Consider the following 72,089-nt stretch of genomic DNA (forward strand, 5'->3'; position numbering starts at 1 on the left):
CTCTCTCTGCCCCTCCCCCGTTCATGCTCTGTCTCTCTCTGTCCCAAAAATAAATAAATGTTGAAAAAAAATAAATAAATAAAAATAAATAAATAAAAAGTTGATAATATTTGTGTGGGACACTGGGGTAAAGTCAGGGCATTTAATTGCTTTCTAACTGGGTTTCAATGAAAAATCTTACTATTACACCACATATTTGTGATAAGAACAGCATAAATAAAAACACGGAAGAAATTATTGAATCAAATAAAATATTTTCCAATATTTTAAAATGAGAAATTTGAACTTGTTTTCTGTAAAGGTGATTCTTTGCATCAGGACATGAGAGTTCAATTTGTATCTAAGGAATCTTAACAGGTTTCCTTTTCTTCCATTAGCAAATGAAACCTTGAATTTTTTTGTTGGAGAGTACTAACGGGGTTTTAAGCCAACTAGACTGTTTTCATATCAAGTATTTCAAAATATCCAGGATACTCTAATTTGCAGAATGATCATGCATTGTCACAGCAGTCCTAATGCAATTCCTGGAGGCACAGCACAAGGAATACTGTCAAGGGGATCGGAACAGCGATGTAACGGGTCAGAGGGTAGCTACACTTGTGGAGAACAGAGCGTAATATATAAACTCGTCACATCACTAAGTCGTACCCCTGAAACTAATGTAACATTGTGTGCCATCTATATTCTAAATTAAAAAGAGAGAACATTTTCAAACAAAGAAAAAATACACTAAAAAACAAACAAAAAAACAAAACGCAGAGGATTTGGTTGTTCCATTTTTACTCTTCTTTTCATTGAACTCTGTACATTAATTAAACAAAGCCTATGGGGAAAAGGAGAACACATTTTATGATACATGGAAACAGAAATGGAGGGTGTTACCTGGAGCCGCCATTGCCTGGTGCCCCGTCGCGCTTCCTTTCCCCTCCCCCACATCTGGTCACTGGTTGATCTCTTCACCGTGTGCCCCGGCACCTGGAATGTAAACTCCTTCCCCAGCTCCCCAGGCCCTCGGTTATGAGCTCTGTGGCTGGCTGTTGATCTAGACATCCAAATAAGAGAGCACCTCCAGGACGTTTTCACTGTGGACTGGGCACCCTGGACATGATGTCCACACTGGGTCACAATGAAACGGCCTGTGCTTGCTACACTCACTCTTTCACAGCTTACAAGGTTAATCGCTACCCTGCTCCAACGAGCACCACGCAGGGCTGCTCGCAATCAGAGGTAACTCAACCAAATTCTTCCCTAGTTCTCAGGCCCTGCCCAGTTACTGTTTGGGCAGAAGAGATCAGGATCTCCCGGCTCTTCATTTGTGTCTCTGTACATCTGTCTGGAAGCTCTGCAGAACCATCTCCACCTTGCTCACCGTTGTACCTCAATCAATGGCACAATTGCCTATCACATAGTATGTGCTCAACAAAGACTTATTGAATGAGTGATTCTCCAGCAGTACACGACTGGTTAAATAAATATGATCTGTCAATACAGAGGGATACTGTGCAGCCCCTACATGGGATGAAGCTGTCAATGAATAGCTCTGGGTGAAAACATAAGTTGCCAAAGAGTATGCATAATGTAATCCAATTTACAAAAATTATACACACTTGTGTACACATACAAGGATATTATAAAGAACTTTAACAAGCTGTTGTAAGTTTTTTAATTCTCTCTGGTCGATTTTTTTAAATGTTTATTTTTGAGAGAGAGTGCAAGCAGGGGAGGGACAGAGAAAGAGAGGGGGGCAGAGGATCTAAAGCGGGCTCTGCGCTGACAGCAGAGAGCCCGATGTGGGGCTTGAATTCACGAACTGGGAGATCATGACCTGAGCCAAAGTCAGACACTCAGCCGACTGAGCCACCCAGGCGCCCATTTCTGGTTGATTTTTGATCTTTCTTATAATTACTAATGAAGACACGGCGTCACAATAATTAACAGTGAAGAGTGGGGACTCAGAGAGAAAGAACAGTGAAAGAACAGCCAGTCCAGGGACCGAGCTTTGTTCTCTTTCTTTTCAGTTGCTCATGTGGTGTCTGAACTGAGCAAATACACATCGTGAACACTTGTAATGACCCCTGTTTCCCAAAGTTCTTCCGCATGCGCCATCTCATCTGTGCCTCAAGTAAAATGATGACATTTGTGCTTTCTCTTGCTCCAGCTGTTGGTGAGTTTTCCTAAAAGTCCCTTCACTACAAAGCTTCCCTGGGAGAGCCCATCAGTGAGTCTAACCAATGGTTTATCTCGGGTACTGTGGCTACTCTGACCTCTCAGGTCAGGCGTCGTCACTCAGCTTGTACGTAGAACTACTTGGAAGCCTCCCTCCAGTGAGAAACAACTCGGTGTCTTAGTAAGGCAGTTTATGCTGTATTTATTACCTTACGAAATTTTTAATAAAATTGTTTTTATGGTTTTTACTTGGATTCTATTTTCTTAAGTCACAACTCTATGGGGAATGAGCCAGAAACAAATTCAAAGTTTATTTATTTTTGGGACAGAGAGAGACAGAGCATGAACGGGGGAGGGGCAGAGAGAGAGGGAGACACAGAATCGGAAACAGGCTCCAGGCTCCGAGCCATCAGCCCAGAGCCCGACGCGGGGCTCGAACTCACGGACCGCGAGATCGTGACCTGGCTGAAGTCGGACGCTTAACCGACTGCGCCACCCAGGCGCCCCAGAAACAAATTCAAATAAGAGAAATTATGTGTACTTAGACTCACTTCTCTGTGCTCATGGCTAACACTTGGTTGAGAAGCATTCCTGCCCCACCTGACTCCCTGCTAACATTGGGATATTATGGCCTAATTGGTTCCCTGCCCTCCGTGCAAATAGATTTCTAGCTGCCCACATCAAGGTGCTCCCTGACATGCCCAAATGTTGCTTAAGCTTAAAGCTCAAACCTTTATAATAAATGAACTAAGAGAAAAATAAAATGATTCACCCAAGAACACACACAGTGATGAAGTTTAGACATGACTTAAGCTACTGTATTGTTTTGCTCACTTAAGACATTTTTGTAACCTTACAAAATGATAATAGGCTACACAGTTTTAGACATTCGAACATGCTTTTCAAGAAAAGCCTTTTTTAAATAACTAATTTCCATCACATTTTCAATAAGACAAACATTTCTTTTTTTTTTAACGTTTATTTATTTTTGAGACAGAGAGAGACAGAGCATGAATGGGGGAGGGTCAGAGAGAGAGGGAGACACAGAATCTGAAACAGGCTCCAGGCTCTGAGCTGTCAGCACAGAGCCCAACGCGGGGCTCCAACTCACGGATGTGCGATCACGACCTGGGCCGGAGTCGGACGCCCAACCAACTGGGCCATCCAGGCGCCCCTAAGACAAACATTTCTAATAGTAATCTTTTCACAAAGGGTGAACACATACACTATTCAAGTATCTCCCCACACCTATTTCCCTGAAGTTGGTTTAGGGATCAATCATTGTGTTTATTTTAGACTTTTGCATTTTTATAATATGGTATTCTTTTCTGAATATAAAGGAAAATTGAGACAATTTAGAAAAGTATGAAAATATTTTAAAAGTTTCCATAATCTCATCACACAGAACTAAGCACCATGGACATTTTATAGCAGCATATTTTTGTCATTCAGTTCTCTATGCAATTTTAATTGATAATAGATCATGAGCATTTTCCTGTATCGTTGAACAATTTCTAAGCATGAGTGAGAATGCAATTTTCTGTTGAGACTGTTATTTTTAAAAGTATTTTTAGGAGAGATATCTACGCATTTATTTGCAAATACTTTTTGTCAGATTAACTCTCAATTTTATGGCATTTCTCATATATAGAATACCTTAATTTTCATATGATATAGTTTAACAACTTGTCATTTTGTGCTTTTATTCAGAGAATGATCTTTCCCATACTTGAGTAAGGTAGTATTTACACAACTTTTCTCCTAGTCCTTTTTTCTTTTTTTGATATGTACCCAGAAGTAGGACTGCTGAGTCATATGCTAGTTTTAAATTTTTTTAATGTTTATTTACTTTTGAGACAGAGACAGAGCATGAGTGGGTGAGGAGCAGAGAGAGGGAGACACAGAATCTGAAGCAGGCTCCAGGCTCTGAGCTGTCAGCACAGAGACTGACACGGGGCTTGAACTCATGAACCGTAAGATCATGACCTGAGCCGAAGTCAGACACTTAACTGACTGAGCCACCCAGGCTCCCCTGCTAGTTTAAATTTTTGGAGGAACCTCCATACTGTTTTCCATAATGCCTATACGAATTTAAATTATCACCAACTGAACAAAAGGGTCCCCTTCTGTCCATATCCTTATAAATATGTTATCTATAGGGTTTTTTTTAATATAATAGTCATCTTAATATATGTGAAGTGGTATCTCATGGTTTTGCTTTGCCTTTTCCAGGTGATTCGTGATGTTCAAATACCTTTTCATATACAAATGTTGGCCATTTGTATGTCTTCTTTGGCAATTGTCTGTTCTAGTCCTCTGCCCATCTTTTAACTGAGTGATTTGGTTTTGTTATTGATTTGTAAAAATTCCTTATATATTTTAAATATTAACCTCTTACCAGATATATGCTTTGCGTTTACTTTATCCCATTATATAGGTTGCCCTTAAATTTTGTTAATTTTTCCTTTGGTGTACAGAAAGTTTTAGTTTGATATAGTAACACTTGTATATTTGCTTTTGTTGCCTGTGATTTGGTGCCCCCCCCCAAATACTGCTAAGACTCATTTCAGTTGGCTTTGTCCCTATATTTTCTTTTTTTTTTTTTTAAGTTTATTTATTTATCTTGAGGGGGCAGGGGCAGAGAGAGAGGGAGACAGAGAGAATCCCAAGCAGGCTCTACCTGACAAGGGGCTCGAACTCATGAACCCTGAGATCATGACCTGAGCCAAAACCAAGAGTCAGACGCTGAACTGACTGAGCCACCCAGGCACCCCTATCCCTATATTTTCTATAAGGAGATTTATGGTTTCAGGTCTGACAATTAACTCATTAATCCATTTTGAAGTGATTGGTGTAAGTTTAGGGTGTAATTCCATTCTTTTGCAGGTGAATATCCAGTCTTTCCAACACCTCCCAATAAGCTCTTTTGCGGGGGGGGGGGGGGGGCGGGGGCTTTTAAAAAAGGCTTTATTGAGGTATTACTGATATGCAATTAATTGTACATATCTAAAGTGTACAATTTGTTAAGTTTTGACATATGTGTACCTTCGTGAAACCATCACCACAAGAGGGAACATATTAATCACCCCCCAACACTACTTTGCATTCCCTTACAGCCCCTTTCCCTACTGTCCCCAGCCTACTTCCCAGGTGACCACTACTGCTGTCGTTGTAGACCAGTGACTTTTCCTCAAATTTTATATAAATGGCAACATACACATGAACCCTCTCCTCTGTGCTCTTACTCCAAAGTGTCGTTCTGAGATTAACCCATGTTGCGAATAGCTTGTTCCTTTTTATCCCACTATTTGGATATACCACAATGTGTTGATCCATTTGCCTGTGCTAATCCTTTTAAGTGTTTGTTGTTGTTGTTGTTGTTGTTAGTGGTGGTGGTAGTGGTGGTTTGTTACAATTCCTTTCTAAATCTGTAATTTTATTTTGTAATATATTGTGATGTAAGGGTCTTACTTTCCTTTCCTAAATTTTAATCACTTTTCTCTGTGTTACCTCTTAAATAATCGGTTATTTGCCAAATAATTAGACAAGCCGATTTTGCCATTCACTATTTGTGTATATAAATATATTTATAAAAGCACCAACTCCAGGATTCAGAGTATGAGCCAAAGAAGGCACCTTCTGCACATTTGTGTTATCTTTTCACTCTTCCTTCTACTTCCCCAGTTCAACACACCAAAGGTGGTTCTGGGTGGAAGAGAGTGAGCTGCCCCCACCCCCCAGCACCCTCAGTGCCCTCCCCACGGCAGCCTCTGTGATTACAGAGCTATGGAGATATCTTAACAAAAGCTACATTTCTGCATATTTAATAAGTGAATTAAAAAGAACAGGAAGAAGATGGTGTGCCTGGGTGGCTCGGTTGGTTAAGCGTCTGACTTTGGCTCAGGTCATGATCTCGAGGTTTGTGGGTTCGAGCCCCGTGTCAGGCTCTGTGCTGACAGCTCAGAGCCTGGAGCCTGCTTCAGATCCTGTGTCTCCCTCTCTCTGCCCCTTCCCCACTCACACTCTGTCTCTCTCTCAAAAATAAAATAAAAACATTTTTAAAAATTAAAAAAAAAAAAGGACAGGAAGAAGAAAGAGAAGAAAGACATTTATGACAAAAAATATTATCATGTGGAAAGATTTAGGATAATTACAGTAAACACAGGAAGAAAAATACAAGAAAATTTAAAAGATGAGATGTTTAGCAATATGGAGGTGAAGCAGAGTTGAAACAATTGAAGCAATATTGTTATTCTTGAAACAGAGGCATAAATAAATACAGTGGAAAATGTACTTTGATCTAAAAGAAGAAGATTTCCTAAAATTAAGAGAAAATTTAATCTGCAATTTGAAATGATGCTTTACATTCCAAGAAATATTGATGCAGAATAATCAATATTGTGGCATATCTGGCTCACGTATCAAAATATAAAGATAAATCTTCAAGCATCTAAACAAACTAAGCAATCCATCAGTAAAGAGATAAAAAAAGAAGTCTGGTCTCAGATGTTTATGTACATTGGACTTTCTAAGTGCTTTCCAGGCACTGTTCTAAGTGTTTCAAAACCATTATTGTAGCGCCCTTTAGTTTGACAATACAATGGAATTGCTACTGTTAATTATAGAAATCAGGGAAGAAAAACTCTTATTGCAAATTTTGATCTAAAACAAAATCACAATTCAAGTATAAAGGCAAGAGTTCCACAATTTTAAATAAGAGAGCTTGGGGACTGTAATAACCAGTGCCCTTCCTGAAACTTATATTGTGAATAAAATCAGAATAATCAAGAGATCATTTAAAATAATGTACTCAAAAATGGAGAAGCTTTGGGAAAAAACTGGTGATGGTCAGTGAATATTTGAACCTAGGACAAATATTAAACAAAAGTAAGGATTGTTAGGTCTATGGAAGTCTTAAAAGTTTTGAAAAGCAATAGTGATAACTAATAAACTATACGTAATAAAGATGAGATGGGAGAAGGAAGGGTAGAGAAGATGTAAGAATCCTAACTTCCTTACCTTTTATATCAGGGAGACCATTTTTCAGAAAATTGAAAAAAGACATTAAGGAAAAAATTGATTATAATGTTTTTATATTTTTATAATTGTCCCCCCCATCCCATGGGTTGAAGAAACATTGACTGCAATGATATTCAGCATTTCCTTTACTTCAAATTCCGTTTCCTTGGGGCGCCTGGGTGGCGCAGTCGGTTGAGCGTCCGACTTCAGCCAGGTCACGATCTCGCGGTCCGTGAGTTCGAGCCCCATGTCAGGCTCAGGGCTGATGGCTCAGAGCCTGGAGCCTGTTTCCAATTCTGTGTCTCCCTCTCTCTCTGCCCCTCCCCCGTTCATGCTCTGTCTCTCTGTCCCAAAAATAAATAAACGTTGAAAAAAAAAAAATTCAAATTCCGTTTCCTTATTTTTTCCATTAGGTTCAAGTACATTTAAACTTTAGAATTTTATTAAAATGGCACGTACAGAATTATGGATGTATTATAAAATGAAACCTATCCAGAGAGCTAAATATATTTGTCAAACTTCCTTTACATCTTCACGCCAGTCTGTTTGTCTGTCTTTCTCTCTATATTAACGCACAGACGATATTTGTAGTCATGTTCACCACGTGCTGATTCTTGTTAGTTTATGGTGGTGGCATTTTGAGTCATTTTTACCTCTTCTTTAAACATTTTTAGAATTCCTTGAATTTTCCACAAAGAACTCATGTTTTGTTTTGTTTTTTTTTTAATAAAAATAATGAGTTGATTGCATACAAGTGAAAAAGAAAAGACAGCATCCTGATACATGCCAGAAAACTTTCAGGATTATGACCACATTTTAAAAGAAAATATTAAACTATGCAACAGATAACATTCTTGCAATGAAAGAGTCATTTTCTTGGTTTCTCCAAAACCCAAAATATATAACTAAAAATATCCACTTAGTCTGATGTTCATGTTTCTGAGATGGTAAACTAAGACCTTCTAACTAGTCCGTGAGGCCTCCCACACACTTACGGAATTGGGAGATTGAGTTGGGGGATTTCCCTATGTTCGCCTTTGAACGGAATCATAAAAGTATGGATTTAAAAAAAAATTTAGGGTCATCAAATCCCATTTCAGAGATGGGGTAAAGAAAAGCCTAAAGAACTTAGTGATTTTCACTGAAAGATTCACGACTAAGTGAACTAAGGAGACAGCTGTTAAGACCTGTCTTCTAAAATCGGTCGAATTTGGCCACATTGCCACCTTATATATTTGATATTTTTCATACAATGGAGACGAATGTTTCACCAAATAAAAATATTATATCATCTGAGCATATAAAAAGAATTGTCCTTGTGCTCTTTTAGGGTAATCTGTAATTAAACCCAAGCTTTAAAAGGCTGAAAGACAAAAATTCATAGAAAAGAAACCTACTATTCATCACAGTCAACAGGATTCATATCGTGTGCTGGCCTAGCAGGTGATCTCTTTGGGTTTGGTTTGTTTGTGTTATGTAAATTTTCTATAATTACATTTATTGTTTTGGAATATCAAAGTTTCAAGAATCAGAACCTAGGATATTTTTTTTTTCAAGAACCTAGAAATGTTACTCCTTAGCTTCATGAAAGAAGTCTGTATTTCCAGATAGGATAATGTCAAATCCTTTCTCTACAAAAGCTATCCGAAATCCGGAAAATAATTGGGAGAAAAGTAACTTTTCAAAGAGACTGTTCAAAGTGCACCCTGGGTCCTGTGAGCAGCAGCAAATACCAGCAGGAGAGGAAATGGGTCATCGTGTTTGGGGACATCAGCTCACGAGCCTGAGTCACTGCTCGAGGCCTCCCATGAAGCAGCCAGAGCTTTGTCACCAATTCACTTTTTTTCCAGTATGAGCGGAGGAATATTCATCTGTTTCTGTGGTGATGGAGGCTTTCACAATATCCTCTGGCCAAAGAAATGTAACCACAGCCATAATGATTTCAGACTCAAACTATTTCAGCAGCAGCAACAGCAAAAACACAGCCGCGGCCAATTCCCAAATAAACTCATGTGAACGCTTCCTATTAGCTAATTGTCAAGGGGATTTTTATGGGAAACCATATCAAGAATGTTGCAGAGCTTCCTAGGATGCAGTTTTTCCTTGCTTGGATGTGAAGCCGAAATGGAATGCCAGGGAAGTAGAGTTTATTTGTTGGCGAGTTGGGATCGAAATGTGAGGCTTCCAAGAACCTGGTATTCCTTCCCTTTGGTGCTCAGTAATCTCATGACTGTTGGTGAGTCACCTGACCTCGGTGCTTCTGGGCTGTTCCCCTCTCACCTATTCACCCCACCCCCTACTTCCACCCCCACCCCCCGCATTAGAAAAAGGGATGATATACCCGATAAATATTTCTCAAACTGTTTCCTTCTGTGACATTCACAGCAGATGACTTTCACATGTGTGACACTTTCCCAAGAGCATGTCCATATTTTGACATAAAAGAAAATCTGGTGGGGAATAAAGCAAATAATGTTACAGACAGACCAAATCACAGATAAAACAGATCATGGGTTACACTGAATTCTCAGGGTATTAGCTAACACTCCGTCTCTTCTCTCCCACTAAAGAAAATATATTGGAATGACTGAGAAAAGTGGTATTACAAGGATAAATTTGGTTCCACACTAATTTATATGCCAGTAAATTAAGGCTAATCTTTTTTTTTAAGTTTGTTTATTTATTTTGAGAGAGAGAGAGAGAGAGCAGAGAAAGGGAGAAAGAGAATCCCAAGCAGGCTCCACTGGGTCAGCACCAAGCCCAAGGTGGGGCTCGATTCCACAAATTGCATCATGACCTGAGCTGAAATCAAGGGTTGGACGCTTAACTGACTGAGCCAGCCCAAGAAGATTAGGGCTAATCTTCTTAAAGTACAATGAGTTTTTATAAGTCAATAAGGCAAAACAGTTTTTCTAAAAAGAGCAAAAGAAAAGCAAGGGTGTCTTATGAAAACAGAACTGTACATTTGTAAAAAAAAAAAAAAAAAAAACAAACAAACAAAAAACAAACATTAAAAGGCCTTCAAAGTAACTCATCACTTAGAGAAATCAAAATTACTAGAAGGGCAATTTATTAAAATGTTCAATATTTAATAATACACACAGCTGTCTAGGGTATGAATAAAGAGAAACCCCTATGTGAAAATGTAATTGACTTAGCCTTTAGAAAGATTCTGACAATATATATCAAATTTTGTGTGTGTGCATCTTTTGACCCACCAATTCCTTTTCTAAGAATTCATCATATAACTGCACTTACTGAACTTTTTAAATTGCATAATTTTTTTTTATCAAGAAAGTAAGTAGCTGTAGCCTAATGAAAGAAGACTCAAGGCTGGATTTGGTAAAACTAGATTTAAGTTTAGGTTCATCTTATTAACTACAGACACTTGAGCAAACCACTAAAATGTGTTTGACTGTCAGAATCATTTTGTAGTTTCTAATAATATCTACCTTATAGGTATTTGCAAAAATTAAATGAGAATGGACGGATGAGATCTCTTTGGAAATTCCAAGTTATCAATAATCTTTTTACCAACACCACCACAACTAAAATATCATGGTTGCTGTTGTATCTGATTTTATGAAAATAATCAAACACATATATCCTTTAAAATGAAGGCAGAAAGGATTCTTATCTTTATTGAAAGAATTTGCTCCTGGGTTGCTCCATATAAATCATGTTAATCATATGTTTCAACAATATCCCATACTAAAACGTCAGTTTAAACAGAATTTATGGAACACACGTCAACTAGAAAAAATATATATATACATAAATCTTTGTGATTTTAAATATAATACGGAAATATGACTCCATGTTTTTCTACTAGTTCCTGAACAGAAAAAAACAGTACTCTCATGTTCCAGAAAGTAAATTAAAGTGGATTGCTTTATGTTAGACAAGAACAACTGCGCTGATCTCTGGAGATGCATCCTGGAGAACTATGATAAAAATATCAGGAAGGAAGAATCTGCTCGCGGCCTGTGTATGATCCAAAAATGAATCATCCTGACACCACGGTTCTCCAAGCATAACTTAGTGTCAAAAGTTAACTTGCTAACAAAAGGAGATTTATGGATTTCTTTGAGATGCTGCATATTTTAAATCTGATTAGATGACCCCAAAGGACACCTGGTCCGCCCTGACCCACTAAGTAGAAACTTAACATGGTTCCACCTAACAGAGGGTGTCACTGACACAGAATCAACGCGCTGATTTCTAGCTGGAACGGCATTTTCCGACTCTATTCTGTGGAATGTTGGGCTGGAGAACATTCCTTCCAGGAAATATATAATGAGCACTATGTACACACACACACTCACAATGCTCTGTGATTAAAAGAGTTTGGGAAGCACGGCTTGTTGTTAATCCCCTGGTGAGGGCTCCTGATGCTCATTGGCTTATAAAAATGATGAGTATTCTTACCATATAGAAAAATGGGAAGATGTAACCTGGCCCTTCCCAGTCTTCTGTAATCTAAAATTCTTTTGTGCTCAACACATCTGTCCAATTTCCAGAAAGCATTATGTGGGATATCAGTTTGGAAGACACTGTTGTGGGAATATAAAGCATGGTTTCAGAAACAGTATTTTGAAATGGACTTGAATGATGCTTGAAAACAGGGCTTTAAAATACATTTCTCCTAGAATTGAGAGTCACAAAAATATTTATCCTCAGGGATTGACTTTTTGTTTTGTTTTGTTTTTTACTTTTAGCGGATAATGTAACATAGAAAATAAGTGGTCTCCCATTTGTTGGATTTATTGTCTACTCTGTAACAGGCACTGTTATAGGCAATGGGGATATAGCAGACAATGTCCTCTCCCTTCATGGATCCAACCCTCCAGGAAGCAAGTTACCATGCTGCTTTAAAAGGGCTGACTGATTGGGGCGCCTGGGTGGCTCAGTCTGTTAAGTGCCCAACTTCAGCTCAGGTTGTGATCTCCCAGTTTGTGGGTTCGAGCCCTGCGTGGGGCTCTGTGCTGACAGCTCTGAGCCTGGAGCCTGCTTCAGATTCTGTGTCTCACTCTCTCTCTCTCCCTCTCTGCCCATCTCCTACTCATGTTCTGTCTCTCAAAAATAAATAAATGTTAAGAAAATTTTTTTAAAAGTCTGACTGATTAAGAAGTTACATGACTAAAGATAGTGTAAGTTATTTGTGGACCTTCCATGAGTGAAGTGACTTAAGAATTTCCCCAAGACATGTCATTGCTTTTTGCTTGTCTGCTGCCCATTTTTTTCAGCATTTAAAAAAGTATAGTAAAACACTCATAGCATCAATTTACCATCTTAACAACTCTTAAGCACACATTCCAGTAGTAAGTACATTCGCATAGCTGTGCGATCAGTCTCCAGAACTCCTTTAATCTTGCAAAAGAGGTTTTCCTATTTTGTATACATTATACTTCTAGATACTCTAGAAGAATGGAAAAACATGGGATAGGTCTTGGGTGATTTTTAAGTATGCAGTAATATATGAAAATCAAAAGCCTTTGATATTATCAAATATAATAAATCAAATTGAACATAATAGTTCTTTCTCCTGAACTTCTTTCTAAACTCCTAACCTTCTCCTAAACCTTCTCTCTCCTAAACTTCTTTCTCTGCAGCATTTACTTAGCAATTCCATGTTCAGATGAACAGTTTATTATGAAGCTTTTGGTGACTTAGCACTGACCTGCAACACAAGTGGGTCTGAAGGAGCTTGGAATACATACGGGATCATCAAACTCTAATTTACAGCCAACGTTATGAGTTAGAAGTGGGGTAAGATATCAGCTGCCACATCAGTAATTCCAATTTGCTACTTTTAGAGTTACAGCACAATAAATAAGGAACCAACAACACTGATCTTATCTCTCTAATCAAGCATTCAGTGCAAACCACGAAATATTACTCAAAGTCATAGGGAAGCATATACTGTAGCTAAGATTCAATATATTCTACAAACTAAGCCAGTTTCTCATCCTTTCACTGGAGTCAAATTCGCTATCACACTTTTGCAAGGACCTTGACAAATAATACTGGTCTATTATTACCTACACTTACCCAAGTTAATTTACTGACTGTTCGAAAACATTTTAATTTAATTATTTCTCAGCAACCTAAACAATTTGTATACTTTTCCATACAGCTTATGAGGTAGTGATCAAATTCCCACATATGAAGATGAATAAAATTTTGGTACATAAAAGTTTACTGGTACATAAAAGTGACTTACTTGAAATCAAAGTCTCCTTTGTATCATTAACTTGATAGGTGAATTTACTCATAACCTGCACCAATATTCAGCAAATACTTACCAGTAAGACTCTACTGGTTACTTACAGCTGGTGTTCTTTTTGAATAATTGTGCCACCCATGCTGACTGGCTTCTGACTATGTTATTTTTTTTTAATCAGTTGGAATATCATTACTGCTTGTAATTTATAACTTCTCAATGTCCCTGTTTGGATCTCTAAGTTAATTAGCTCAGTAGTTGGCAGTGGGTAATTATCTGCCTATTTATTTGATCGTTTGCTTTTCTATAACAGGAATTCACAAGCAATTTATTTACATGTCTTTACTATCACCACCCTCCATAAAGCTGAAGATACTGACAAAGCAAATGCAGCTACTTCCTGCAATAAGTGGAAGCCCCTTTTTATATGACTACAATGTTTGAAGATTTGAAAGTTACACTTGTTTTATAATAAGAAATTTGCTTAAATCTGTCCCGGAAATGATTTATTTGGGGTTTCATGTTAAGTACTTCAAGCTTTCACTAGCTGTGGATGCTGCAGGATTTCACACTATGTAACTTCTTTATTTCACCATGGTTGAGTTACTCAAGTAATGTAATTCTTTTAATAAGACGTGGTAGCAACTTTTTGTCCCGTCTGAAAGACCTTTCCCTGAATTACTTTGTATTACAAAATCATCTTCAAACAGACAACCACAGACATTTGAAATTTCAGGCGTTCAAAAGCTTTGTTCACTTAAGTGCTAGAAAGTTATTACATTCCAACTCATTTCCAGTTCCCAGGCTTACTGAATTACTGACTCATGCTGACTCATGCATGGGTCTTATCCCTGGATGCTTCTTATTTATAACCTGAACCAAAGTCTCAAGTTATTTCTTTAACAGAATTTTAAGAAAATAAAACGCAAAGAGAAAAAAATCTATGGTCTGCAGCTCCAATTGATGTTTTGAGTTTTGTACCTCATTTACCAGAAATATCTCAAGTGAAGCTGGAAAATCCCATAAAAGATATGACAGACATAAAAGAAAAAAGAAAATGGTCCCTCAACTATCATAACACTACTTTATATCTATATAGTAAAATGTTTCACATTCATCTGAACTGCATAACGGTCATGTTTTGCATGTAGAATATACTTCTGCTGTTATAAGGCTCTAAATTCCTATGAGGGGGGGAGTCACTCCAGTCACATCCTATTTTCTAATATCAGAAACTGCCTGACAAATGTCCCTATTGACCTCTACCAATGAGTTTGAATTAACCCATATTCTGAGACCAGCTATGACCCAAGTTCAAAAGCATGTAGGTACCTCTTGCCTAATCAGGTATGTGGTTCAGTGTCAGGGGTCACCTTGGCTGTAGGTGGGCAGGGGCTATTGTACAGTCCCTTTCATTTCCAGCCCCTGGTCCTCGGATCCTTACTGGAGGCACTTTCTACCATGCAGCTAATTCCACTGCTTATTTAATTGCCTTGTTGCCCAAATTACCAACTCAGTCTCTAGTCCTTGACAAAAAAAAAAAAAAGCAACAATGGATTAGTTTCTTAGGAGACTAAGAAAGTGGACAAGAATTTAAAGTTTATTTGGACTAGTTTCTAAATTTTTAGTTGAACCTCTCCTTTCCTGACAGGTTTAATGAAGAAGGAAGATTTGCCATGATTTGCCATGCTCGTATGTTCCTTTTGGTGTTATCAGAAGAGAAAAACTAAACTAGTGCGTGTTCACAGAAGGGTATTCAACATTAACTTGTAGACATTGTATGCCTTAAGCAGAAGTCTAACAGCCAGAACTGTAGAAGTTTGGAATAAATACTTCAGTGAGAAATTTCCTATCTCTTGTAGTGTGCAGTCATTAGCCAACATGAACAATCAGGAAAGACTAATGATTCAATGATCATTTCTCAGTCTCTTCATCTTTTTGATGTATCAGCAGTATTTGACACAGCTGATCACAATCATCTATTTCCTGGATTATTGCAATAGTCTCCTAGCTAATGTCTCTGCTTCAAGCGCAGTCAGTCAGTAAGAATGCACAATAATTGTACAGAATCTTGCCAAGGGCTAGAGATTGAATTGATTAGGTAGAAGGGCAAATGAAACAAACAATGGAATTAAGCGGGTGGCAGAAAGTGCCTCATATAAGGATCTGGGTACTAGGGGCTAGGAACAAAGAGGTTGAATAATAATCCCTGTCTCATCTGCACCCAGGATTGTTGCTAACCATAAACTTAAGTACCTCTTATCTACTCATGAGTCTAAATTTCCATGCACGTGCCCATTAAAATGGGATACAGTTTAGTATAATTGTTCATAAGAACAGGGGCCCACAAAAATTCTTTGCCTAGGACCCCATATAACCTATGGGTGGCCCCGACTGAAATCTTGCATCGGTCCATAAAATAGAACATCTTTAAACGAGTTTTCTACCCAGAGCACACCTTTTGGCATGCTCTGTACCGCCTGTAATTGTGCTGATACCAGACCCACCACTGTCTTAAGCTCTTTGCATGTGCTGTTCCTAAGTAACTCTTCCATTAGATACCTACAGGTGTCATCCGTCACCTTCTTCAGTCTTACTCAGGAGTCATCTTCTCAGTAAACCTTCCTTCCATCACTCTATGTATTAATGCAACTATCTCCGTTTTCTGTATTACTTCCCCTTACTATGTTCTTTCTACATAGCTCTTCTAGCCATTTTGCATATTTACTTGTTTGTTCTTTATATAACCCTATGAAAATGTAAGTAAGAATTATCTGCTCATTCACTGCTCTTTCCCCAGTTATCAAAGAATATATTTGTTGAGTGAATAAAGGAATATTGAATGAATGGATGAATGAACGAATGATGGCTGGTCTTTACTTTGAAGTTTCCCTTCAATTCCATAATCCTTCATAAAGTCCCATTTATAAAAGCCAGTGCACATATCAATTTCCTTCTAAAAAGATATCACAAAACAATGAAGGACAAGTCAATACTAAAGTTAAAAATATTTTCAATGAAAATTTTACAAAAGATGATTTTCTGTTTTTCCACTTTGTACACGATCATTAATGTTCTCCCATGATCTTAAAACCTTGGAAGGAAGTATTCAATTCCAAAACTATTTGCCAATTGTTTTTTGTCTTATTTTAGCACAATATGTAATTTTAATTTTTTCCCATTTCCATGACTTATTTTGAGTACGTTAACTTCTGGCTTCTTTCCTCTTTTAATTTTGGCCTAGTTAGGTTGGTTTTCACTTCCACCATACTCCTGAATACTCTTTCTCTAACTCATATTATTTTGTGGTTGCCATATCCACATAATCATTTTTCTATTGTGATAATTTCAGAATAATGCTTAATAGTATTTTCTATGAAGGATAACTCAGGAGAACATGCAGTGATATGCAATGTGTATAAAACCTGACAAACACTTTCTCATTAAGAGAAAAAAAGCTACAAAAAAAATCATTTTATTTGATTCTTTCATATTTGATTCAGAGCATAAAGGAGTATTTGCAGTTCCCATGACTATTTTTAAAAAATATATTTCACAGTGGAAGTTTACATAAAAGACATTAATGTACTCTAAGTACAAAATTTGATTGTCATCTTTTTTCTCCCTTCACATAGCTGGGACTGGCATAAATCAACTATAAGCAACATACTATGACCTTTTTATTTTTTTTAATTTAAGACCAATGTTAGTAACAAAATCTGATTTCAGACTAATTTTGGAACTCAGGCTTACAAAGAGGAAAAAAAATCTCTCCAGCAGAAATGAACGTTTAACTTTTCTGCCTTTCCAATAATATATTAATAAAAACAACTTTCTAATATAGTGGCAGTCAGTAGAATTTGAACTCTAAGCCTTTTAGGAGTGGTGATCCAGCCCCAGCCACACTGGTCTCCAGTGTAATTAATGGCATCATTTTGAAGACAAATGGACTATGTCAAGGGAAAACTGTGATTTTCTCTCCAGGATCTATGGAATTTGATCATTTACTCCCAATTATATTATTTTTATGACATAACCACCTAAAACTTAGATTAGTAAGCTTATATTTAACAAATTAGAAAATTGGAATGCCAATTATCTATGGAATATTACACATAGGTACTAGCATTAACATCAGGTACTACTTTGACATAATAGTTAAGAGTTTGCTTTGGTATCAAACTACTTTGCCACTTAATTGCCAAGGAGCTTTGTGGAAATTTTTTACTGTTTGTTATATTGTTATTATTATCATTGTTAAGGACTCCTGAGTATGTGAGAGTATTAATACTCCTTTCTAAACAGTGTTTATCAAATGATAATTAAAACCATGGACTTCTGGGAAATAACAGGAGCTCTCCACAAGCAAATAAATGAAATAAGTAGCCATAATTTTTTCAAGAGCCCACAAGAGTATGATTTCAATAGAATAAAGGATGTAGAAGTATAAACAACTGCCCAGCAAAGGCAAGATGAATTTGGAGTTCTAGAGAGCCAGAGTTACATCACGAAAGAATCATGGCCTAGAAATTATGGCAGGTGCTAGTGGCAGTGAGCACCATTAATTAGAGGTGAGGGCCCCAAAGACATATTTGAAAGCACAACTTTGTTGAGTAACTCCAGGATAATAATGAAGTTAATTTCCAAAACCAAACACGAAATATGTCATCTTAAATGACATATTTTCCTTAAGGAAACATTTGACGTTTAGACTACACGAAAGAATATTTAATAATTTCATAAAATCATGATGTCTACAGGCTTTCCGAGTAGTTAACTTTCTGGCTTAGCTAACCCAGCCTCACTCACTTCTTACCTTGAAAAGGGGCTGAAGGAGGGGCTCAGTTGGTTAAGCGTCCGACTCTTGGTTTCAGCTCAGGTCATGGTCTCATGGTTTGTGAGATGGAGCCCACTTCACGTGGGGCTCTGCACGGACAGCATGGAGCCTGCTTGGGACTTTCTCTGCCTCTCTCTCTCTCTCTCTCTCTCTGCACCGCCCCCCATGCTCCCTCTGTCTTCCTCAAAATAAATAAATAAACTTAAAAAAATTAAAAGGGGCTGAAGGATATGTGTTGATTTCATCAGTAACTAAAGAATGGAGTCTCCAAAACATTTTTTTCTTTGATTGCTAAACGAACATTGAAGAAAATACCTCACATGCATTTACAAGTTGATACCAATAAGTTTTCAACAAAAGTTTAATTACTTATAAAAGAAAATCCAATATATTGTAAATACTGCCTTTTAAAATAAAACTATTATAAAACTTTTAAATGTATCCACTAGAGTCTAAACACCATGGTGGATCTGATACCCAACATTGTCCATGAACAAATGCATGAGCAATCTCTTCAATCCTCATAAACTTTATATCTGCTTTTCCCCCATAAGCTACAATTTCCATTCTAGTCTCCACATAGAGTTTTATCCCAATGTAATATAATTTCACACTTGAAAACCTGACAGTAATCACTCATATGTCTATTGAAGAAAAATATGTGCATGTTAAAGTTACAAATTTTTAATTCTTTGACTCACAAGTCTCTAAGTGATAGAAAGTTTTGTGTTAAAAAGTCATTACAATGATTATTAGTCCATGATTAATCAAAATGAAGCAAATATCATACAATTTGGAAAAATAATCATGAAAAGTATTTTTGAAAATGCGTATGTTGTTGATTTGTATAAGTTCATTCACCAGTGAGTTAATATGATTACAAATAGTATATTTTTGGCTAGATTACACAGCATAAATTCAATTCTTATTTTTTGCTTTTGTAGATGTTAGTGCTGAGAACCTATATCTTCACAAAGCAAAGAAATAAAAATGTAGAGTTTTCCTAGCGCACTGCCGCTCTATTCTTTAAGTTCCATGTGAGTTTTGTGGCAAAAGCCACTAGTGATCTTTCATTAGACTTATTTTTAATGTATTGGCTAGCATTTTTATTATGTCTCTCCTTCAATGTTTTTGAAAGTAAAGAATTGACAACCACCAAGCTTGCAAAAAAGGATTTCTTACTTATTTATTAGAGTTACTCATTTTCTCATCTCTCTCCCTTATATTTGAAATTAGGTCTTTGTTTGGTGTCACAAAGCTTTTAATACTCGGGAGCACATACCAAGGTAAGAAAATTAGTGAGATGTATGTCTCACTAATAGTATGATACAGTGAGAGGCAAAAGTGAGAGAAGAGTGATTTTTAAGGGGATATTTGGGCCACAGATAAGTTCTCAGGAAGATTTATTTTAGGAGTTAAAAGTTAGGAGTAAATGTTAAAGATCTAATAATAGATTCCTGTAAAATTAATCCCGTAAGCTTATTATTCTTCCCTTCTTACCACATTATTCTTCCCTTCTTATGTACTCTAGGGATACATGTACCCTAGTTTCAAGAATGCTTTTTTTGAAAGCCTCTGAAAATAGTGATGAATATTTAGAGTAGGATGAAAGTCCCTAAAAATAAGACTTGGTATTTGGAGGGGAATGAATAAAATACATTGTACAGAAATGGTAGTTTCTTTATTTGCTTGGTTTTTTGTTTAGATACAGAGGTGAAAAATTGCCCTTGAACATCCCAACTGAAACCAGGATATCTCAGCCCCCAACAGATCTTTTTAATTTTGTAAATGCTCAGTGTCATTAGCCTATCCTTGTGTAAAACTATAATTCAATCTCACATTGACTATGGGTATAGTTTATTTTTGGTCACACATAAGAACTATTAAATTGTACACTTTAAAAAAAAATTTCTTTTAACGTTTATTTTTGAGACAGAGAGAGACAGAGCATGAACGGGGGCGGGGGGGCAGAGAGAGAGGGAGACACAGAATCGGAAGCAGGCTCCAGGCTCCGAGCATCGCAGGGCTCGAACTCACAGACCGCGAGATCGTGATCTGAGTCGAAGTCAGACACTTAACCGACTGAGCCACCCAGGCGCCCCATAAATTGTACACTTTAAAGGGGTGAATTATATGGTGTATGATTACATTTCAATAAAGCTCTCATAATAAAAAAATACAGCATATAGGAACTGAATAAATAACCTCCCATAGAATAAGGACCATTGATACAGGGACAGTTATACACAAGAACTCTCTAATTCATGAAGGTTGAGAAGAGGATGTGAAAGCTCTGTGCTTACTCAATCACTCAAACAAAAAAGGACATTATATTATTCTAGAATTGTAAAACGGTGTAGTGTTTCTTGAAATTAGAAAGAAGCAGTGGAAGTAAACAAAGTTTTGTGGGTTTATTTGTTTTTTTACTTTTTCTTACATGCATCAGCTTACACAATGGTATAACTATGTATCTATTATTCTTTAATTAATCAAATGAGTACCAAAGTATCTGAAAGAATAGTGTGATACAGAAAATGGGGGAATTTCAAGAGACATAAAAGCCCATTCAGTCACCACTTTTACAGACTTTTACGGTGTAAAAGGCCCAGAGAGGTGAACATATCACAGAGGGAACTTATTAAAGGCTGAGTGAGACCAGTTACCACATCCTTCAGCCAATGACAAGGTATCTTACCTTAAAACACTGGCTGCAGGCCCTGTGAAACACTGGAATCTGGAAGGGTGGACACCAGGTAAAAGATTACAAATTATGATTTCTTTGAAAAAAGATTGGAACAAATAAAAAGCAGAAAGTTGAGGGTTTTATTAGAGAGAGAGAAGAAAACTAACTATAGAACATTTCAATGAGGGGGCGCCTGGGTGGCTCAGTCAGTTGAGCCTCTGACTCTTGATTTCAGCTCAGGTCATGATACTGGAGTCATGAGATCGAGCCCTGCCTCGGGCTCCCAGCGATGAGCATGGAGCCTGCTTAAGATTCTGTCTCTCCTTTTCCCTCTGCCCCTCTTCCGCTTGCATGCACACACGTGCTCTTTCTCTCTCCCTCTCTCTCTCTGCCCCCCCCCCCCGAAAAGAACATTTCAGTGAAAGCTGTGGAGTTAATATCAAAAGGAAGTGGGTTTTCAATTGAATCAGTTACCAAAGACACCCACTGAAACACAGCGGCCCCACCACACATCTCTGGTGGTAATGAGAGGACCGTAGCATCAGATAGACTCATATGATGAATCATGAAGCTTGAGTCAAGAAGGCCAAACAACTGGGTGGAAGACAGAAAAGATCACTGATGGGATAGGTTCATTACTGAGGTCCTCTGTAGACAGCCTCATCATTCTTCACATGGAAGGAATACATCACATGAACTCCCTCACAAAAAGACACTATGTACAACCAGAAAAACAATGAATAATCAGTTAAATAATGATCGTTCATGAGATCTGTCTTATTGGTGGTATATTACTAGGTAATTCCAAATTCCATATCCAGGATTTCTGCTAAAATTATAAATAATTTCTCATCATTCAAAAAATAACTTTAAAAAACTTCTAAATAACCGATCTTACAACTTTAGAACATTGCATGAATTGATTTCTATATTTTATTCCATTCAAAATAAGTTAGTGAGTGTGGTCTTATAAGGATTCTCACATTAACACAACATCCATGGAGAAACAGCTCTTTTCGCATCTGGCAAAGGTACAATTTGTATTATATTGAGGCTGTCACAACTTAGACTGCCCCAACATTTGCAGGGCCTGGAGCAAGAGTATGAAGGAAGGCTCGTGTACCATATGTTTATATATTTAAAGGTATAAAACAAGCCACAAACTGCCGAATAACACGTGCCCCATCCCCCTACACTGGCTAATGCACATTCAAAACAATAAAGTGAAAAATACGGGCAAGACTGTGGATTGTATTTAAGAGTCAACGGAACACCCAAATGTATTCGCTTAAATGTGTCCAAAATGGATTAAATTATTTTGGCACACCTACCATCCCGTTGATGTCTCAGTGGTAATTAGAAGAATTCCAAGCACTGTGTATTGTTATAAATACTATCTTCACATAACTTGTGTTCCAATGTCAGTAGTGATTTAAAGGATGAAAAATAACATGTGGATGTACTTAAAGTATAACAAGTTTGGACAGAGTTTCATTGGAAGTGTAAACTCCAGTGAAAATAAAAGGAAATAGTTGATATCATTTTATAAATTATTATAAATGATGTATATTTATATAAATATGTAAAATAATTTATATTTATAAATAATTTGTAATTATACTATGAATATATTTTTTCTGAAACATTTGAAATTACCTGTTAAAATGAACAAGAAAATATAATTACGGAATACCAAATTTTAAATAACTTCAATAGCAATGGTTTTCATTGAATTTTGAGAAGTTAATTGTTTATCCAATCTTTTTCTAAAACATCACCAATTTGGCAAATCAGCAGCAGGAAAATGGCAACACATTACACTGAAGTGACCTAACACTTATAATATAGTCCCACAAATATCTATTATGGCTATTCACTTCGAGTTTGGCTAAATCAAACCAGTATCATGAGGTTATCCTTACCCTAAAAAATGAGGAGGAAAAAAAAAAAACCTAAGCATTATAACGTGTGCATGTATGTGTGTATATGTGTATTTATTTTTGTATCAATTCCTAAATCCTATATTCCAGAAAATGACCGAAATTATTTTTGAAATACCAAGGAAGTACTTCTATCAAGACCTAAGTAAGTTGTTCTGGTTTTGAGGGACAAAACCAATCTATAATTATTTATGCCTCTTAATGCTTTCAGAGGAGCTGTCCTCCAAGTAGCAAGTGTGGCTGTGGTCTGGATGAGCCGGGGGAAGAAAGGAAAAAGCTGCCAGCACCAGAGCAAGAAACACATTTGCACGACAGGCAGTCCTGCACAGTCTCATGGGTCAGTTTGCTAGTGAGCCAAATCACAACGAAGCTTTGAATTCACACTAAACATGTTACGGGCCCTCCAAATTACAACCTAACCTGTACTCAGTAAGAACAAATCAATATTTTTCTCAGCATCTCTAACTGAATGCGGCGAAGGAGTGGTTTCTCACCCTGGGTAAGAGGCGGGCTGTCTAGATTCTTGGAAACCTTGTCATGCGCAGCTAACAGTGCCGATAATGCCCGAGAAATGTACTCCCCGCACTGACCTCTAATTTTCTTTGTTCTTTTCCAATCTTCCTTAATGTGTCCTCCTCCCTATATTTGTCTATCATTCTGTCAACTCTTTCGTGTTCTTGATTTTAGTTGGGGAGCACATTTGCGTCACCGCGGTTGCAAGTGGTTCAGAACTCGGGGGAGCCGGCGGGCCAGCAGTCCTCTGGCCCTGTTCCCCAGATCCCTGCTTCACTGTCACCAGACTGCCACCCATCCTTGCCAACACCTCTGGTCACAGGGCTGGTAAGTATGTGTGCACTCACATGTGCATGCGTAGCTGTTTCTGAATCACAGACTCATCATAAGTTTTCGCATGATATCTACAACCGCCAAAATCTCACCGCACTTTTCCCAAGGCTGAATTTATTCATCTAAGAAAAAAAAAAAAAAAAAAAAAAAAGGCATTGAGACTATTCTGGGACTTTTACTATGCAGACGTATTAGGGAGGCAGTAAAAGAATTTTATTTGAAATAACAACCAAAAGCCAACTTGGAGCACAGCAAGAAGGGATTAGACCACCGCATAACTAGCCTTATTGGAACCAATTCCAAGAACGTAAGAATTTACTGAGAGGCAGTGTATTTTCTGGAACTGTAATCAAAGGTGGATGGGGAGGATAGGCAAGTAAAGGCAGCCATGGGGAACTTGAACTTTCATCATCTTGGTTACAGTGTTTTCAAGTATTAACTGTGCCTGGCAAGCAAAACGCAGTTAAAAGTCTAATAACCAAGCATAAACTTCACACATCTAAATCTCTTGCAATAGTTCTAGTCAATACTTGGCAATCAGCTTTGCAAATGGGTTTTAAACAAGCACTTATAATGATGAAACAATATAGCGGAACAAATTGCGGTAAGAAAAGCATGTTGTTGATGTCAAAGAAGTCAGCCTATTACCGTAATGCTAACAACACATTTTTTTGTCCACACTGACTGTGGTCCTGGTCACAGGCTAATTTCTGATGCCTGCTTTTAAAATTATCATCGGTGCATGGAGAAATGTGGAAAACCTTAGGTATGTTCAAAAATTGACAAGTCAATTCAGTTAAAACAAAAACAGAAATGTAGACCATAACCCTGATATACTGACATATATTAACAAGGAACAAAATAGACAATCATTTTAGTTATTTTATTGACACGTTATTAACCCAAACATCACTCTTCCTTTTATGGCACTCTTCTTAGTGGCTGTAGATTTTTTTTTTTTTAGTTACTGGTTACACATGTGCATTTTAATTCAAAATAATTATTATATGATTCTTATAGACAGGTTTATCCAAAAAATAAAAACTGCCTATTCCTTTTAGGGTTTGAAACATCGTTAGATTTTTTCGTGACTTAAATAGTATTTACTGAACACCTTTGTTTTCATAATACTTTATTAGATGCTACTGTGGAACATGGTAAATGATACATTTCATGCTCTTAAAAATCTAATCCCACATCTGGAAAGAAAAAAAGTATATGCCGGTTAAAATGAAAATAAATAATTAATTATTATCGGCCAAATTCACCATTTAGCTAGTAATAATTGGGGAAATTCAACTGAGGAAGAGTCAGTAGAGGAGTCAAGCTGAAAATTTATGTTGAGAAGTCATATGGTGGTGATATTAATAGAGATGACTTTGGAGCCAGAAAGATCTAAGCTCAGAGTCCAAGTCTGTCCCTTACTTAGCATGACTCAGCTTTTTTTTTTTTTTCTATCTCTAAAATGGGGACGGTAACAACCCTTAACTTTAGAATACTGCTGAGAGGATTAAGTGGGGGAACCTAATGTAGAATGCTGGCACATGGGAATAATTTGATAAATGTTTCAGTAAAAGGAATAGTGGAGGCTAAGGTTGCAAAGGAAGTGTGATACATTGCAGGCAAAACAATAAAAGGGGTCCTTTGGCTATAATACAATTATATACTGTATAAATTATAAGAGATGCCTTCTATAAATAATTTCTGAGCTTACAAAAAGAAAGGAGGGACACCTGGGTAGCTCAGTGGGTTGAGTGTCCAACTCTTGATTTTGGCTCAGATCATGATCTCAGGGTCGAGCGACTGAGCCCCGTGTCCGGCTCCATGCTGAGCCTGGAACCTGCTTAAGATTCGCTCTCTTTCCCTCTGCCCCTCTATCCTGCTCATGTACACTCTCTTGCTCCTCTCAAATTAAAAAAATTCAAGAAGAAAGGAAAATATCTAAAGGCAGAGAAGAAAATGATGAAGAAAGAGAATGAGGAGATGAAAGGGAAGAAAGAGAAACAGAAAAGGAGAAGAAGGAGATGACTTTAGACTGACAAAAATATTGACAATGGCACTGAGGGAAGCCAAAATAAATTATAATAAAAAGTTTAACATTTTGCTGGGAAATATATGTTAATCTGAATTTGTGACCCACAAGCAACTATCACTCCAGAATTAGAATATAAATAAGATTTTTTTCTCAGATAAACACATAAATGAGAGAATTAGCCACTCTTAGGTCTACTTTAAGAAAAAAATAATTGTCCTAGAAGAAATAAGAAAGGTCTCTGAAATAAATGGCAAGCAAAGGCACAATTTAATATGTATGTAAATCTGAAGTGACTGTGCCTTTAGAATTAATACTCTTGCTGGTATTATTACTTCTTATTGTCATTATTTTTATTAAAGAAGAGAAGCTGTTAGAGACATAAACTGGTAGGAATACTTCAGTGGTAATTTTGACAAATTTCTGGAGGCAGACTCTGGACTAGTCTTAGAGTAAGGAATCTCTGGGGGTTGCAATCTTAGGGAGTCCCCCACATTTTCATTGGTTTACCTTTAATAATCTTACCATATTCTCATGATGAAGTTCCTAGAAAGATACCCTCTAGGCTTTGGCAGGAAGAAGGGATGAGGAATCATTGTGATACATGTCTAGATAATTCTCTATTTAAAAAGCCTATTCTATAGGGAAAAGATTTTGCCAAAGCTTTATCCCAGCCCAAGGCTATTTCTGCCATTACAGCCCCTTCTAGACTTTTTTTTTTTAATGTAAAGAGGAGAAAAGCTATATCACTTGAGAAATACTTGTGAAATCCATAACACAGAGACCCAGACCAACCAAACAACCGAGATTTAATCCCAACATTATAGAACACTTCCAATCTCCCACAGCTGACCACCATGTCGACAGGGCTCTGGTGTAATAACAGTGGTAACAGCCGAAAGTGCTGGAAGACACAGACTCCCTCAGAGAAGGAATACTTAAGAGAAGACCAGAATCAAGAGGGGAGACAAAAAGGCGAGAGAGGAAATGTGAAGCCTCTGGCACTGTGGTATTGTTAAATACATCCCAACTCTTAGCCAGATTAACAAATTCTCACACTAAAGGCCTATTTACTGTAGTTTCTGTTACTTATACATCATGTTCAGTTTTCATAAAAACTACAAGGCAGGCAAAAAAGAAAAAAAAAAACACCTTAGAGTCTGAACAGACAAATCAAGCCCCAGAACCAGACTGCTACATGAGAAAGATATTGGAATTCTCAGACTGAGAACTTAAATAACTATAAATAATTGTTAAGGGTTCCAAAAGAAAAAAGTAGACAACACACATGAACAAATGGATAATATAAGCAGAAATATGGACTCTCTCAGAATGAATCAAAGGGAAATAATAGAAATAAAAACAATGTAACAGAAGTGAAGAATGCTTTTGATCAGTAAACTGGATAATGCCAAGGAAAGAATCAGTGAAGTTTGAAGATGCTGCAATAAAAACTTCCCAAACTGGAATTGAAAGATTTTTTTGTCTTTTTAATTATTTTTAGAGTAATAATAATAAAGGAACAAAACATCCAAGAAACAAAAAAAATTTCAAAAGGTATAACATACATATAATCAGAATACCAGAGAATGAAGAGAGAATAATTCTACAAGAGAATTATTTGATGTAATAATGGCTAAAATTAGTGACAGAAACCAAACCAGAGATCCAGGAAGCTCAGAGACTATCAAGTAGGAGAAACACCACCAGCCACCAACAAAAAACTACACATACGCATATTATATTAAATGTGCAGGAAAAAGAAGATGAAGAGACAAAATTAAAAAATTATTACCTATACAATAACAAGAATAAGAATTATAATGAATTACCCATTAGAAACCATGAAAGCAAGAACAGAGAAGAGAGGAATATTTACAATGTGGAAAGAAAAATCTACCAACCTAGGATTCTACATCCAGTGAAATTATCCTTCAAAATCAAAGAGAAATACTTTCTCAGACAAACAAAAGCTAAGAAAATTCTTTCTAACAGATATGTCCTGCATGAAATGCTAAAAAAAAAAAAAAAAAAAAGAATGTAAGATAAAATCTATTTTTTTTAGTTCATATAAGAGATATTTGACTGTTTCAAGGAAAAGTACTAACAATGTATTGGTTGTGTTTAGTGTACAGAGAAGTGAAACAAATGACACTGGCATAAGGAACTAGAATGAGGAATTTGGAATACTCTGTTACAAGATACCTGAATTACATGTCAAACAATATAGTGTCGTTTGAAATAAGACTTAAATTAGTTAAAAATGTATATTGCAAATTTTAGGGCAACTGCAAAAAATTATAGAAAGAAATAATTGACATGGTAAAAGAGCCATTGACATGGCTCAGGTCATGATTTCAGGGTTCGTGAGTTCAAGCCCCATGTCAGGCTCTGTGCTGACAGTGCAGAGCCTGCTTGGGATTTTCTTTCTCTCCCTCTCACTCTCTGCCCCTCCCCACTCTCTCTCTCTTTCTTAAAATAAATAAATATAAACTTAAAAACAAAAACAAAAACAGAGAAGGCCAAAATGGAGAGGGAGAAAAAGAGGAAGAACAAATATGACAAGTAGAAAAATCACAAACATGATAGATATTCATACAACTATATCAACAATCACATCAAATGTAAATAGCTATAAATACTTACAGAAAGATAAAGATCATCAGAGCAAGCTAAAAAAATAAGACCCCCCTATATTTTGTTCACAAGAAACCCATTTTAAATATAAAGGTCAGATAACTTAAAAGAAAAGGAATGGAGAAAAATATACCATGGTAACCCTAATCAAAAGAAAGCTGGACTAGCTATATTAACTTCAAGCAAAGCAGAATTCAGAACAAGAAAAATTATCAGGGATTAAAAGGAATCTTATTAAAAATATTTTTTTTGACATTTATTCATTTTTTAGAGATAGAGAGAAACAGAGCATGAGCAGGGGAGTGACAGAGAGAGGGAAACACAGAATTTGAAGCAGGCTCTAGGCTCTGAGCTGCCAGCCTAGAGCCCAGCACGGGGCTTGGACCCATGAACCACGAGATCATGACCTGAGCAGAAGTCGGACCCTTAACCAACTGAGCCACCCAGGCACCCTGAAAAAGGAACTTTAAATAATCCTAAGAGGAACAATTCTCCAAGAAGACCTAAGAAGCCTAAATATACATGCATCTAACAACAGAGCATTAAATACATGAGGCAAAAACTGATAGAGAACTGAAAACAGAGAGAACTGAAAGGAGAAATAGATGATGGAGAAGTCCACTGTTACATTTGGAGATTTCAACATCCATCATTCATTTAACTGATAAATCAAGCAGGCATAAAATCAATAAGGATAGACTTGGCTTGAACAGCTTGATATAATTGACATTTATAAATGATTCTGTCCAACAACAGCAAAGTGTATCTTTTTCTCAAGCTCATGTGGAACATTCACCAAGAGATCATGTTCATGGCCATAAAACACAGATTTAACAAATTTGAAAGAATTCACACAAAGTATGTTCTCAGGCCACAGGGATTAAGATACAAATCAATGGTGGAAAGATAGATGGAAAATATCCATAAATATTTGTTAATTAAGCAACACTCTTATAAATAACACATAGGACAAATAAGAAGTCTTAAAAGAATTTTTAAAATATTTTGAGCTAAATGAAAATAAAAATATCAAAACTTGTGAGATGCAGCAAAACAGTGCCAAGAGGAAAGTTGCAACATTAAATACATCAATTAGAAAAGAAGAAAGATCTAAAATAAATAACTTAAGCTTCCATTTTACAAAAGAAGAGACAGAGGATGAATTAAGTGTAAAGAAAGCACAGAAAAGAATACACATTGAAGCAGAAATCAATAAAATTAAAAACAGAATAATAAACTCAACAAAATCAAAAGATGGCTCTTTAAAAGATCAATAAAATTGACAAACCTCTAGTGAGATTAGCAAAAAATAGAAGAGATATAAATTACTAATATAAGAAAGAGGGCCTGTGGCTACTGATTCCACCCCCTAACATTAGGATTCTCTTTCTATTCCTGTTAAGCATCATACTGGAAGTCCTAGCTAGTGCAATAAGGTAATAAAAGGATAATGTATACATATTGGAAAGGAAGAAACAAACCTCTTTGTTCACAGATGACATGATTGCCTATGCAGAAAACCCGAAAGGACCTTTACAAGAGAGCTTTCTGGGACTAATAAGCACATATCTCGTGACATCAAAGGACAAAAAGTTAATACGTAATAGTTATTTTTGCTCTCCTAAGTCCTAGTAATAAACAGTTGGAATTTTAAATTAACAACATACCATTTACAATAGCACAAAAATAAAACAAGAAAAGAAAAGAAATACTTTGTTACAAGTTTAACAAAATATGCACAGGATCTATATGTGGAAAATTACAAAACTCTAATGAAAAATATCAATGGTGTAAATAAACGGGGAGCTATACTGTATTTACGGTTGGAATATCAGCGTCATTAAGATGTCAGTTCTTCCTAACTTGATCCGTAAGTTCGGTGTCGTGTCCTGGTAAGTGAGGATGGACAGTATGGAGCTGCAAATATCCAAGGCAATAAAAAGGGAGATGCTTTCCTTGGTCCCTTCCTTCCAGGCTCATACCAGAACCTGAGCTATTGACATGTGACTCTTTCATTGCAAAGGAGTGAGCAAATTAAACCCCAGGAAAGATCAGAGAGATAAGACATAGTGAAAGAAAAGCTGCTGTCCAGGCCTGACTCAGTTTACCTAAACCTCACATTTCCAGGCTGCTTAGCATAGAGGCCGTCAGATGTAGGAAGAGGCTTATCTCCAGCTGCATGGCAGACAAGTAACTCAAAAGAAGGTGCATCCCAGTAAATGTGGACCCCAAGAAAGACCAGAAATCTTTGATCACCAGAGCTTTATCCTGTTTCTTTAGTCCCCGTGAAAGCTGCCATCCAGCACAGTGGTCCAACAAATGGACTTAGATGGGACATATCTGGCAGCATCTCTCCTGAAAGCTGGAATTTGATGTAAAAACAAGCTTTGTTCTAGAGACAAAAAAAGGTTCAAGGCTACAGAAGTCATACGTAAAAAGGAAAATACGAAGACAGCTGATGTTAGATAAGGCTGTAACAAAGTGCAACAAACCGAGTGGCTTAAACAACAGAAATGTATTGTTTCTCAGTTCTGGAGACTAGTCCAAGATCAAAGTGTCAGCAGGACTGGTTCCTTCCGAGGGCTGTGCGAGAGCTTGCCTCTCTCCTAGCTTCTAGTGCTTTGCTGGCACTCGTTAGCATTCCTTGTCTTCACCCCATGCATCACTCCAGTCGCTGCCTTCCTGGTCACGCAGCATTTCGAACACGTGTCTGTATTCAAGTTTCCCCTTCTCGTAAGGACACAAGTCATGTTGGATAGGGACCCATCCTAATTACCTCATTTTAACTTGATTACCTCTGTAAAGACTCTGACCTATCTCTAAATAAGCCCAGATCCCGAGGCACGTTAGATCTTCAACATATGAATTTGGGAGTGGGGGAGACACAACTCAATCCATAACGATGGGGGCAATGTAACTTTAATAATAATAAGTATAGGAAGCTGGCTTCGTAATATGCTATAAGTATAAGAACATTTATTAGTGGCTCCAAGCGTGTTTTTAGTAATAATACGTGTTTTCAGAAGTTAGAAGAAAGCAAGATCAATTTCATTTACCCTAGGCTAATGGCGTGGTATGATAAATTGATTAATAATGCCCAGAGTATGAGAAATGAGAATAAATTTATTGAGTGCACTGGAGACATAAAACAAACACATTTATACAGTGCTCAGCTCAGCATATTCTAAAAGAGCCTTGAATCCATGCTTAACTTAAAAACTGGTAAATCATGCATTCTCCCTAAAACTGAGTGTAAATTGCCAATTGGGGCTTTCCAATGCTTCTCTTATGACAAACCAGCAGCATCCACATGAAGAAAAGTAAAGAATATATTTTTATTTCTTTTCTTCTATGTCTCATAGCTCAGAGACCTCAGCTGTATCAACCAAAATACAAGACAGTTGACTTTCTATTGCAAACATACTGCTCATTGATGTTGCCAGAGAAAAGCTCTCCTCATCCCAATTCTATTTTCCAATTCTACACAAAGTGACACAATTTGTCCTTGAAGGGATGGTCTCTTCAATATGGTAGATGGAGTGAAACAGACAAAGGCACAGCTTTCAAGGAGCTTCCTCTCCTCTGGAAAAGACAGTGACATCTCTACATTAGATGATTTTCCTTTGTACTTGTCCAGAATCATTACCTGCCTTCTTGATTTTTAATATTTTTTTTTGTATTATGAGATCTAGCTTCTAAATATAGAACCCAAAACTCATACCACCCAATTTCCTTTAGTCTATCATTTGTATCCAAACAAATGAGCAAATAGAAGAGGCAAATGTATGGGGAGAACCAGTCACATGGCAGGTGGGCCTGTGGAATCCGAGGGTAGCAGCTGGAACTCCAGTTCAAACGGTCCTATGCCTGAGTGATGATGGCCATGTGTTATTGCCAGAGAGGACCAGAAGGCATGGTTGAGAGTTGTTACCGGCTTAACATAGCCTCAGGGTCTATACTTCAGCCCTCCTGGGAATTCTGAAAGTTGTCTGTGTTGTCTGATCATTTCCGTACCTTCTGATACCCGTCAGAAAACAGTCTGTTATTTGCACCTGAGAACCTCTGAACAATGAGGTCATCAACTGTAAAATGCCAACTACTGTGAAGAAAATAAACAGGTTGGTAAGAAAAAGCAGTGGTCCTGAAACATTTTTTGCTCACAACTCCCTCAAGAAATTTTAAAGCCATATGGATCTCTAGTATGTTTTTACATGACATCCAATTTCTTCATAGGAGCTTAAATTCCAACAGAGAAATATAATTTCTATATTATGGCATATACTGAATTTTAAAATAAAATAATTGCAATGCTCTTATGTGTGTCCAATGCAAATGTATATATATGTTTGGAAATGTACCTCTTAATGAGATGAATAGGGTTTTTTAAAAAAATACTTCAGTTAGTTTATATGTTGGTGGCTAAAAACAATACATGGCTAGAGTCAGTCTATTCCATTGTTATGTTTCATTTTAATATTTATAAGCTTTGAGAAAACTTGTTAACATAGAGAGTAATCAAAGAACTCTATTCCAGCAATTTTATGTCTTTATATGTCTTATTAATGTCAAAGATGACAGTATGTCAAAGATGTCAAAGATGACAGTATGAAGTCCTAATTGAATTATCAGATGATATATTGTTAAAAATAGTGTTGATGATAGACCACTATGACATTCATTGTTTTACTTTTCAGTTTCAGTGGATACCCAAATGCCCTTTCCAAGAACTATCCAATAACTATTCATTACTTTGGTTACTCATTTTCACATTTAATTCAATAAGCTCAGAAAACTTTGGAAAATCAAAATGTTATTATGTATTACACATTTACAATATTTCTAATAAGAGGTTTTTATCTTATTATGTACATAAAATCTATAAAATCTTGGATCTGCAGCACTGGCACATTCAACCTATGGAAAACATTTGCCTTATTATTTAAGGCACTGTCATTTCAAACATACAAATGAGTCTTATTTTATTTTAGAAAAAGACTTCACTTGTAATTTGAGACAAGTGTTAATAAACCATTTCAATAAGTATCATAGGAACCATAAAAAGTGAATCATAGTATACACTGTGAAAGATAGTTTAGTTAAATCGGTGAATATTATAAAGATGTAGAAATTATCTAATCAGCTTTTATGCACTATAAAATGAGATAATATACCATTATAGCTTTTCTGCTTAATTTTTAATGATGCCATATCAGTAACTAAAGTTATTTTTGATAGAGCATGATAAAAGGTATGATATAGCCTTAAATATGTGTGAGTATAATGTCAAATTCTAATGGCTGGCTTTGGGGAAAAAACAAAAAGAATTGATGATAAAAATCTGTAATAATGTGAATAAATTTATTAAAGCCATAATAACATTTTTTCTATGTATTAATGCTACTATATACTATTAATATACTATATTAATGTTGTAATGAAACTATGCAAATTACAACATATAGCATGTAATTTCTCCTTTTTAGCTAGGAGGTAGAGAATATTAAATAATTTATGAGATAATATAATGAGCATTTACTAAAACTAGGACCATAGGTCAAGATGTGATTTGACAGTTTACATTTGAATGTTCACTAAAGTTAAAGAATTGTATATGTGTTTTTTCCATATATTTTTATTGAATGTATATTGAAAATTTTGATAGTGTTGAAGAACATCTAGTTACCAATTAACTATGAGGATTAGCATTAGAATTGATGCAGCTTTGACACTTTGAAAGTGATTGTTTTTAAGAGAAGATAAAGTATTTTAGAGATAAGCATTAAGAATTTCTGAATATAACTGATAGTTTAAATATGTTTTTAAAACTTGTTTTTTTGTTTCATTCAAAATTTTTTTCTCATGCTTTCTTAGCTTTACTCTCATAGTATCCTCTCTTAAGAGTGATGCAGTCTTTTATTCTTTTTCAAGTTTTTACTTAAATTCCGGTTAGTTAACATACAGTGTAAGATTAGTTTCAGGTGTAGAATTTAGTGATTCACCATTTACAAACAACACCCGGTGCTCATCACAACAAACGCCCTCCTTAATACCCATCACCCATCTAGCCCATCCCCCACCTACCTCCCCTCTGGTAACCATCAGTTTATTCTCTGTAGTTAACAGTCTGTTTCTTGGTTTTTTTGTTTTGTTTCTTAAATTCCATATATGAGTGAAATTATATATTTGTCTTTCTCTGACTGACTTATTTTCCTTAGCATAATACTCCCTAGCTTCATCCATGTCATTGCAAATGGCAAGATTTCATTCTTTTGGATGGCTGAGTAATAATCCATTGTTAAAAAAAAAAAAGTGATGCAGTCTTTTTGTTCATCTGATTTTGTTAAATGAGTAACTCCTACCTGTACACCCCACCATATATCTGCATTCAAAGCATCCTAACACAGCCAAAATACCCTGCTGCCAATGCCACATTTCACTGTCAAGAGAAATGTTTATAACACAAAAAAGGGAAGCAGCCTTAAAGGTTTATGGTCTTAATTAAGCATTACAGTAAGCTTTCTTTGCCCCTTTGCTTGGCAGCTGAGAGATTTTCATAAACCTTGGTAAAACAAAATATGTGGACGTTAAGCCAATTGACAGAGTCCCTTAAATTTGTTCTGGCTAGAATAACAATGGGAATATCTTGTTCGATGCCACTGCGATTACTGGGTTAAGGTAGAATGACTTATTTAGATAGAAGAGCTGTAGAAAGCCTCATGGCTGAGATGTATGTGAACTGAGGCATTAAAAATGAAAAAGAGCCACGCTACCAAAAGTTGGGTTGAAGATGATTTTAAGCAAAGGAAACATATACACCAAAGTCTTAAAGTAAGGATGAACTTGACTGATCCAAAGATAAAACAAGCCAGTGTGGATTAGCTGGAGAGACCGACAGAGAGCTTGACATGTGAAAGGATACAGAAGTGAAACAGTCTAAGTCCCCCATGAAAAAGCAAAAAGTTTGCATTTAAGTTGAGATGCAATAAGAATCCATAAAAAGGTTTTAAGGATAAGAATTTCATACATATGTACGCTTTAAAGATATGACTCTGGCTCTTAAATGGAAAATCCATTAGAGGAAGCAATAGATGGAACATGGTGAGAATCTAAGTGACAAATAATAATAAGGGAGATAAGGAGTGGTAGAACTGAAATTCACTTTGGACGTGAAGCTAACAGTACTGTTCAATCCAATATTTACTGATGGATTGAATTTTCAAAGTGTGCAGGAGTGAGAAATTGTGATTGGTACCCTGGAATTTGGATGGATGTCAGTGTCCTTTTTTGAGATGAGAACTACTGGACAATAACAGTACTTAGGGAGGAATTCTATTTTGGACATGCTAATTTGTGAATAGAAATAGATTAAATTCCCCCAATAAAAAGTCTCCCAATAAAAACTTTCATATTAAATTAATAATATTTTTTGTATTCTCTGAGTAAATACCTAGTAGTGCAATTGCTTGATTATAAGGTTGTTCTATTTTTAACTTTTTGAAGAACCTCCATACTACTTTCCACAGTGGCTGCACCAGTTTGCATTCCCACCCATAGTGTAAGAGGATTCCTTTTTCTCCACACCCTCACCAACAGCTGTTGTTTCTTATGTCATTAATTTTAGTCATTCTGACAGGTGGGAAGTGGTACCTCATTGCGGTTTTGATTTGTATTTCCCTATGATGAGCGATGTTGGGCATCTTTTCATGTGTCTGTTGGCCATCTGTATATCTTCTTTGGAAAAATGCCTATTGATATCTTCTGCCCATTTTTTAACTGGATTGTTTGGTTTTGGGGTGTTGAGTTTTCTAAGTTTTTTATATATTTTGGATACTAACCCTGCATCAGATAGGTCATTTACAGATATCCTCTCCTATTCCATAGGTTGCCTTTTAGTTTTGTTGATTGTTTCCTTCACTGTGCAGAAACTTTGTATTTTGATGAAGTTCCAATAGTTTATTTTTTGCTTTTTTCCCCCCCTTGCTTCTGGAGATATATCGAGAGGGAAGTTGCTAGGGCCAATGTCAAAGAGGTTACTGCCAGTATTCTCCTCTAGGATTTTTATGGTTTCAGGTTTTAATCCATTTTTAATTTATTTTTGTGTTTGCTGTAAGAAAGCGGTCCAGTTTCATTCTTTTATATGTTGCTGTCCAGTTTTCCCAGGCTATGTGCTGAAAAGACTTTTTCCCATTGAATATTCTGTTCTCCTTTGTTGAAGATTAATTGACCAAATAGTTGTGGGTTCATTTCTGGGTCTTCTGTTCTGTTCCAATGATCTATGTGTCTATTTTTGTGCCAGTACCATACTGTTTGATCAGTGTTTTGCTTTGTAATATAACTTGAAGTCTGGAATTGTGATGGATCCAGCTTTGCTTTGCTTTTACAAGACTGCTTTGGCTATTCAGCCTCTTTGTGGTTCCATACAAATTTTAGGACTGTTTGTTTTAGCTCTGTGAAAAATGCTGTTGATATTCTGATAGGGATTGTATTAATGGATACATGCACCAATGTTTATAGCAGCATTATCTACAATAGCCAAATTAAGGAAACAGCCCAAGTGTTCATTGAATGATGAATGGATAAAGAAAAGGTGGTGTGTGTGTGTGTGTGTGTGTGTCTGTGTGTGTGTGTGTCTGTGTAGGAATATTACTCAGGTATAAAAAAGAATGAAATCTTGCCATTTGCAATAACATGGATGGAGCTAGACAATATTATGCAAAGTGAAATAGGTCAGTCAGAGAAAGACAAATACCATATAATTTCACTCATATGTGGAATTTAAGAAACAAAACAAATGAGCAAAGGAGAGAGAGGCAAACAAAGAAACAGACTCTTAACTGTAGAGAATTAATTGATGGTTACTAGAGGAGGGTGGGCAGGAGAGTATGAGTTAAATTGGCGGTGGAGATTAAGGAATGCACTTGTTATGATGAGCACCAGGTATTGTATGGAAGTATTGAATCACTATATCATACACCTAAAACAAATATTACACTGTGTGTTCACTGGAATTTAAATAAAAACTTTAAAAAATATGCCAATCCAACAGTTTTTGTTTCCAAATAGAGAGGAAAGTCATCTGAAATATGGTCTGCTGTTTATATAGGTGTATATCATACACCTAAAACAAATATTACACTGTGTGTTCACTGGAATTTAAATAAAAACTTTAAAAAATATGCCAATCCAACAGTTTTTGTTTCCAAATAGAGAGGAAAGTCATCTGAAATATGGTCTGCTGTTTATATAGAGTCGAAGTAAAGGCAAAAATAAAATTACATCTGAAAAGTTGAAAGCAATAATTAATAACAAAACTCAAAAGCATTTGACTTATAAAAATTACATTTAAAACAAAATAGCAATAAAAGGTTAAAATAAAGAGATGGACTGAGACATATGTGAAAAGTCCTGAAACATTGAAGTCCTATTAATATCTATGCAGAATTTAAAATAAAAAGAATTAAAGTCTATTTTGTATTGGTATGTTCTTTTTTTTTTCAGAAGAACCTTTGTAAGCACTTAAAATATTTTTTTCAATATATGAAATTTATTGTCAAATTGATTTCTATACAACACCCAGTGCTCATCCCAAAAGGTGCCCTCCTCAATACCCATCACCCACCCTCCCCTCGCTCTCACCCCCATCAACCCTCAGTTTGTTCTCAGTTTTTAAGAGTCTCTTATGCTTTGGCTCTCTCCCACTCTAACCTCTTTTTTTTTTCCTACCCCTCCCCCATGGGTTTCTGTTAAGTTTCTCAGGGTCCACATAAGAGTGAAAACATATGGTATCTGTCTTTCTCTGTATTGCTTATTTCACTTAGCATCACACTCTCCAGTTCCATCCATGTTGCTACAAAGGGCCATATTTCATTCTTTCTCATTGCCACGTAGTACTCCATTGTGTGTATAAACCACAATTTCTTTATCCATTCATCAGTTGGTGGACATTTAGGCTCTTTCCATAATTTGGCTATTGTTTAGAGTGCTGCTATAAACATTGGGGTACAAGTGCCCCTATGCATCAGTACCCCTGTATCCCTTGGGTAAATTCCTAGCAGTGCTATTTCTGGGTCATAGGCTAGGTCTATTTTTAATTTTTTGAGGAACCTCCACACTGTTTTCCAGAGTGGCTGCACCAGTTTGCATTCCCACCAATAGTGCAAGAGGGTTCCCGTTTCTCCACATCCTCTCCAGCATCTATAGTCTCCTGATTTGTTCATTTTGGCCACTTTGACTGGCGTGAGGTGATATCTGAGTGTGGTTTTGATTTGTATTTCCCTGATGAGGAGCGATGTTGAGCATCTTTTCATGTGCCTGTTGGCCATCTGGATGTCTTCTTTAGAGAAGTGTCTTTAGACTTCTCTAAAGACTTCTTTAGAGAAGTGTTCATGTTTTCTACCCATTTCTTCACTGGATTATTTGTTTTTCGGGTGTGGAGTTTGGTGAGCTCTTTATAGATTTTGGATACTAGCCCTTTGTCCGATATGTCATTTGCAAATATCTTTTCCCATTCCGTTGGTTGCCTTTTAGTTTTGTTGGTTTTTTCCTTTGCTGTGCAGAAGCTTTTTATCTTCATAAGGTCCCAGTAGTTCATTTTTGTTTTTAATTCCCTTGCCTTTGGGGATGTGTCAAGTAAGAAATTGCTACGGCTGAGGTCAGAGAGCTCTTTTCCTGCTTTCTCCTCTAGGGTTTTGATGGTTTCCTGTCTTACATTCAGGTCCTTTATCCATTTTGAGTTTATTTTTGTGAATGGTGTGAGAAAGTGGTCTAGTTTCAATCTTCTGCATGTTGCTGTCCAGTTCTCCCAGGACCATTTGTTAAAGAGACTGTCTTTTTTCCATTGGATAGTCTTTCCTGCTTTGTCAAAGATTAGTTGGCCATATGTTTGTGGGTCTAGTTCTGGGGTTTCTATTCTATTCCATTGGTCTATGTGTCTGTTTGTGTGCCAATACCATGCTGTCTTGATGATTACAGCTTTGTAGTAGAGGCTAAAGTCTGGGATTGTGATGCCTCCTGCTTTGGTCTTCTTCTTCAAAATTACTTTGGCTATTTGGGGCCTTTTGTGGTTCCATATGAATTTTAGGATTGCTTGTTCTAGTTTCAAGAAGAATGCTCATTCAATTTTGATTGGGATTGCATTGAATGTGTAGATAGCTTTGGGTAGTATTGACATTTTGACAATATTTATTCTTCCAATCCATGAGCATGGAATGTTTTTCCATTTCTTTATGTCTTCTTCAATTTCCTTCATAAGCTTTCTAGAGTTTTCAGCATACAGATCTTGTACATCTTTGGTTAGATTTATTCCTAGGTATTTTATGCTTCTTGGTGCAATTGTGAATGGGATCAGTTTCTTTATTTGTCTTTCTGTTGCTTCATTATTAGTGTATAAGAATGCAACTGATTTCTGTACATTGATTTTGTATCCTGCAACTTTGCTAAATTCATGTATCAGTTCTAGCAGACTTCTGGTGGAGTCTATTGGATTTTCCACGTATAATATCATGTCATCTGCAAAAAGCGAAAGCTTGACTTCATCTTTGCCAATTTTGATGCCTTTGATTTCCTTTTGTTGTCTGATTGCTGATGCTAGAACCTCCAACGCTATGTTAAACAACAGCGGTGAGGGTGGACATCCCTGTCGTGTTCCTGATCTCAGGGAAAAGCTCTCAGTTTTTCCCCATTGAGGATGATGTTAGCTGTGGGCTTTTCATAAATGGCTTTTATGATCTTTAAGTATGTTCCTTCTATCCCGACTTTCTCAAGGGTTTTTATTAAGAAAGGGTGCTGGATTTTGTCAAAGGCCTTTTCTGCATCGATTGACAGGATCATATGGTTCTTATCTTTTCTTTTATTAATGTGATGTATCACATTGATTGATTTGCAAATGTTGAACCAGCCCTGCATCCCGGGAATGAATCCCACTTGATCATGGTGAATAATTCTTTTTATATGCTGTTGAATTCGATTTGCTAGTATCTTATTGAGAATTTTTGCATCCATATTCATCAGGGATATTGGCCTGTAGTTCTCTTTTTTTACTGGGTCTTTGTCTGGTTTAGGGATCAAAGTAATACTGGCTTCATAGAATGAGTCTGGAAGTTTTCCTTCCCTTTCTATTTCTTGGAATAGCTTGAGAAGGATAGGTATTATCTCTGCTTTAAACGTCTGGTAGAACTCCCCTGGGAAGCCATCTGGTCCTGGACTCTTATTTGTTGGGAGATTTTTGATGACTGATTCAATTTCTTCGCTGGTTATGGGTCTGTTCAAGCTTTCTATTTCCTCCTGATTGAGTTTTGGAAGCGTGTGGGTGTTTAGGAATTTGTCCATTGCTTCCAGTTTGTCCAGTTTGTTGGCATATAATTTTTCATAGTATTCCCTGATAATTGTTTGTATCTCTGAGGGATTGGTTGTAATAATTCCATTTTCATTCATGGTTTTATCTATTTGGGTCATCTCCCTTGTCTTTGAGAAGCCTGGCTAGAGGTTTATCAATTTTGTTTACTTTTTCAAAAAACCAACTCTTGGTTTCGTTGATCTGCTCTACAGTTTTTTTTAGATTCTATATTGTTTATTTCTGCTCTGATCTTTATTATTTCTCTTCTTCTGCTGGGTTTAGGCTGCCTTTGCTGTTCTGCTTCTATTTCCTTTAGGTGTGCTGTTAGATTTTGTATTTGGGATTTTTCTTGTTTCTTGAGATAGGCCTGGATTGCAATGTATTTCCCTCTCAGGACTGCCTTCGCTGCATCCCAAAGCGTTTGGATTGTTGTATTTTCATTTTCATTTGTTTCCATGTATTTTTTAATTTCTTCTCTAATTGCCTGGTTGACCCATTCATTCTTTAGTAGGGTGTTCTTTAACCTCCATGCTTTTGGAGGTTTTCCAGACTTTTTCCTGTGGTTGATTTCAAGCTTCATAGCATTGTGGTGTGAAAGTATGTAGGATATGATTTCAATTCTTGTAAACTTATGAAGGGCTGTTTTGTGACCCAGTATATGATCTATCTTGGAGAATGTTCCATGTGCACTCGAGAAAAAAGTATATTCTGTTGCTTTGGGATGCAGAGTTCTAAATATATCTGTCAAGTCCATCTGATCCAATGTATCATTCGGGGCCCTTGTTTCTTTATTGACCGTGTGTCTAGATGATCTATCCATTTCTGTAAGTGGAGTGTTAAAGTCCCCTGCAATTACCACATTCTTATCAATAAGGTTGCTTATGTTTGTGAGTAATTGTTTTATATATTTGGGGGCTCCTGTATTCAGCACATAAACATTTATAATTGTTAGCTCTTCCTGATGGATAGACCCTGATATTATTATATAATGCCCTTCTTCATGTCTTGTTACAGCCTTTAGTTTAAAATCTAGTTTGTCTGATACCAGTATGGCTACTCTGGCTTTCTTTTGACTTCCAGTAACATGATAGATTATTCTCCATCCCCTCACTCTCAATCTGAAGGTGTCCTCAGTTCTAAAATGAGTCTCTTGTAGACAGCAAATAGATGGGTCTTGTGTTTTTATCCATTCTGATACCCTGTGTCTTTTGGTTGGCGCATTTAGTCCATTTACATTCAGTGTTATTATAGAAAGATGGTTTAGGTAGTTTGTCCCTTAGGATCTCTTGTAGGGCTGGTTTAGTGGTGACAAATTCCTTCAGTTTTTGTTTGTTTGGGAAGACCTTTATCTCTCCTTCTATTCTAAATGACAGACTTGCTGGATAAAGGATTCTCGGCTGCACATTTTTTCTGTTCATCACATTGAGGATCTTGTGCCATTCCTTTCTGGCCTGCCAAGTTTCAGTAGAGAGATCAGTCACGAGTCTTATAGGTCTCCCTTTATATGTTAGAGCACGTTTATCCCTAGCTGCTTTCAGAATTTTCTCTTTATCCTTGTATTTTGCCAGTTTCACTATGATATGTCATGCAGAAGATCGATTCAAGTTACGTCTGAAGGGAGTTCTCCATGCCTCTTGGATTTCAATGCCTTTTTCCTTCCCCAGATCCGGGAAGTTCTCAGCTATTATTTCTTCAAGTACACCTTCAGCACCTTTCCCTCTCTCTTCCTCTTCTGGAATACCAATTATGCGTATATTATTTCTCTTTAGTGCATCACTTAGTTCTCTAATTTTCCCCTCAAACTTTTGGATTTTTTTATGTCTCTTTTTCTCAGCTTCTTCTTTTTCCATAATTTCATCTTCTAGTTCACCTATTCTCTCCACTGCCTCTTCAATCCGAGCCTTATTTGTCTCCATTTTATTTTGCAGCTCGTTGATAGCATTTTTTAGCTCCTCCTGGCTGTTCCTTAGTCCCTTGATCTCTGTAGCAAAAGATTCTCTGCTCTCCTTTATACTGTTTTCAAACCCAACGATTAATTTTATGACTATTATTCTAAATTCACTTTCTGTTATATTGTTTAAATCATTTTTGATCAGTTCGTTAGCTGTTGTTATTTTCTGGACGTTTTTCTGAGGGGAATTCTTCCGTTTCGTCATTTTGGATAGTCCCTGGAGTGGTGTGGGACTGCAGGGCACTTCCCCTGTGCTGTCTTGAATAACTTGAGTTGGTGGGTGGGCCGCAGTCAGACCTGATGTCTGCCCCCAGCCCACCGCTGGGGCCATAGTCAGACTGGTGTGTGCCTTCTCTTCCCCTCTCCTACCTGTGGTATTCACTGTGGGGTGGCATGGCCCGTCTGGGCTACTTGCACACTGCCAGGCTTGTGGTGCTGGGGATCTGGCGTATTAGCTGGGGTGGATTGGCAAGGTGCACGGGGGCGGGAGGGACAGGCTCAGCTCGCTTCTCCTTCGGTGATCTGCTTCGGGAGGGGCCCTGCGGCACCAGAAGGGAGTCATACCCACCGGAGGGATGGATCCTCAGAAGCACAGCTTTGGGTGTTTGCGCGGTGCAAGCAAGTTCCCTGGCAGGAATTGGTTCCCTTTGGGATTTGGCTGGGGGATGGGCGAGGGAGATGGTGCTGGTGAGCTCCTTTGTTCCCCGCCAAGCTGAGCTCTGTCGTCAGGGGCTCAACAACTCTCCTGCCGTTGTCCTCCAGCCCTCCCATTCTCGGAGCAGAGCTGTTAGCTTATAACCTTCCAGATGTCAAGTCCCGCTTGCTGTGGGAACACACTCTGTCAGGGCCCTCCGCTTTTGCGAGCCAGACTCAGGGGCTCTGCTTGGCCGGCGGGCCGCCCCTCCGCCCCGACTCCCTCCCGCCAGTCCGTGGAGCGCGCAACGCCTCTCTGCCCTTCCTACCCTCTTCCGTGGGCCTCTCGTCTGCGCTTGGCTCCAGAGACTCCATTCTGCTAGTCTTCTGGCAGTTTTCAGGGTTATTTAGGCAGGTGTAGGTGGACTCTAAGTGATCAGCAGGACGTGCGGTGAGCCCAGCGTCCTCCTATGCCACCATCTTCCCAGCCTTCCCTAGTTTCAATCTTCATGTTGCTGTCCAGTTCTCCCAGCATCATTTGTTATAGAGACTGTCTTTTTACCATTGGATGTTCTTTCCTGCTTTGTCAAAGATTAGTTGGCCATACGTTTGTGGGTCTAGTTCTGGGGTTTCTATTCTATTCCATTAGTCTATGTGTCTGTTTTTGTGCCATGTATTGGTATGTTCTATCATGAGAATTTCTGCTCCTACAACTATAATACACATTTCTTAAACATCAACAAATAAAGTAAACAAAAAGTAAATATAAATATTTTAAATTATTAAATTGACAGCTACAAATTTAACTTTACCATCTACATTTTCAAGTATTCATTGGAGATTGGGGAGAAAATATACACCGGATCATGAAGTCTTCCTCAATAAATTATAAAGTGCAGAAATTATAGCTATCAGTTATCCTACCACAGTACAATTCAGTTAAAAATAAATAAGAAAAACATAACTTCTAAATCCCATTCATCATTATATACATGCAAATACAATTTAAACACTTAAAATATTCCATATTAACTTGTACATCTAAAAGAGAATCATAAATCAAATTGTAGACTATGATGGAATACTAAATATTACCTGACAAATAGCAAAAGGATTTCTATTAAAATCAAGAAGACATAAGAGTTTGTGTAAATAGCATTATTATTGTTAAAGGTTCTAGCAATTGCTATAAGGCATCACACAAAAGTCAAAAGTATGGCTTTTGTAAAAAACAAATAAATCCAGTGGGGAAGGTATAGGTTACTTGTAAACACTGTTGGAGAGCTTTTCTATTTGAAAAAAAAAATTAATATGTATAATAAATTAGATTCTTTCCTTACAGATACATTAAACTCTACATGAGTTAGACATTAAAATGTAAAATAAAGTAAAATCCCCAAATACAAAAGATAAAACAAATAATGATACATTTGATTACAAAAAAATCCAAAATTGCCTTAGTGTTAAAAATTATAACACTTTAGCTACTCTGACTGGCATGAGGTGATATCTCAGTGTGGTTTTGATTTGTATTTCCCTGATGGGGAGCAACGTTGAGCATCTTTTCATGTGCCTGTTGGCCACCTGGATGTCTTCTTTAGAGAAGTGTCTATTCATGTTCTCTGCCCATTTCTTCACTGTATTATTTGGTTTTTGGGTGTGGAGTTTGGTGAGTTCTTTATAGATTTTGGATACTAGCCCTTTGTCTGATATGTCACTTGCAAATATCTTTTCCCATTCCGTCGGTTGCCTTTAGTTTTGTTGATTGTTTCCTTTGCAGTTTGATTGTTTCCTTTTATCTTCATGAGGTCCCAATAGTTCATTTTTGCTTTTAATTCCCTTGCCTTTGGAAATGTGTTGAGTAAGAAATTGCTGCGGCCGAGGTCAGAGAGGATTTCTCCTGCTTTCTCCTCTAGGGTTTTGATGGTTTCCTGTCTCACATTCAGGTCCTTTATCCATTCTGAGTTTATTTTTGTGAATAGTGTAGGAAAGTGGTCTAGTTTCATTCTTCTGCATGTTGCTGTCCAGTTCTCCCAGTACCATTTGTTAAAGAGATGTCTTTTTTCCCATTGGATATTCTTTCCTGCTTTGCCAAAGATGAGTTGGCCATACGTTTGTGGGTCCAATTCTGCAGTCTCTATTTTATTCCATTGGTCTATGTGTCTGTTTTTGTGCCAATACCATGCTGTCTTGATGATTAGAGCTTTGTAATAGAGTCTGGGATTGTGACGCCTCCCGCTTTGGTCTTCTTCTTCAATATTACTTTGGCTATTCAGGGTCTTTTGTGGTTCCATATGAATTTTAGGATTGCTTGTTCTAGCTTCAAGAAGAATGCTGATACAATTTTGATTGGGATTGTATTGAATGTGTAGATAGCTTTGGGCAGTATTGACATTTTAACAATATTTATTCTTCCAACCCATGAGCACAGAATGTTTTTCCATTTCTTTGTATCTTCTTCAATTTCCTTTATAAGCTTTCTATAGTTTTCAGCATGCAGATCTTTTACATCCTTGGTTAGGTTTTTTCCTAAGTATTTTATGCTTCTTGGTGCAATTGTGAATGGGATCAGTTTCTTTATTTGTCTTTCTGTTGCTTCATTATTAGTGTATAAGGATGCAACTGATTTCTGTACATTAATTTTGTATCCTGCGACTTTGCTGAATTCATGTATCAGTTCTAGCCGACTTTGGTGGAGTCTATCAGGTTTTCCAGTCAGAGTGGCCAAAATGAGCAAATCAGGAGACTATAGATGCTGGAGAGGATGTGGAGAAATGGGAACCCTCTTGCACTGTTGGTGGGAATGCAAACTGGTGCAACCACTCTGGAAAACAGTGTGGAGGTTCCTCAAAAAATTAAAAATCAACCTACCCTATGACCCAGAAATAGCACTGCTAGGAATTTACCCAAGGGATACAGGAGTACTGATGCATGGGGGCATTGTACCCCAATGTTTATAGCAGCACTCTCAACAATAGCCAAATTATGGAAAGAGCCTAAATGTCCATCAACTTATGAATGGATAAAGAAATTGTGGTTTATATATACAATGGAATACTACGTGGCAATGAGAAAGAATGAAATATGGCCCTTTGTAGCAACGTGGATGGAACTGGAGAGTGTTATGCTAAGTGAAACAAGTCATACAGAGAAAGACAGATACCATATGTTTTCATTCATATCTTAAGATCCTGAAAAACTTAAGACCATGGGGGAGGGGAAGGAAAAAAACAGTTAGGGAGCCAAAGCATAAGAGACTCTTAAAAACTGAGAATAAACTGAGGGTTGATGGGGGGTGGGAGCGAGGGAAAAGTGGGTGAAGGGCATTGAGGAGGGCACCTGTTGGGATGAGAGCACTGGGTGTTATATAGAAACCAATTTGACAATAAATTTCATATTAAAAAAAAATTATAACACTAGTTGGCACTTGTATAACAAGTGTTGGTATCTTTACTCTTTGTTAAAAAATAATTTTTAAAAATAATTACTAGCTAGGGGCACCTGCATGGTTCAGTTGTTTGAGTGACTGACTTGGGCTCAGGTCATGATCTCATGCTTTGTGGGTCACATTGGGCTTTGCACTGACAGTGCTGAGCCTGATTCACATTCTCTGTCTCCTCTCTCTGCCCCTCCCCTACTCATACTCTCTCTCTCTCCAAAATAAATAAACATTAAAAAATTAAAAATGTATATTCCCTAGCCAAAAGAACAGAAGATGTGGATTCAGTTAAATGGATTTCAGTGAAAGTAGAGGAAATAAAAGTAGTCAGCAAACAAGAAACACATTTAATCTCACAATTAAGCAAATTAATGTTAAAATGATGACATACCAATTTTTTTGCTTATCAAGTTGTCAAAAAAATAGTGAAGGAACTATGAGCCTGCATTCTGATTTGACTCTGCTAAGAATATAAATTGATGAATCTTTTCAGGAAAATAATTTGCTATTATTTATCAAGATTTTAAAAAGAATTAATGTGAATTTGATGAAATACTATTACCTCTAGAAATCTCTCATTAGTAAATTATTACTGATATGGAAAATTAAAATCTATGCGTTAATGTTTAGATGGGGAAATGTCTATGATACAGGTGAAAGTTGAAGACATTCAACTGTACATAAAATAGGATCCTTTATTTAAAAGTTTGTATGTTTTAGCGGTGCCTGGATGGCTCGGTCAGTTAAGCCTCTGACTCTTGATGTTGACTCAGGTTGTGATCTCACAGTCATGAGATTGAGCCCCCGTCAGGCTCTGTGCTGAGTGTGGACACTGCTTGGGATTCTCTCTCCGTCTCCCTTTACTCCTCCCCTGCTCACACGTGCTCTTTCTCTCTCTCAAAAAAAGTTTGTATGTTTAGAAATATGTTGAAAGAGACTACAGAATATACCAAATGTAATGTTGTTTCTGATGGTTAGAACATGACAAGTGTTTTTTGCACACATATTCCATTTTCTACAATAAGCAGCATGTCTTGGGTGCCAAGGAAAAACTATGTAATTAACGTAAAAGACCCTAAGCTGCAAAATGTAATAGTTGTTTTAATACTCCTGTAGACTCTTTCTTTAATAATAAGATACCCAAATAATTGCCATTCAAATTACAAATAATGTTAATTATTGCTATATGAAATTCTCATAGCATTAATCAAATTAATTATAACCATTAGCTTTCATAAAATAGGGAATGCTTGTCTCTCTTGTCTCATAAATTTTGAATATGGGAACTTCAATAACATATGCTATGAAACCATTTTGTCCTTGAAAGATTAAAACAATTCTGTTGCAGCTTATGTTACGGTTTTTAGCTAATGTCCTCTTCTCACTGCCAGAATTTAATCATGCTGAAAAAAAATTTTTCCATCATACTGTACCTTAAGCAAGAAGCCTGGAAGTTTCTGTCAACATACTTAACAGATAGTAAATACACAAATGCTAGTCGTTTGTGATTCTTAGTCTCTTTGCCCATTTGATTACACTGTACACATGTAACCATTATCACACACACGCGCACACACACACACACACACACACACACATGCCAGCTAAGGCAAAAATAAATAGATGGGGTAGATAGATAATCGATGCTTTGATAGATACAACAAATACATAAATAATACACAAATAATTAAATAAATGGAGCTGAATCTTTGCCTCTTCAGATCCACTTTTTATAAACTACCTCACCACATCCAGTGTCCTCTGGCTTCCAGCTTAGGTTTGGCCAATGGGAGGCACCACATACTGGAAGAGAAAGCTCCCTCCACGCTGGGCCTTACTTGCCAGTCACATGGGTTTCTGCTAGGTTCATGTTAGAGCTCTTACAGACTAAGGGCACCATGGCTCCCAGTTCTCTACCACCTACACTTTCCCCAGCTGCTCCATATCCTTGCTGGAATTGGCAATCTTTTTAACTTCAGCTTGTGTGGTAGATGTGTGTCTGTTATCTGATTGTGCCTTCATTTGCAATTCTCTGATCACTTGGCTATTTGGAGATCTTTCTTTGTGAAATGCCTGTTTTCATATCCCAGTGATCATTTGGATACATTCTTCTATGAAGGGTCTGTTTAAGTCTTTGCCCATTTTTAAAAATCACATTGTCATTCTTTTTTGTCTGTTTATTTTATTTTGTAGGAGCTCTTTGTTACGAATATAAATCCTTTATGAAATATATGTGTCACAAATATCCAGTGTCTAGTTTGCTTTTTAGCAGTTTTAATGTTAAAAATGTCTTTGAATAAATATAAAATTCTAATTTTAATGTAGTCCTGTTAATGTTTTCTAGTTCAGATTGAGGCTTTTGCAGTCTGTGTAAGAAATCTTTGTTTACACCAAGGAAAATATTGAAGATTTTCTTCTGTTTGCTTCAGGTAGCTTTACTGTTTCCTTTTTTATATCAGGTCTATGATCTATCTCAAATTAATTAACTAATTGATTAATTAATTAATTAATCAACTATGTAAAGGATCAAAGTACATTTTTCCATTTAGATATCCACTGAACCCAGCACTCTTTACCCTCCTAAACTGGAGTGGTGCTTTTGCCATTTGACATATCGTATATCCTGTGTGGAACTATTTCTGGGCTCTCTATTCTAGTCTATTGGTCTGTTTGTCTGTGCTGGTGGTAAGCCTACACTATCTTGGTTTCTATAGCTTTACAGCTAGTCTTTATATCTGGTACTGTACATCCTTCATTTGTTTTTCTCTACCAAAATTGTCTTACTTTATTAGGTCTTCTGCATTCCCATAGAAAATGTGTCAATTTAGGGGCGCCTGGGTGGCGCAGTCGGTTAAGCGTCCGACTTCAGCCAGGTCACGATCTCGCGGTCCTTGAGTTCGAGCCCCGCATCGGGCTCTGGGCTGATGGCTCAGAGCCTGGAGCCTGTTTCCGATTCTGTGTCTCCCTCTCTCTCTGATCCTCCCCTGTTCATGCTCTGTCTCTCTCTGTCCCAAAAATAAATAAACGTTGAAAAAAAAAATTAAAAAAAAAAAAGAAAATGTGTCAATTTATACACACAAAAATTAGAAATTTCAGTGAGATTGCATTGTATCTGTAGGTAAATTTTAAGAAAATTGTTTTTAAAAATATGAGGTTTTAAATTTTCTTTTAAATACAGTAGCATTCCATAGGTTTTGTTATATTGAATTATCTTTCACTTTAAAATATCTCCTAATTTCCTTTGTAAATTCTTCTTTGACTAGTGGGTTATTTAAAAGTGTGCTGATTAATTTCCAATCTTTTGAAGGTTTTAAAGCTGTTTTACTCCTGGTGATTTCTAGTTTAATTCCATTGTGAAGAGATCTTTGCTGGACTTCACTTCTTCATGATTTGTTGAGATTCACTCTATGGTCCAAGATATGTATATTTTGGTAAATGTTCCCTATACAACTGAAAAGAATATAAATGTTATGGTTTTAGGGAGTCGTGGTCAATATATGTCAATTAGTCAAGGTGGTTAATTGTGTTCCTCAAATCTTCTAAATCTTTATTGATTTTAACAATTTTTCCATAAGTTACAGAAAAAGTGTGTTAAAATCCCTAATACTGACTTTGCTTTTATTCTTTCTCCAATTTTGTTAGCTTGCATTTATATATTTTAAAATATGTATTTAAGTGAATATAAATATTGAATTGTTATATCGTTCTCTCGAATTGACCATGTTATCATATGAACTGACACATTTTTATCTAGTACTCCTTGCCTTATAATTTACTTTGATATCAATATACTTACACCAGCTTTTTTTCCCACTAACGTTTGCATGGGAAATATTTGTCCTTGTACTTTCATCCTTTCCGTTTTTCTAATTAATGTGTGCTTCTTACAAATAACATGTAGTTCAATTTTCTTTGTTCACCCAATCTAACACACTTTGTCTTTCAACTGAAATATTTTCCATTTACATGTGATATAACTACTAATATACCTAAGTTTAAATGCTGCGCCTCCTCAAGGGAGTGGCAGCTTCTTCCAAGTAAGAATTGAAGGAAACAAGACAAGCAGAATACAAAAATGATCATTGCTACTGCCAAGCATCCCTGGGAAGACAGACGGGTAGCAGAAGTGGTGAAGTTCTGGCAACTGCTAAGTGGAGCCGGAATTTAAATATGAACTATACAACTGAAATCTAAGATCTTTTCTCTTCTAACAAGAACACGTGCCCTTTTCTACTTTGAAAAGATCTTTTTTAATGCTACAATCTAGAAAGGTACACAGAAATGGCTTTCTGTGTGATGGTGGTTTAACACCGACTGGAAATCCTATGCAGAGTCGGGACTCAATAAACACGAGTAACCTTTCCTTAATTGGAAATTTCTTCCAGCCGTCAGTAGACATATGTTTAATAATTGCCCTCTATGAGTAAGGGCCTAAAACTGAATAATATAAAATGGTATTTTGGAGGAATATGGTGAAGGAATATCTGAGGGCAGTGTAAAGGCACTAACTTTTCATTTTCTTTATTAGGAAGACAATAGATGACATTTAAGGGGAAATATGGATAAGTATGAAGATATGTAGGTAAAAAACAAGGAAGAAGCTTAAAAAGTTGAAATTTAATACTTAAGGTCATTCCATAAGTTGAAAAATAGGTTAATAAATTTCCATAAATATTATTAGTTGGTAAGAAAAAACGTTTTAAGTTAATTTACTAAAAAGGCTTTTAAAGAAGACAAAATTTCATAAAAATATTATATACATCTTGACAAAGACAACATTGTAAGTCTAGAAATAGCTAAATACCTCTATGCTATCAATTTCCTTCAGTATATTACATTTTTCTTAGAAAAAAAGAAAATACTTATTTTCTGCCCACACCTATTTTGTGAATGACTATCCAATACAATGTTATACTGAAATCCCAGATTGTTTCAACCAAACCATAAGTCTGAGATATGAAATTAGCTACTATATACTGAATTGCAGCCCAGGTAAATTACTGTTTGCTCAGGGGACCACTATTGAATGTGGATCATTTTCAACATGATTTTTAAATTACGTAATTACATTTATTTGGTTTGTTTCTAGAGAAAATATGCACAGTTCACTGCTGCCCTCTGCTGCATGGAAGGGTGAGGAAATAAAGAACTGTCACAGAAACTTGCTAGTTGACCTACGCTTACCTGATTTGCTGTGTTAACCCACACCCGCCACACTTTCTGTGAAAAATGAAATACAGACTGATATTACAAAAGGAGATGCTGGATTCGATTGTTAGTGCCTCTAGAACACCCTCATACTTTTAGAGAGAAGACGGTAATTAAAAAAAGAAAACTCAGACAAGAAGATCTTTGTGAAGTAACTACTATTTCAAAGACAAAGTCTGGAAGAAAACTATCTCATTACCAATAGGTCAGGATAGCTTTTCTTAAGTGATTTACTGTCTTACACAGGAAGATGATTTAGAGAACATATCGTTCAAATGCCCAGTGAGTGATAAAATCTTATTGTTGCTAATCCAATTTTACATTTTAGAAATTTCAGAGCTCTTTTTATCATATGTAGAATGCCTCCAGCTATCACTTCTAACAGGTGGCTTTCCATAATAGCAAGAGGTCTTAAACCACCTTCTGACAAATACACGTTTATTATAAGCAAGAAATCACCCAATCTAGCCACATGAGTCCGGAGCATTCCCACTGGGTCCTCATGGACTCTCATGAGCAAAGTGCAATGTCAGTCCTTTGGCAGAGTCATCCAACACTGGAGGCAGTTCACAAAGTGACTGCTCTATAAGTGGGATGCAGTGGCAGTATGGGACAGTCAGAACCAAACATTACACAGACAGCATAACATCCCATTCTAAAAAACAAAAGTATCTTCTTACGCTGCCAAAATAACATTAACTCCTGTAAACAAAATAACAGAATACTACCCAATAAAACTAAAAGTGATTCCTGAATATCATCACCTGGTCCATTTCAAGTTCCCACATATACCCAAAATGTGCTTTGTAACATCTAAGCAGTGTCCCTCAATGCCTTTTGGGCGACACTTTGACTTGGACCATGGCTTTTTGCAAATAGGGATTTCCCCACATTAGTTGGGAATATTCTTCTATCCCTGGATCCTTGTGCAAAAGAAGGGTTATTTTGGAGCTGCATTTAATCGCAGAATCAATCCACCTTTTTATCAGACATGGCAAAAATTGCTCTGTGATAGGGGTGGGTGCACCAGAGCAAACAGAGCTTTGGGATGACAATGCCACACATCTTGGATTCTTGCATTTTGCTCCTGGAAGGCAATTGTCCAAAGTGGATGAAGATGGAGTTCAAAGATTCCCTGAGATTAAAAAACAAACAAACAAACAAACAAAAACCTCCCAGGATATATTAGTGTTTTGTGCTTTATATCTAGTAATTATTTGATAGTTGACAGATATTGGCTTAAATTTCCTTTCACTGCACCATTTCACCTTTTAAAGAGGCTATGAAAGAGTTTCTAAAAGCTAGAGGTACTGATATTTATCACCTCCAAAAGAAAAAAGAAATTTCTGACGATAAATGGTTGAATCGGTCAGGTTTGAGAACTGATACCAAAGGTGGTGAATTATTAAAACCAACAGAAGATTCGAGAGATTGCAAGATGGAGGGGACATTGTGAACAACAGTGGGAAATTTGGAATGTTCTTGTGAGTTAAACTGCAGGTAAAGTACAATTACCAAGCGAAACACTAAAACCAGTATATTTTAGAATACTAATATCAAAGATGATGCAAAATCAAAGAGTAATGGAGTTGACCAGAGAAAATTTGCTGGAGATGAGCTTTAAATCATCTGTTAATGGGGAAAACAAACAAAAAAACCCAGACATTTAAATATAGAAAACAAACTGTTGGTTGTCAGGGGGAGCTGGGTGAGGGGATGGGTAAAATAGGTGATGGGGATTAAGGACCAGTGAGTGATGTATGGAAGTGTTGAATCACTACATTGTACACCTGAAACGAATCTAACAATGTATGTTAACTATACTGGAATTATAAAATAAAGTAAAATAAGTAAAGTAAAATAAAATAAAAATAAAATAAGAGTACACTTATCTTGATGTGCACTGAGCAATGTATTGAATTGTTGAATCATTGTATTGTACACCTGAAACTAACGTATCACTGTATGTAAATTATACTTGAGAAAAATGTAAAAAATAAAAAAGTGAAATTACCATACACGTTAAAAAAATCAGCTCTTAACCCAATAAAGAAGTCTGATTGAATTAAAGGAATCAGGTCTTTCTAGTTTGAAAGGACAATCCTTAATGCTTTAGACAGATGAAGAAGTTCTCTAGGTAGAAAAGCCTGGATAACACAAGTAAGTCACGAAGATGAGACCTACAGTGTAAAGAGAATCTAATGAAATGAGACCAGCCAGCCTAGGCTTTTGTAACATAATTTTGATGTTGCCAACACTTGTAATCTATGCAGTAACTCCACCACACTTTCCAGCAAAAGGTGGCAAAGTCCCCTTTCAAGCTGAAAATTAAAAAAAAAATATTTTAGTTATATAAGAATTAAATGCATTTGAGGTGCCTGGGTGGCTTAGTTGGTTAAGCGTTGGACTCTTGATTTCAGCTCAGGCCATGATCTCATGGTTCATGAGTTCAAGCCCCACATCGGACTCTGTGCTGTCAGCACGGAAATTGCTTGGGATTCTCTCTCTGTCCCTCCCCTGCTCATGCTCACTCTCTCTCTCTCTCTCAAAATAAATAAATAAATGAACATTTAAAAAATAATTAAATGCATTAAAATTATATTTTTGGCATAAATTTCTATTTAGATTTTCAAGGAAAAAGTAAAAGTTTAAGTATTGAAAATGAATGTAGCCCATTAACATACAGAATAAAAACAGAAGCAATGCTACAGAAAAGACAAGGACTACTTAAGTAATCGATAATGTGATCAATGAATTTATTTCCTTTCCAGGCAAAGGAACACAGACCAATAAAGCAACTTACCATTAACTTAGTGAAATGTCTTTATCTTAGTGGAAAAAAATCAATGGGTTTTAATGTGCTGAAAAGGTGGAGTTTATTATAGTAATGCTACTTAAGGATTGAAAATAGACATTCCGGACGGGACAGAATGGTTCCTAAGTCTGTACTTAACTGATTAAAATGAGTCCGGTTGTTCCTTGTTCAGGAAGACATCTGTTAAATCTGATGAGAGTGTAGGGTACTGATAGCTCTCAAAATTCTTTGTCATTTATCACCTGAAGCAGATGGTCTTTCAAAGTTCCTGGTCATCAGTTTCAAAGAGTTGTGATGAAAAATATCATTTAGTTTTGATATCTTTTCGGCAAGCACTGGCTTAAGAGAAGTGTCATTTTACACAATGTGCAAGTTATCTAAATTGGATATCTGTGTGACTAAATTTCTCTACTATGTCTTACCCTTCTACTTCCTGTACCTCATGGCCCCAAACGGACAAGGTTGGCAAAAACAGATCACATTGGGTGTGATTTCTGATAAAGGTAACATGAATACACTTCCCAGGTATAAGGTTCATTGCTTAACATTTCTGTACCTTGAATGAGTAACAGGATTGTGTGGGATAATGCTTTCCTTTTGCTGGAAATGGGTCACTTGGGTTCATCAGGAATAACTTGATCCATTTGTTCTCATACAACTTATTAGATTTACTAAAACCATAAAGTTAAATTTATATTCTTGGGAAAAAAGCTGTATGAGCCAACATGAATTTACAATAATATGAAATTTTATACCTCTTTCTTTTGACCAGAATACATTGGCCAATTTCACAAGTAATTTCACGTTGCCTGAGGATAACACTTCAAATATAGCAAAGTATGCCCTTCCTTATTCAGAGTGAGTAGGAAATGTGATCTGTAACTAAAGCACAATGATTCAACTTCCCTTTAACAGAAGAGACATCAATGATTGGCATCTCCCGAAATGAGTTATGTTCTTTTATGATGTTTGCCAGTTGGCATGTTGAAATGCAGCCCTTCATATATGCCCTATTTTAATTTAGAAGCTCTCCAAGTTAAAAATGGCAAAGACTGGCATGTAAATAGCTAATATCAAACGGAAGGTACACTGGTAAATGCCAGCTCATCCACTAATCTCCCATATAGTTATTAAACTAAGGTAGTTTGCCTATGTGACCACCACCTGTGGTATGTAGCCTTAGACAAGTTACACAAATTTTATGTGCCTTCATTTCCTCATTTGTAAAGTAGAAATAATAATAGCATCCACTCACAGGGCTTTTGTGAAGAACAAATAAGATAATACATGTAAAACTCCTGGAATGGAGCCTGACACATATCAAGTAGAAAATATGTTAGCTACCAATATTATTGCTACCAAATTCTGTACATTTTGGTGACATCATATTGTTCATTATCACTCTACCATGAAATCATTCTGCCAATTCATCAAGTCAAGAACCAGGAAGAATAATTCTCATGGGCATGGCATTTTATTTTTGGGAGATTATGAATAGTCAGGTTAGTTTCGAGTTAGAAAATCTGAGATAAAAGGAACTAGGGACATTAATTACTTTCTTAGATGGGTCGAAAACTGAGTAAGTAATAAAAGAATTCTCAGGTTTGACACACCCTGATCACCAGCTATGTGAGTTATAGAAGAAATTAATTGTAGAATTGTGAGTAATGCTTATTTTCTTCTTTATGCTTTCCTTTATCTTTACATTTTTCTAAGCCAACCAAGCCAATCACTTCTACAGCAAAAATTAAAGTAAGCAAACAAAAACAAACTCTGACAATGTTTTTTAAAGGAAGAAACCAAAGAAAATGTTAATTGAATAGTAACTCCACTTGTTGAAAATAAATTTTTGTGATTTTACTAAATAAGCTTTAGTTACCTAAAACAGCTAGAAGCCAAAAATCATAATCTGATGATATGCATAGATGAGGAATAGCCACAGTGATTTGGAAAAATAATTTCCAATTTATTGTCTATGAAAAACTTGTTCTAGACTCATCTTGGGTGATAATGGGAGACATCCCCTCCACCAACACACTCAAAACAGAGCAAATGCAATATAGAAACATTAACACTAATATCTGTTAGTACTAAAATTGTGAGCTCCAAACCCTTATTTGCTTACTAATGGAGAGCACCTCTTCAACTGTCTTTGAGGATTCTCAAGGGTGCTCACAAACTGTGTCTCATCAGTTCTGGTCTTGTGCCTCCTCCTGCTATTGCTGCTGCTCCTCAGCCTGGTTTGACTTCTTAGTCAAGGTGCCACCTTGGAGCTAAAACCCTACTCCTGATCCAATACTGTATCACCATACTTTCTGCGTGACACTCAGTTTGGGGAAAGGTCCTGTAGCAAGGGCATACATGCTTTAACATCTCTTGGTAGTTAATGACAGAGCTCTTCCACTTGCTACATGAGAACATGGCCAAGGCAGGTTCTCATGACCCAGGCACCCACTGAGAGGGCAGCTCCATGCAGCCACGAGTTTCCTTGACTTGAAGTGTCACAGTTGCCACCGTCCCCTCTGCTAGAGAATACCTCCTGATTTACCCAGGCATCAGTATTATATATGGTGAGATGAATATTTGCCAACTATTGTGTTCATTTATTCTGCGCAGTCAAGGAATACTCCACAGCAAAGATGCAGGAGTCCCCAAATGTTGTAGCTGTTTCTGAGTTCATGTATTTCGTCATTGATCCCAGGTCATGCAAATATCCCCACAGTCCCCAACTGGAATGAGTTTCAAAATCATTTAGGTCCTTATATCAGCAGGACTTTTTGCTAAATGTGGACTCACAATCCAGATTCTTCTGTTTGGGGTTCTCTTGACTTTGTGATCTGTGCATTGTTGAGGCCATTCAAATTGATCAAAAATACATTTGTGTATCATTGTTTAATATATTAACATAGTTCCAGTCTCTTTTCCCATCCCCAAGAAGGCAACCTTTCTGCAGATTAGTAGATTCAGATAAATAAGATACCTACAAACTCTTGGTCTTACAAGATATAGGAGTGAATGCCTTTATCCACCCCAGATAAGTTTCAAATAAGTATACCTTTAGCATGTATTCACTTCCCAAGAAATGAAGTTGGTAGCTCTGGTTTTCGCCCCCTTTTACCTTTTCATGTTTCAACCAAGTGAAGAACTGAAATTCATAGACCATAGAGTAGTTAGCCAGCTGTCTAAGCATGAACTGTTAAAACTCTGGGAGTTATCATTGTTTCTGACTGTTTGCTTATGATATAATTATTTGCTTAAGCAGTAGGAGATAACATATACATTTTATATCTTTTTTGATCAAAAGTAAATACTTTAAAGTATTAAAACAGTATGGAATTAAGGAAAGGTAAAAGTGTGAGAAAGAGAGTGAGAAAAAGCACAGGAAAACCAAGGAAGTGTGCTAATGTCCTAACACTGGTTATGTTGGAAATGATTTTGGAGGAAATATTTGGGAGTTTTTTCACTTTTTTGTATAATTGTAAAATGGTGTGATTGAGGATGTTTTACTTTTTTGGTAATATGGAAAAAATAATTTAGAAAGCATAGTAATTTGCTTTCATCTTTAGGGTGCACATTTTTACCCTGACATTGCGTTAGTACTGAATAGTTTCTCTAGATTTTGATGTCATAGAAATAGAAATAACGTCAACTCTTTTGCCACAGATTATTTTTAATTTGAATGTTCTGCTATTCACTAAAATGATATTAGTGTAGTCCAGCTTTTCCATTCCTGAATGTTATCCTTAAACTATCTGATGAAATAAAATTCAGTTGCTTTCTTATCAGAGCCTAAAAGTATCTGCATTAGAGATGAGAAAGGAACCCATTTCCTATAAATTCAAAATCCAATTCTATTCTGTGTAAGATATAGCCAAAAGTAGGGTGCACTGTCTTAGATAAGCCATTTAATTTATGTGGAAAACAAGAAACTCCAGCCAGTGTTCAAGAATTTCAAATCTACTGTCTTGAAAGTAGATTTAGTTTCATATTTATCACACTAATCTTCACTGTTCATTCTCTCTCCCTCCCTCCTCGCTCCCTTTCTCTGCTATTGATACATTTCTGTTGAAAAAGTACCGGGTATAAATGTCAGGTTGCGAAAAATGACCCCATTTATTTTGTAAACAGTCACAATTTCTTACTTTGTTTTTAGATAGCAATAATATTTCATAGATTTCCTTGAAAGCTACAACTGATAAAGTCAGTTGTGTAGCCCATATTGGAGTGATTTGTTTCTCTTTAACCTGTCCCTAGCCTGATTTGTGAGCCTCTATTAGAACAAGTAACTCCCCTAAAAAGAAAAATCATCTGTATTCTCACCCTCTACCCCAACTCACACTCAGATACTCTATAGAAAGAACAGTAAACATGACCCTGTGAATGTAAACTTGAAGTTGAAAAGCCTGAAGCAATGCTGTGGCCAGTGCTGGTGATCAGATATGGAAGAGAGAAAACAAAATTATTGCCCTATTTTTAGTTCTTTACCAGCTTCCTAGATTTCTCTGTTCTATAATATATGATGGAGATCAATGGAGTGGGAGATTTTTTCCTAACTAACCCCAGTCCTGGAAAAGAATGGCATTAGACTGACTAAGAAGGACATCTCAGTGGAGGAGACTAGTATAGGGTCTCAGTCTTAGGAAGGACAAGGAGCTGGGCTCGTGGAGCTGGGAACAAGGAAGGCCATAAGGACTTTTGTATTGGAACAGGAAACAGGAAACAATCATTGTGAAACTTAGGAGGAAATGCAACAAAGATTTTTCTTGAGCAAGGCCAGCATCTAGTGCAGTAGTGTCAGTTAATCTGGTGGCCTTTGAAAATTCTTATTTGTCCCCTTGAGCCAAAATGATAGTTAGTATTCCACCTGTTCCATTCTGTCAGCAGAGAAGGATAGAATGTAAGAAGAGATTTTTGGTAAGTCCTGTCCCAAAGATTAAACAACTAAAAATACAAATCCATGGAAGTTTGAGTTACCAATTTAGATTCAGGTTAGGAACTACAATTGGAAGAAATTTGAAAGGTTTGTGATTCCCTGCGTTTGCAATTTTGTAGTTGTTATGTGTAGTGACTGGTGACTTTTTGTTGTTATTCACAGCCTTCCTGATTATCCTTGAGAACAACAAATATCAAAGAAACTATGGTGACTGATTGCATTTTTGAGCTCAATTTTGCAGGGCAGAAGGAAACTCCAAGGAGCTAGAAGATAAGGTCGCATTTACAAAAGAAGAAGAGAGCATTTGTGTCCTTGGGACCTATCGAAAAGAAGAATGAAGACTGTGAGTGTCTGTCCTAGTTTTGCATGATTTTAGAAGAGATTTTAGCCATAAAAAACATTGGTTGATATTTCTTAAGTTTTAATTTTATTTGCAACGTTTATGGAAACTTTTTATTTCTATATTATTGGATTAAAAGTTTATACAAGTAAGAAGCAGCAGTCTATTAGGTAAAAGATGTTTAATTGAGTTTTCTAAGGGGAAGGAAAACAAGGCTTAAACAAAGCCAAATATGAGTATCCCAAAACCTCTCTTCCTCAAATTATCTTATCCTCAGGCTTGCAGAGGTATAGCTGTACTAATGGGTACACTCATTATATTAGTAAAAGACAATCTGGTCCATTCACTTGGCATAATTCTAAGAACAGAAGCATATTTTAGTAGTAAGTTATAAATTTCTTACCAAATATGCTTCCTGTATGTCCCCACACCAAGTAGTTAACAGGCTGCAAAAAAAGTAATAAGACAATCCTCTGAGAACTATTTTATTAAGTCATTTCCCTTCTTGTGGTTCAGAGTTCAAGAGAGTTCAAAGTTCAAAGAGTTCAAGAGTATAAGCCAAAATGGAACATAGCATTATGCAATATAAATTACAATCAGAAGACTAAATATACATGAATTCAGAATGCTGATGATCACTCCTCAATCCAAAAATATAAATAGTTTCAGGCATTTGCTCATGTTCCCCTCTGGCCTAGAATAATGTAGTAGTTAGGGATGGCAGTCATCACCTGTTTGCTCATATAGCCCTCTGAGGTTAAGACTGTTCCTAATTAGAGGCAGTTAATATATGGGATGTTGAATCACTTGGTATGACATGAGAGTTAATCAGATTCTCTCTGTTGACTGCAGTTGAAAGTAAAGAATTCACAATTGGAAAGCTGAGAGATAGGAGGACCAAAACTCCTAGACTATGGCCAAGTCATAACTGCAAAGTCTTCGAGGACAAAATCCATTAACTACAAATTTTGAGTTTTCAAGATTCCAAGAAATCCATAACCTTCCTATCAAGCTCTAGGTTTTGTAATTTCAATTTTTCTTTTTAACATTTATTTATTTTTGAGAGACAGAGAGAGACAGAGCACAAGCGAGGGAGGGGCAGAGAGAGAGAGAGAGAGAGACAGGATCCAAAGCAGGCTCCAGGCTCTGAGCTGTCAGCACAGAGTCTGATGGGGGGCTCAAACCTACAAGCCCTGAGATCATGGCCTGAGACAAAGTCGGACGCTTAACTGACTGAGCCACCCAGACGCCCCACAAACTCTAGGTTTATTGAGACCTTGGTGTGACTTCTCTTCCCAAATTTCCATGAGAAGCCATTTATTTTCCCAAGGGCAGCTTCATAATAAATTGAATTAGCTTGAATTTTTTCCATTTGTTGCAACTATAAGAAGCAGACCAAAATACCCTCTACTCTATTTTCCACCAAAGTAAAATCTCTTCCAGGCATTATTCAGCTTACAGTCTCCAAGTAGTATTCTTTTAGCCTATCTTATACATTTCCTCCTAATAGAAATGTACATTTTGTATCATATAAATCAACCATTATTTATTTTCTCTAGTTGTTTTCCTTTCCTTGTTCTGTGCATTTCACAAGAACTGGGAGCAAATTTTCTTTTCTTGTATCCCGTATAGCACATGATACACTCACATATCAAATAGGAGCTTTGAAAAAATATAATTTAAGAGACCCAACTAAGTGGAAAGGAAAATAATAGAATTGGATTAAATAGGTGGGATTAATAACCGAAGGCTTTTATCTCATGTGATTCCAGTTTCCCTGAACTTCCAACTGTAGACTGAGTCAGCCATCAAAAATCTTCAGTTGCCACCTGCTCTGGGCCAGACGTAGCAGGGCTCACAATATTCTTCCCCCACATCATGAGTCCAGCCCAAGTCTCAAGGATTATCACATGGATGTCAGTCCCCTATTCTTCTATAACAGCATTATGTCATCTCTCACCCTCCTCCATCTTCCCAAATGTTTCCCTTGTGGCTTCTGGAACTCCTAGTCTGTTGTTCCCACATCCCACAATCCCTCCTCTGAAATTTCCTACCCCTTTTTGCTCTAAATGAAATTTGGCTCTTGCCTGAATAAATTTCTTCCTGTTTCTCTCTCAAATACAGACATAAATTACACTCCCTATGGTCTTTACAGTACAGACACTGAATAAGTCTTATCATAGTTCCCTCATTGTCACTCCCAAACTACTTTAATCTTCTTTCAAAACTGCTTCTTTTTTGAAGCACACATCAGAGTGCTTACCACTCTCACTATACCATGATATGCCATCTACCAAACTCTCAAAATCTCTCTCATCAATGGATTCTGCTACTCCATTCACTGGTCTTATGACTTTATCATTCACAGATAGCCATGTAACACCCTGGCCTCTCAGTGCTTGGACTCTTCAGGACCAACAGTCTTTTCCTCCTCTTTACCTAATCTACCCTCACAAACCTTCATCCTTTGATAATTACTTATAGTCTTATGTCCTATCTCCCTAAGCTAGTTCCAATCTACTGACTCTGCTACTTTTTAAATTATTATTATCCATATCCCCCTTCTAAGTCCCTACCTTTCCCCCATCAAGCACAGATTCCATGGTCCAAAACTGTAATGACTCTTTTATAAAAATTCTTTCATCATACTGGACTGGGAAAACCCTAACCCTAGTTAAACTCAACTATCTGCTTACTTGATGCAGCTGTCTCCAAGCAGCTAAAAACCCTGGATAAATTGCGGATACTTACTGACTGGACTCACTATAAATTTGTATCCATACTAATGGGCATCCAACGGTGTTCTAGTAAATCCACTTTCCTCTCTGAAACGAGTTAACACCTTGATTTCCTTAAATCTCTAAAGCTCAGATGCCTCCCACATACAGTTGTCAAAAACTTCCAACTCATATTTCATTGAAAAGGATAAAATCCTTTCCAAAGCCAATCCTGTTCTCCTGCTACCAATTTTCTCAAACTACCATCAACCATGCACACACAAATTCTGCTTTCTGTCCTCTTCTAATGGAAATTGGGTCCCTTTTCCTAGCCAAGTCTGTTACTTCCCCTTGTGCCCTAGATCCTATCTTTCCCCGCCTTTAAAATAATATTGCTTTTGATTTATCCTCTTTCTCTCCTACATCACGTTTTTCTCTCTATCCTGGGTCATTTTTCAGATTAGAATTATGTACTGATATCTCCCTCATAAAAACAAGCAAACAAAAAGCCTTTTTTGATCCCATGAGAGCTTTCAGCCACATCTGTGTATCTTGGATCTCCTTCATAGAAAATTCTTCCCAATACTGGTCTAGACCTATTGTTTTCACTTCCTTAGATCACATTTTCTTCTCAATCCACTGCAGTTGAGCTACCATCCTCATTATTTCATTAAATTGGCTTTGTTCAGGGTAACCAATAACCTGAATCTTGTCAAAGCCAATGGCCATTTTTTCTGCCCTCATCTTACTGTGATTCTTCTCTCAACAATTGACAGAGTTGGTTTCTCTCTCCTTTTGCCAACACCTTTATTCTTCAATTCTGTGACCAGAGTCTAATTTTTCTTCATACTTGAAACTTTTCTCTCTCTTTTTCTCTTTCTCTTCCCCCTTCTCTTCCTCTCCCTTTATCTGCCTTTCCCAGATTATCCTCCCCCATATGACCTCTATGTTGACCTCTGTGTTGATGTCCCAAAGCCAAGCTCTATATCTGAGGCCTCATCTTTTCCCATAAATTCTATGCCATTAAATACAGCTGTACACTATGATTTCCAAATTCATATCTTGATCTTCAACCTTTGTTTTAATGTTTATTTATTTTTGACCGAGAGAGAGAGACAGAGTATGAGTGGGGGAGAGGCAGAGAGAGCTGGAGGGGCAGAGAGAGCTGGAGACACAGAATCTGAAGCAGGCTCCAGGCTCTGAGTTCTCAGCACAGAGCCGGATGCGGGCCTTGAACTCATGAGCCGTGAGATCATGACCTGAGACGAAGTTGGACGCTTAACTGACTGAATCACCCAGGTGGCCCTCAACCTCTTTTGTTTTAAAACATAGACTTCAATATCTAGCTGTTCAATTCATATATGCAATGGATATCCAATAAACATTGGCATGGCTTACTCCTTCACTATCTTTAGGTCTTTCTACAAACATCACCTCCCTGCTGAGACCACCCCCCAAAAATAGGAAAGAGTAAACCTACTTTAAGACTTCAATTTTCTTTGTAAAGTTAAATTTGTCTTCATAGCAATTATCACCATCTTGTATGTATTATTTATTTATTGTCTCCTTCCCCACAGCCCAGGAAATCTAGCTTCAAAAAGATAAGGACTTATTCTGTTGCTTTCACAGCTGTATTTCCAGTGCTAAGAATAATCATGGACTGATAATATGCACACAATAAGTATTTGTTGAATTACTATTCCTCACAATACATCTTTCAGAAAATGGCACCACTATAAAACTATTTGCCCAGAACAAGAGCCTCCAGAATATACCTGATTCTTCTCTTTCTTTCACCCTCCACATCCCATCCTGTCAATCTAATTCAAAATGCGTACCACATCCTAACATTCCTCACTGTCTTAACCGTTCCCCACTTCCAGTCCAAGGCACCATCCTGTCTCACTGTGCTATTTCTGTACCCTCCTAACCATTTTCTCTGTGCCCTCAATATGGCCTCCTGCCCCAAGATATCCCCCCCATACACTACAGCTGAGTGATCTTTCTAAATAGCAAATTTTATCCCATCACCCTGTACTCAAAATTCTCTAATGGTTTCCCACTGAACCTATAAAATATTTTAAACCATTCAACACAGTATGTGAGATCTTACACAATCTCATCTTTGCTCACATCACCATCTTTATCTCTCCACACTACCCCTTGTCATTTCCTTGACACACCATGAGCATCCCCATCTCCTGTCTCTGTGCTTGGAGCACTTTCCCAGAGTTATTACCTAGTTGATTCCTTCTCACAGCTTGGGTCTTTAATGATACCTTCTCAGGCCTTCTGTATTCACCCTTTTCAAAGCAATTACTTTGCCCCTGCCTCCAAGCACTGATGTATTATCATGGGTTTTCTACACATAAGTAGTATCTGAAATTTGTTTATTGTATGTCTGTTTTTTTGCTTTTGGTTAATACCTTTATTTTCACCCAGAAGATTGTAGACCTGTAGGCAAGACCATATTATTTGCTATTCCATATCTACTACCTAGAACAATGTCTGACATATGGAAATGCTCAAGAAATATTTGTTTTCTGATTGACTAAATTGGAGTTGTATCACCAGCTAAACCCCAAGACCTGACTTTTACTGCTCACCTGCTTATGCTCATTAACCTTTGTCTTACATTTTTCCTTAAGCTCTTCTTTCTGGCTTACCTCAAAAGCAGGCAAATGAAACTTGAAACCACCCCTCACATGATAGCGACAGCCCTGACAAGACTTCCCACTGGCCTAGACCATCCAGACCATTTGAGATAAACCCCTGACTCACCTCACACCTGCGCAGGTGAACATTGGAATGACAACTGGAATGACCCACAATTGCCTTTACTTCGTTACAATACTAAAATCTCTGCCCAAGGAGGAGACTCAGCCTCATTTATGTAACATCCAATGTACGTATAGGCATGTATCCTTAAGGCTCATACAGAACATTATTTCCTCCTCTACATATGATGACAAGGCTTCCTAACTAAATATTCATCCTAACCTTAAACAAAGGGTAACCATTCACCCTCTCTTGGGGAGTCACAGCTTTGGAAGCTATTCTCCCATGATCTTTTTATTTGCTGCAGATAAAGTTTTTTTGTGTGTGTGACAAGTCACCTAGTGTAGCTTCTGTGACTCACCAAAGAGCCAACTCACATTAGTTCGGTTACAGTTGGACAACATGGTTAAATCTCACATTATACCATTAACTCATTTTGTGGCTAAGTAAATAATTTAACATCACTAAATGCTAATTTTCATAATATAACAATAACAGACCTATAAATTAGAAGGCTATAATGAACCTCAATTGAGACCACACAAACAAAGCTTCTATGTAAACCATAAAATACTATAATTATACTCCAATCACCATCTATACTGATTGCTTACATTATTAAAACCCTGTAAAGACTAGTTGGAGTTTTATACCAAGAATAGGCCAAAAAATAAGTTAAAAAGACACCTTTAGCATTAAAATATATGTTTTTGTGAAATAATACTTGATCTTTGAAATATTATGTTAATGTATTACTCTTTATTTCTATGATAAGGAAATAATATTCAACATTGGTTGTCATGCAATTTATTATAATTAAGGGGGAACATCCGTAGAGAATTTTGTTCAATGTTCTTAATTAAATTTTGATATCTCAGACACGATATTATGAAAAATCTACAAGTATGCCTTACCACCATGACCCTTTTTGACTATATCATTTTGCCATCTGCTTGAACAAATGCCCTGGGTTCAGTCATGGGTAAACCCTTGAGTCAAAAAAGGAAATAAAGGCTACACTGCAACGAAATGGCAACTGTTGCATACAAATTGCCACTCTATCACACAACTAATTAAAGATAAAAGTGACAACAAATTAAAATGAGAAGTATGTGTAAATACACAGATTACATTTTGAGTGGTGTGTTGGGAAGGTCTACTGGAAAATTAAATAAGCAGAAACATTCTGCTAAATTGAAAATAAAGCAATGATCTCAAAGCAAAGGTGAGAACTGTATTCTTGGGTCTAGAATTTATTAACTCTGATGGAATCTTCCACTTCTCTGGGGATCAATTTCTTTCTCCATGAAAAAATGAAAGGTGTAGGACCTGACCTAGATGACCCCCAAGGTATTTCATCTTCTGGCATTGGTATTCCATGAACATGTGAGAGACCAGCTCATGGATGGTAGGAGCTACAGACCAGAAAAGGACAGTGATAGAAGCTGGAAGGAGCTTTCAGAGCCCAGGCACACATAGCATTTAGTAAGAAGGATATCTGGGTAGGCCCAGATTCAACTGCTAGCTTTAAGGTAAACTCTCTGAATGACCTCTGGGAATTTTTGCTTTAGTTTGGTCCCCACACTCCAGAGCGTTTTCAAAATTATATGAGATAAGTGTGGGAAAGCACCTTTTTGTCTTGGAAAATTCCAAAGGATAATTATAAATACCTTCTAGAGCTCATAATCTCAGTGTTGCTCATGGGTATTTATTTAAATATTTGCCCAGATTCTGCTATCATAGATGGTATCAGAGATGACAGATTGCCTCTCTATTTATCAGGCTCTAAAAAGAATGTGCACACTTTGACACAGTATGTTGGGAAAATCAGAACTCCCTAAGTGAAAAGAAAACAACTGTGAACTCTGTGATATTAAAGAAATATAACTCCAATGAGACATGGATTTAAAGACATCTATCTTCAGTAGATGTAGATTTTTATACATTAGGTGAATTAAAATTGCATGGAAATTTCCTGGAGATTTTGTACTTTTTTTGTTTTCCCACAAATTCACTTGAGTAACTTTGAGTAATTATGGCTTTTTTACACTTTGTGTTTCCCCAAATTTTCATCCCCCGAACTGACAGCAATTTAACTAATTACATTTTTAAGTTCAGTGGTAAACACAGGCAATCCAAAGTAAGTATAATTGCCAGGGAGAAAAATGTCTGGGCTCCAGGTTTAGTCTAGCCTTGCCACATGGTATTTGCTAAAAAGCCAGTCTCCTACCTATCAATTAATCAAAATGTTATGCTCTGAATCTGGAAATTTAGTGGTCAAATGTTCTAACAAACAAAAACATTGTATTCTATAGAAAAAGCATTAAAAATTAAATCAAGATTTTTAATTATTATCCTTTTTCTCTCTTCGTATATATACATACATGTACAAAATACATTATTTTAATATGAACATATGAGATGAATTATCATTTTCCTGTTGATATAGAATGCATATATTTTTCACAGGACTTATATAATGATCAAAGTTGTAATTTATCTCAAGCTCATATTTTTAGTCAAACTCAAAATAGCTAAGATAAAAACTATTATAAATATGAGATATCACATACAAAATATAAGTATAAAGTACAGTGCAGGTTAAAGTAGACTAACTGACCACCATGGATTTGAATTCACTTAAAAATGTCATTAAAAATAAAGTAGGGTGCCTGGGTGGCTCAGTCGGTTGAGCAATCAACTTGATTTAGGCTCAGGTCATGATGCCAGGGTCGTGAGATCAAGCCCCGCATTGGGCTCCACACTGAGTTTGGAGCCTGCTTAAGATTCCTTTTCTCTCTCCCTCTGCTCCTCTCCCCCCATTCATGCTCTCTCTCTTTCTTAATTAATTAAGTAAGTAAGTAAAAATACTCAGAAATGGGTGTTAAACACATGTAACCATCTTACCACATAGCTTCTGTTTTCAACTTCCCAGAGACACAGAAAGGAAATGGTAGACAAAGGCAAAAAGGAAAGATGGCAGAATGAATACAACTGAGAGAGGAGGTTCAAGAAAGCAAGGGAGGAAAAGGCAGTAAAAGAAGGAGAACATAGAGAAAATAAGGGGGGAATAATGAGGCTGTAAGACGAGCTACAGTTAAGTATATTGATGATTTTTCTTTCCATGCCTTCCTGCTTGATACTTTATGTTTGATTAAAAAAAAAAAAAAAAGGTTTAGTGTTTTCCAATGATTTTGCATCACAGGAACTGAGTTTCTTCTTCCTTTCAACTCACAGTAAAGCAAGTGGTGGTGGACATGATTTTTCATATTGTTGCCTCTTCTCCAAATCCAGTAGATCTTTACACAGAAGACAAGTGTCAACTTCCAAGATGGTACACTTACACACTGATCATCTTTTCTGTAGGTTCTGACACTTAGATATTACCCAGGCTCATGCACCCAATGGTGAAAGGAGCTTGATAATCTTCGTACAAGCTAATACCATGGCATATGCACCTCTTCACACGTTCTTGATAAAAACACACAGAGAAATGAATAGTGCAGGCAAAATGAGATGATGAGACTATTTTAACTTTTATTGTTGGCATTTTAGTTTATTTGGCTTGACTTTTTTTTTTTAAGGGCTAGGGTTGACTTATGGAAAGCATGGTGGGGAAAAAAAAAATTGGGTCCTGGGGTTGACTCAGCCCTTAACTAGCTTTAAGAATCTAGATATTGCTGGGGGCACTTGGGTGGCTCAGTTGGTTAAGCGACCGACTTCAGCTCAGGTCATGATCTCGCGATTTGTGAATTCAAACCCTGCATCAGGTTCTGCACTGACAGTCAGAACCTGGAGCCCATTTTGGATTCTGTGTCTCCGTCTCTCTCTCTGTCTCCACCCCTCCCCCCCCCCCCCACCGCTGATGGTCTATCTCTCTTTCCTTCAAAAATAAATAAATATTTAAAAAAATTAAAAAAAAATCTAGATATTGCTCAATGAGCAGTTTATTTTCAATATATAAATTCAAAATGTAGTATTTCCATACTGGCTCCTTAATTATTTATTTATTTATTTTACCGTAAAACAAATACCAAAATGTTGGTAATTATTACTATTTTTTTGTAGTAATGCTACCAACCACATAGTGGTATAATAATCTATTTCCAGTTAAACCTATTTCTTCTGTACTGATTTGTCCTGTTTGAGGGAGTGTTTTGGTATAATTGACCTCCTTTGGACCTATCCTTCCTCAATTGTAATTTTTTTCTTTCACTGGCAATTGATTTCCAATTCCCTTTGTTACAATGATTTAGCTTCTGGAATCTCTACGCAAACCTGTACATTTAGCTTCTGGAATCTGTATTCAAACCTGTAACTTGGCTTGCATAGACCATGAACTGTTCCTCACATTTGAGAGAGGGAAGAGAGTTTAACCTATTTATAATAACAACCTTGTGTTGCTACGAGATGTGCCATGGCAGAACTGAAAATCATTATCTTTGTCATGAGAACAGAAGGTATAAATAAGGTGACCAGAGAAGTTTTACTGCTGTTAGCAACAGATGCAGAAGAGCAAAACAGCTATTCCAATAATACTACCCATATGCTGGTGCGAACAAAAGAAAGATCTAGCAGTCCCAGGCTAAGTGAATTAGTGCTCCTCGTGATGCCATTGCCCAGGGCTGGGTTTTGTTCTTTTTCCGTGATGTCTTTTCAGTGCCAAATATGTTGTCAGTTCCTATTAACAAAGAGCCAGGCTGCCTAGAGTCTGGGTTAGACCTATTCTAAGGATGGAAATTGCCTTATTCTCAGGTTATTAATGTGATATATCCTTAGGCTTTGGATGCCCCTTGGGGTCCAAACAGTGCAAATAGGTTTTGTTTTGCTTTTCACTTTAGTTTTCAAAGCCACAGCTCTTTTCCCTACCACCACCTCTAGCTAGAATTTTGTCATTCTTCCTTCGTCATTTGTTTCTCTTCCCCAAAACATGAAATGTAAAAGGCTGACTCTGCCCGTGAGTGCACTAGGTAGTTGTACATGGCTGAAGGCTGAGGGAAGAAGGCTGTGAAGTTGCATTTTAACTCACAAGCCCATGACTGTGGGATTTGTACTTTTTTTTCTAGCACATTTGATGTGGTTGATGAACAAGTCTCCTTTTCACACACAGCTTCATCCCCAGGGTTTCCTGCTTATTCACATAAACATTGATAATAGTCTTTAAACAAAATAGAAATCCTATTCTGGTCAATGTGGAGTCACAAAGGAAGAGAAACATTTGCTTATTTTTGCCTAGTTACTAGAGATATAATATGGCTTGCCTACATGTGTACCTGAATGTCAAGATTTCAAAAACAGCTCATTTGCTCTGATTGGTTTCTCCAATAACCTCCGCATATTTGTCATGCTGTAGATAAGATTTTGGTAGTCCACATTTACCCACTCATAAATCAACTACTGATTTGAGACAATGTTACATGCAGTATATTATAGTAAATACTGTGGGGAGTACAAAAATGAATTAGTATATTTATCAAATGGATCCAAGTCCAATAGAGGAGATTAATACCTACATATAAACAATTTTGTACATGCTTTGTAAGGAGAATGTGGTTACCACTGATTTAGCTCAAGCTAGAAGTCTCTACATCATCCTCAATTTTCTTTTTACATCATATCATACAACATTGGTTGCACAATGCAACAATGCTCTGCACAATTTTTTTTAATATTCTTGAATGTTTCCCTTCTTTTCACTACCAATGTATTAATTCATAAACTTAAACTTTCTCATTTGATTGATTGCAATGAATTGATTGTTTGATTATTCTGGAAGCTGTAGGGAGCCATTGGAAGATTCAGAAGAGAGGGACTATGTGATTATGCCTACTCCTTAAAAAAAATAGTATTGTTGAATCAGGAGACTATAGATGCTGGAGAGGATGTGGAGAAACGGGAACCCTCTTGCACTGTTGGTAGGAATGCAAACTGGTGCAGCCACTCTGGAAAACAGTGTGGAGGTTCCTCAAAAAATTAAAAATAGACCTACCCTATGACCCAGCAGTAGCACTGCTAGGAATTTACCCAAGGGATACAGGAGTACTGATGCAAAGGGGCACTTGTACCCCAATGTTTATAGCAGCACTCTCAACAATAGCCAAATTATGGAAAGAGCCTAAATGTCCACCAACTGATGAATGGATAAAGAAATTGTGGTTTATATACACAATGGAGTACTATGTGGCAATGAGAAAGAATGAAATATGGCCCTTTGTAGCAACATGGATGGAACTGAAGAGTGTGATGCTAAGTGAAATAAGCCATACAGAGAAAGACAGATACCATATGTTTTCACTCTTATGTGGATCCTAAGAAACTTAACAGAAACCCATGGGGGAGGGGAAGGAAAAAAAAAAAGAAAAGAGGTTAGAGTGGGAGAGAGCCAAAGCATAAGAGACTCTTAAAAACTGAGAACAAACTGAGGGTTGATGGGGGGTGGGATGGAGGAGAGGGTGGGTGATGGGTATTGAGGAGGGCACCTTTTGGGATGAGCACTGGGTGTTGTATGGAAACCAATTTGACAATAAACTTCATATATTGAAAAAAAAATAGTATTGT

Source organism: Leopardus geoffroyi, chromosome A1 (genome assembly GCF_018350155.1).
Source record: "Leopardus geoffroyi isolate Oge1 chromosome A1, O.geoffroyi_Oge1_pat1.0, whole genome shotgun sequence".
NCBI lineage: Eukaryota > Metazoa > Chordata > Mammalia > Carnivora > Felidae > Leopardus > Leopardus geoffroyi.